Source organism: Erinaceus europaeus, chromosome 21 (assembly GCF_950295315.1).
Source record: "Erinaceus europaeus chromosome 21, mEriEur2.1, whole genome shotgun sequence".
In the NCBI taxonomy this organism is placed as follows: Eukaryota; Metazoa; Chordata; class Mammalia; order Eulipotyphla; family Erinaceidae; genus Erinaceus; species Erinaceus europaeus.
In genome coordinates this window covers 22,215,444-22,287,010 of record NC_080182.1, presented here as the reverse complement: position 1 = coordinate 22,287,010, position 71,567 = coordinate 22,215,444, and the positions used below count along the sequence as shown (strand labels likewise).

At 44.0% G+C, this 71,567-nt stretch overlaps 2 protein-coding genes and 1 non-coding gene across 4 annotated transcripts in view; 2 read left to right on the top strand and 1 right to left on the bottom strand.

Annotated features, from left to right (window-relative positions):
• Nucleotides 1-596, top strand: part of SUSD5 (sushi domain containing 5) — a 76,963-nt gene extending 76,367 nt beyond the window's left edge. For both annotated transcript variants that reach the window (XM_060180542.1, XM_007524049.3), the window contains one exon: nucleotides 1-596. This exon is cut by the window's left edge and continues 2,242 nt beyond it. The gene's annotated coding sequence lies outside the window, so the exon portion shown is untranslated.
• An 8,142-nt stretch (nucleotides 597-8,738) lies between these two features.
• LOC132535364 (U6 spliceosomal RNA) lies at nucleotides 8,739-8,845 on the top strand. Its single transcript, XR_009547147.1, has one exon. It is a non-coding gene; the product is annotated as a U6 spliceosomal RNA (small nuclear RNA).
• A 6,877-nt stretch (nucleotides 8,846-15,722) lies between these two features.
• On the bottom strand, nucleotides 15,723-57,705 carry CRTAP (cartilage associated protein). Its single transcript, XM_007524039.2, has 7 exons — nucleotides 57,121-57,705; nucleotides 47,971-48,120; nucleotides 39,126-39,297; nucleotides 37,260-37,388; nucleotides 33,410-33,555; nucleotides 30,466-30,549; nucleotides 15,723-17,151 (listed from the first exon to the last, which is right to left on the bottom strand). Exons 1-7 carry the CDS (start codon nucleotides 57,571-57,573, stop codon nucleotides 17,098-17,100), a joined length of 1,188 nt encoding a protein of 395 aa, XP_007524101.1. The 5' UTR covers nucleotides 57,574-57,705; the 3' UTR covers nucleotides 15,723-17,097.
• Nucleotides 57,706-71,567: the final 13,862 nt, after the last annotated feature.

Here is a 71,567-nt window from a genome sequence, read left to right as displayed (position 1 = left end):
GAATGTGAAATAATCTGGGCCAATCTAGTCTTTACTCTGTTGTGGAAATTGTGAGGTCTAAGTCCAGGACAGATTCATTCTGACAGTTGAATAACCTGTTCATTTTAAGGCACCTGCATCATTTTATCAGAACTCAGCAAATACCCTCTGTGACAGTGGCCCTCAAGTCGTGGTCCACAGAGCCACACCAGCATCACCTGAACTTGCTAGAGATGCCAATTTTCTAGTTTCACCCCAAAGCTGTTGTGAATTGAAGATAACTCAGCGTGGTGACAACAGCTCTGTTTCAGCCATCCCCCCCCCCCCCCCGTGTCATCATAACCTGCACTCAAGTTTGAGAAGCGCTGGTTGATGGTGACAGGGACTCTGAGCATTGAAACCAGCTCAGAGCAGCACTAGAGGCGCAGGCAATGGGCAACACCTGTGGTTTGTCTTACTCGAAAGTCAGGTATTTGTGTGCATGTGAGCTAGCGTGCTATGTGGTCAGGATGCTATCGCCAATGGTTCCTATGAATTGGCACAAAAACAAAGCACATTATGTTTTTCTAACACAGATCATCTTCTCAGAAGTGGCTTTCTATGTTTAAAAAGTGATGTAGGCAGTTACCCCTCCTACCTTATGGTTTTGTTAATTAATCTTTTCTTAAATTAAAAAAAAAAGTGATGTAGGCAACACACTTCTTTTGTGACACTGTGAGAGTCGCGAGTATTTTTGTATGGCCTGAAAGTAATCCTGATCTTAAAGAGAAAAAAAAAAATGGTGATGTCTTACCCAAAGAAGAAAAAAAAATGTTCACAGTGTATTTTCTATCGCATCACCTATCTCTAGTGCAGGCTATGGAATATAATAAGCCACTATAAATGGTACATCCTAAGAAACACCTTAGTCTCTATAACCGCATGAAATGAAGACCCAAGGGCACAGAGTACCTGTGTGTCAGATAAGATCTAGGACAATAGGAATGAAATGCTTCCTGTGTGTAGCCAAAGCAAAACACAACCGAATAAAAGCCAGACACTGTATATATTTATGAAGTAGATTCTTTTCTACTACTTTAAAAGATAACTTTTCTATTTTAACTATAAAAAACCATCTCTGTCCTGACATTGGGATCCTGTTATTTGACTTTTTTGATAACCCAGGAACACTGATATAATGCCAACACAAAAATTGTGTTGCAAATGTATTAATAATTTTTACAAAGGCGTTAGTACATGTAAATGTATTACTTGGTAGACATGAACTAAGATAAACCCAGCTCATTTATTATTTTTCAGTTTGTATTGGCTTGATGTTATCTAAATTAGCATCACGGGTTTTTTAAGTGCATGTAGAATGGGAATGATTCAAACAGTAAGCTCAAACTTTATGTCCTTTTGCATGTTTTAAGAATGGGCCAATGTCTAATGCTCATGGATGTTGGAGAGAGGATCCATTAACACAATGCTCCTGAGATATTCAAAATAAATCATTATTTCCCCTAATTATTGCATAATGTATTTTATATTTGGTTTACACCACAATGATTTTAATGAGTCTCTGGTAATCTTGGTAAATATGCCTTAGTACTTGCTGGCTCTAAGACTTAATACTTGCTCTCTCGAAGCCTAGGGTCCAGGGACGCTACCTTCTGCAGCAGAATTGCAGGCAAGTCTGCAGAGTCCTCTCTGTCCCTCCTCCCTCCTCCCACCTCCCTCCTCCCTGCTCAGGCCATAGAGAAAGCCCAGGACCTCAATATTCATGGTGTGGTTCCCAGGCAGTCTCCATACACGATGGAGCAGCATCGTGCTGTCTCTTCCTCTCTTTCTCTCTCTTTTGGTTTAATACTTTTTATATTTATTTACCCTTTTGTCGCCCTTGTTTTTATTGTTGTTGTAGTTATTATTGTTGTTGTTATTGATGTTGTTGTTGTTGGATAGGACTTAGAGAAATGGAAAGAGGAGGGGAAGACAGAGAGGGGGAGAGACAGATAGACACTTGCTGACCTGCTTCACAGCCTGTGAAGCAACTCCCCTGCAGGTGGGGAGCCGGGGGCTTGAACCGGGATCCTTACTTTGGTCCTTGTGCTTTGTGCCACGTGCGCTTAATCCGCTGCACTACTGCCTGACTCCCGATTTAATACTTTTTAATGTGTACACTTCTTTTTAATTCAGTTTCCTTGGGAATAGGAAGCCTGTGCCTTTCATACATCTGGAAGCAAAATGGCTAGGTAGTCAATCTCCATTTTTAATAATTTAAGACTCTTCCACTTTCTGTCTCCCTCTCTATCTGAAATGTAAAGAATGCAAAAATTGGGGCCAGGTGGTGGCACACCTGCTTGAGTGCACACTTTCCCATCTGCAGGGACCCAGGTTCAAGCCCTCATTCTCCTCCTGCAGCAGGGGAGCTTGACAAGAAGTGAAGCAGTGCTGCAGGTGTATCTCTTTTCTCCTCAAGGTCTCTCTGCCTCTGTCCAATAAAGGAACTGTAGTGGTCCTGGGATGGAAAAAAAAAAAAAAAGCTGGGGAAGTATAGTAGACTTGCAGGCCTGAGGTCTCAGGTTGAGTCCCTGGCATCATATGTCAGAGCTGAGAAGTACTCTGATGTCTCTCCCTTTCTCCATCATATGAAAATAAAACTTTTTTGGCTGGCAAGAAAGAAAAAAAGAAAAAGAGAGGGAGGGAGGGAGGAAGGGAGGAAGGAAGAACAACCAGGGGCCGGGTGGTGGTGCACCCGGTTGAGTACACATGTTACAATGTGCAAGGACCCAAGTTCGAGCCCCCAGTCCCCACCTGCAGGAGGAAAAAGCTTCACAAGTGATGAAGCAGGGCTGCAGGTCTCTATGTCTCTCTCCCTCTGTCACTCTTTTCCATTTCTGGCTGTCTTGGGCAGTGGCGCAGTGGATTAAGCGCATGTGGCACAAAGCTCAAGGACTGGCAGAAGGATCCCAGTTTGAGCCCCCAACTCCCCACCTGCAAGGGAGTCACTTCACCGGTGGTGAAGCAGGTCTGCGGGTGTCTATCTTTCTCTCCTCCTCTCTGTCTTCCCCTCCTCTCTCCATTTCTCTCTGTCCTATCCAACAACAACGACATCAATAACCACAACAATGTTAAACAACAAGGGCAACAAAAGGGAAAAATAAATATATAAAATAAATGTAAAAGAAAGAATACCCTCAGTGCGCCTGCGTAGCCATTAGGCAAACCAGGTTCAGGCCTGACTCCCACCACACTGGAAGAAGTCCGGTGCTCTGATGTTTCTGTCATCCTCTGTCTTTTTCTCTTTCTCTCTCTAAAACTGTCAGCCCAGACCAGTGAAGACCTGGACACACACACTTTCTCTCCCACTGTCCTCCCCCCTCCTTCTTTTGAAAAAGGATGACCTATAAAATAGACTTTTCCTTTTTATTTATATTTATTTATTTATTTATTTGCCTCCAGGGTTATTGCTGGGACTCAGTGCCTGCACTATGAATCCACAGTCCCTGGAGGCCACCCCCCCCCCATTTTGCTACCCTTGTTGTTGCCGTTACTATAATTGTTGCCATTTGATATTGTTGTTGTTGGATAGGGCAGAGAGAAATCGAGAGAGGAGGGGAGACAGAGAGAGGGAGAGAGAGACACCTGCAGACCTGCTTCACCACCTGTGAAGCAACCCCTGCAGGTGGGGAGCCGGGGCTCAAACTGGGATCCTGATGCCGGTCCTTGGTGCTTCGTACCACGTGTGCTTAACCCACTGTGCTACTGCCCAACCCCTGAGACTTTTCCCTTTTTTTTTTAAGTTTTTTTTACATATATTTATTTATTTTCCCTTTTGTTGCCCTTTTTTCTGTTGTAGTAGTTGTTGTTGCTATCGATAGCGTCATTTTTAGATAGGACAGAGAGAAATGGAGAGAGGAGGGGAAGATACAGAAGGGGGAGAGAGAGACACGTGCAGACCTGCTTCACCGCCTGTGAAAGGCCTCCCCCCCCCCCGCAGGTGGGGAGCTGGGGGCTTGAACCGGGATCCTTACACTGGTCCTTGTGCTTTGTGCCATGTGCGCTTAACCCGCTGCGCTATCGCCCGACTCCCGAGACTTTTCCTTTTTTAAAAAAGAGAGATAGATAGTAGAGGGCAGCCAGGGAGGTAGCTTAACAGGTAGAGTGGAACCTGCATGCGTGACTTGATCCAGATTTGATCTCCAGCACTGCCTATGCCAAGGAAGAGCTCTGCTCTGTGTCCCAACCCCCACCTCTCTCTCTCTCTCTCTCTCTCTCGTAAAATAAAATAAAATAAATACTTTTTAAGATGATGAGAGCAACCAGGAAACCTGGTGAAAGTTTCAGTGATAGAAAAGGTGGACAGTAGAATGCTATCATTCTCCATTTGTGGCCCAGAGGATGCAGAGCTGTTTCAAGATCTCTTAGCCTCAATCTCTTGTCTGTTCGTCCCAGCAGCCAGAGGAAGTCTGAAAATGAGGGAGATCAGACAGTGTCTACCAGAAGATGGTTGCTACGATGCTCCTAAAACACAGAAGCGTTCTGTCTCCCCTTGAGGCTTGCCCTTGTCTTCTGGGCATTTCCTCACCCAAGACTTAGACCCATCCTCTGCTCTGTTACAGCAGCCTGCAGTCTGTGGGTAACTGGCACAGCCATACAAAAGGTTGGCTTCCTGGGAGTCGGGCGGTAGCGCAGCAGATTAAGCGCACATGGTGCAAAGCGCAAGGACCAGCATAAGGATACCGGTCAAGCCTCCGGCTTGCTCCCCACCAGCAGGGGAGTCACTTCACAGGTGGTGAAGCAGGTCTGCAGGTGTCTTTCTTTCCCCCTCTCTGTCTTCCCTTCCTCTTTCCATTTTTCTCTGTCCTATCCAACAACAACGACATCAATAACAACAACAATAAAACAACAAGGGCAACAAAAGGGAAAATAAATAAATAAATATTAAAAAAAAAAAAGTTGGCTTCCTTGCTCCCAGGTGGGACCACTTGTTGGTGTGATTCATGCTTCAGAGTTCCCATGGGATGGGCAACGGCTGGTTTCCAAGGAGACCTGGCCCTTGCTACCTGCCTCCTGCTTTCTTCAAGGCCCTTCTCTTGAGAGGGCTCCAACACCAGCACAAGATTTTGCTTCAAGGGACAGAGATACAAGACATCCATGAACACTCGAACTCTTAGCGCCTCTACTCCCATGGCTCCTCTGCCAACTTTTCCACATCTTCCAGAAACCTTGGGCTGTCATCCACCAAATCCCCATGTCCTCTCTGTCTGCAGACAAGTGATGCTGAACTCTCTATACCATGGGTCTCTATTCTTTCTTTCTTTTTACCTCCAGGGTTATTACTGGGGCTTGGTGCCTGCACTATGAATCACTGCTCCTGGTGGCCATCTTTTTCCATTGCTGTTGTTGTTGCTGCTGTTGGATAGGACAGTGAGAAATTGAGAGCAAAGGGGAAGACAGAAAGGAGAGAAAGATCTGCCGACCTACTTCACTTTCGAAGCCATCCCCCTGCAAGTGGAGAGCTGGGGCTCGAACCGGGATCTTTGCGCTGGTCCCTGCGCTTTGCACTATATGTGCTTAACCCGGTGCGCTACTGCCCAGCCCCTGGGTTTCTATTCTTGTACCAGTTAGGGCTCTGGTTCTTTCCACCCACCTTTCTCCTTACTTGCTTTTATGAACATGCATGGTGCTCTACAGCAGTTAGCAGTTACACCTGAAGCTGTTTTTGTCTTGTTTGAGATAGTGAATACCCTGTCACTTCTCAGACATTGGCAGTGGTGGACCAGCTCATCAGATCCAAAGCAAGCCCTGCATTCTAAATGTTTTTTTCCATGTGGGATCCCAGATCGCCTCTGAAAGAGAGCATTTCTAAGTAGAGGATCAAACTTCTATCTCCTGCAAGCTAGTAAGGACCCCCTCTGTGGGGAGATCTGAGAGCCTTGAGGTAAGGGCTCTGCTCTGCTAGATGAATGTCAGGAATCTCAGAGACCTGAGAAAACAGAGCTCAAGTGTGTGTCCTAGAATGACTGGGTGTGGTGGGACATTCCCACCCAGTGGAAAGAGAAGGAAGCAGAGGAGACTAAGAAAAAAAAAACTCAATGTGGTTTCAATATCTTTTTTTTCCTAGCAATTTTCCAGGATCTAATGTCCTGTGAGAGTGAGGCTGTACAGGACTGTCCAAACCCAAAGAGGGGAGGTGGGAAAAGACATCAGCAGCAAAATCCATAGCTCGGCCAACTGAGCACCACCCTAATGAAAGCCATAAAACTGAGGTCCTCGTGTCAGCCGAATCACTTAATCCTTTCTATTCTTATAAAACAGTCCCATCGACTTCAAGAGAACTGTGAGTCAACTCACCCATTCATGCAACAAGCCATTCTAATGTCAGACAAAGGGAAGCAGGGGGATCAGTGTTAAGTGCTAGACTATGATGGCTCTGCTCTGGCCCACATCACTGCTATATCTGGGGTAGGGGCGGGGCAATCTAAGAGAAGCTACACTGTCACCGTGTCTTCCCTCTCGAGAGATGCCACAGGGACAGGGATGGAGGGCAGCCTCTCTTGACTTCAGGCACAGGAAGTCCAATACACAGAACCTTTGGTTGAGGCTTATTTAAGGTTCCTGTCCCCCCGCCCCTTACCCCTTCCCTTGTATATAGTCTACACTCTCCACACTAGATCATTCAAGCCTGGAGTCCCCAGAAACAAGAAATTGCTGTTTGGGGGGATGGCAGATGATCAAGAGTTCAGACAGCTGCGATGAAGGATTAGTTGTGGGTTTCTCTCAGTGCCGCGCTACAAACTGTGCTGCAGTTCCATGTGCAAACACTATTAAATGAGAATGTTTTCTCTGGCTCCTGTCCACCTTTTCTCCACAGTTTAGTATTGAATTTTTTTCCCCTTAAGCTGAAGTAGCTGAGGCTTACAGCTCACATTTAAAACTTTAAAAACCTTATTTCCATAAATGTTGGCAGAAACCGGCCCTTGTTTATTCCACCAGCAGACATAAGAAACCCTTTCCCATTGACAAGTTAACAATCATTTTCTGTTTGCCACTGCATTTGCGGGTGCTCAATAAAATTTCTGTGCTCTTAAAGTTCCCTCAGTAAGGTCTCCTGAAAGCAGTATTTCCAAAGGCAGCCCCTGTGGTCGATGTACCCAGAGCTCCTGGATCCCAGATGTGAACACAACAGGTCAGTGATGGTCACGATGGTGTCAAAGCTCAGAATGCCACTGCAGGGAGTTGGGCAGCCCTTGGCTCCCCACCTGCAGGGGAGTCGCTTCACAGGCGGTGAAGCAGGTCTGCAGGTGTCTATCTTTCTCTCCTCCTCTCTGTCTTCCTCTCCTCTCTCCATATCTCTCTGTCCTATCCAACAATGATGACAGCAATAACAACAGTAATAATAACTACAACAACAGTAAAAAACAAGGGAAACAAAAGGGGAAATAATAAGTAAAGGGAGTCGGGCTGTAGCGCAGCGGGTTAAGCGCAGGTGGCGCAAAGCACAAGGACCGGCATACGGATCCCGGTTCGAGCCCCGGCTCCCCACCTGCAGGGGAGTCGCTTCACAGGCGGTGAAGCAGGTCTGCAGGTGTCTATCTTTCTCTCCTCTCTGTCTTCCCCTCCTCTCTCCATTTCTCTCTGTCCTATCCAACAACGACAACAACAATAATAACTACAACAATAAAAAAAAAACAGCAAGGGCAACAGAAGGGAATAAATAAAATAAAATAAATATTAAAAAAAATAAAAAGAAAAGAAAAGAAAAAAGAAAAAATAAAATAAAATAAATAAGTAAATAAAAAGAATGACACTGCAGTCTCCCTCATCCACAGAGGACAGGTGCAGAAACTGCCTGAAAAGTTTTGTAGTACCATGCCATATAAATGCCCTTTAAAAAAAAAAATCGGGGCCAGGTGGTTGAGCACACGTTACAATGCACAAGGACCCAGGTTCAAGCCCCTGGTCCCACCTGCAGGGGGAAAGCGTCACAAGTGGTGAAGCAGTGCTGCAGGTGCCTGTCTCTCTCCCTCTCCCTTCCTCTCAATTTCTGGCTGTTTCTATCCAATAAATAAATAAATAAAAATTAAAATATTTAAATCTTGATGTGGTCCAGGAGGTGGCACAGTGCATAAAGTGTTGGATTCTCAAGCGTGAGGTCCTAATCCCTGGCAGCACATGTACCAGAGTGATGTCTGGTTCTTTCTCTTTCTCCTCCTATCTTTCTCATTAATAAATTAATTTGACTAGGAATAAACCTAACTAAAGAAGTGAAAGACTTGTATACTGAAAACTATGAGTCACTACTGAAGGAAATACAAAAAGACACAAAGAAGTGGAAAGATATTCCATGTTCATCGGTTGGAAGAATTAACATCATCAAAATGAATATACTACCCAGAGCCATATACAAATTTAATGCTATCCCCATCAAGATCTTAACCACATTTTTTAAGAGACTAGAACAAATGCTACAAATGTTTATCTAGAACCAGAAAAGACCTAGAATTGCCAAAACAATCTTGAGAAGAAAGAACAGAACTGGAGGCATCACACTCCCAGATCTCAAATTGTATTATAGGGCCATTGTCATCAAAACTGCTTGGTACTGGAACATGAGTAGACACATTGACCAGTGGAACAGAATTGAGAGCCCAGAAGTGATCCCCCACACCTATGGACATCTAATCTTTGGCAAAGGGGCCCAGACTATTAAATGGGGAAAGCAGAGTCTCTTCAACAAATAGTGTTGGAAAAAATGGGTTAAAACATGCAGAAGAGTGCTCGCTTTGGCAGCACATATACTGAAATTGGAACGATACAGAGAAGATTAGCATGGCCCCTGAGCAAGGATGACATGCAAATTCGTGAAGTGTTCCATATTAAAAAAAAAAAAAAAAAAACATGCAGAAGAATGAAACTGAACCACTATATTTCACCAATTACAAAAGTAAATTCCAAATGGATCAAGGACTTGAATGTTAGACCACAAACTATCAGATACTTAGAGGAAAATATTGGCAGAACTCTTTTCCGCATACATTTTAAAGACATCTTCAATGAAATGAATCCAATTACAAAGAAAACTAACGCAAGAATAAATCTATGGAACTACATCAAATTAAAAAGCTTCTGCATAGCAAAAGAAACCACTACCCAAACCAAGAGACCCCTCACAGAATGGGAGAAGATCTTTACATGCCATACATCAGACAAGAGGCTAATAACAAGAATATATAAAGAACTTGCAAATCTCAACAACGAGCAAAATATATAAAGAGCTTGCCAAACTCAACAACAAGACAACAAATAACCCCATCCAAAAATGGGGGGAGGACTTGGACAGAATATTCACCAGAGAAGAGATCCAAAAGGCTGAGAAACACATGAAAAAATGCTCCAAGTCTCTGTCAGAGAAATGCAAATAAAGACAACAATGAGATACCACTTCACTCCTGTGAGAATGTCATACATCAGAAAAGGTAACAGCAGCAAATGCTGGAGAAGTTGTGGGGTCAAAGGAACCCTCCTACACTGCTGGTGGGAATGTCGATTGGTCCAACCTCTGTGGAGAACAGTCTGGAGAACTCTCAGAAGGCTAGAAATGGACCTACCCTAGGATCATGTAATTCCTCTCCTGGGGATATATCCTAAGGAACCCAACACACCCATCCAAAAAGATCTGTGTACACATAAGTTCTTAGCAGCATAATTTGTAATAGCCAAAACCTGGAAGCAACCCAGGTGTCCAACAGATAAGTGGCTGAGCAAGTTGTGGTATAGATACACAATGGAATAATACTCAGCTGTTAAAAATGGTGACTTTACCATTTTCAGTCCATCTTGGACGGACCTTGAAAAATTCATGTTAAGTGAAATAAGTCAGAAACAGAAGGATGAATATGGGATGATCTCACTCTCAGGCAGAAGTTGTAAAACAAGATCAGAAGAGAAAACACAAGTAGAACCTGAACTGGAATTGGCGTATCGCACCAAAGTAAAAGACTGGGGTGTGTGTGTGGGGAGAATACAGGTCCAAAAAGGATGACAGAGGACCTAGTGGGGGTTGTACTGTTATATGGAAAACTGGGAAATGTTATGCATGTACAAACTATTGTATATACTCTTGAATGTAAACCATTAATATCCCAATAAAGAAATTCAACAAATAAAATTGAAAGATGTTTATTATGATGGGGGAGAGAAGGGAGAGACACATGCCTGCAGCACTCCTCTACCAATAGTAGAGGCTCAAATCTAGATCCTTGCGCATTGTAACTTGGGCACTTCCCCAGTTGTGCCACTGCCTGGTCCCCACTCACCTATGTCCTTCTCCTCTATATGTACACACCAGTCATTAAGTTTGATTTATAAATGAGGCACAGGAAGAGATTAACAATAGTAAGACTCAAAGAATCATAAAACAGCAGCCAGGGAGGTGACTCGGGGTAAAGCACAGGACTGGCAGGCAGGGGGTTCTGACTTTGGTCCCTGGCACTTTGGTTTTCTCTTGCTCATCAATAATTGAAAACCTAGTTGTCCCCCCCCCACCCCCCACCAGGATTATTGTTGATGAAGCACCGTTTTCCTAGTAAAAGTCCAAATGCAACTGAGGTAAGTTGGAAATGTGTTGCAAAAGTCCCTGAATGTTTTGAACAAGGTATAAAAGTTTAATCATTTTTTTTATTGGCTAGAGAAAGAGAGAAATTGAGAGGAGAGGAGACAGAGAGACACCTACAGTCCTGCTTCACCACTCATGAAGCTTCCCCCCCCCAGGTGGAGACTAGGAGCTTGAACCCAGGTCTTTGTGCATTGTAATGAGTGTGTGTAACCAGGCGCGCCACTGCCTGGCCCCGTGAAAGTTAGTCAGTGTGTCTGGAGTGTACAAGTTACTGACTATGCAGGAACATAGACCCAGCTGTCTCTCTAAGATTGAATAAGGGTAAGAAAAAGAAGCACCAGCTTCACAGGTTTCCCTCATAATCAGATGACACTTGGGAGAGAGAAGACACAGCTACCAGCAGATCTGGGATGAAGCCCAGTGCTAGAGATTCTTGCTTCGCAAGATTGAGGCCACTAGATTGAATCCTACTACAGAAGGTAAACTTTTAATGTAGTATGGTTTATACATATGTGTTAGTGACAAAGTAAATTCTGAAAACAATGTGCATTTATTCAAATATATTCACCCCAAGATTACCCAAACCTAGTGTTGAAATGTTCAAGTCCTCTCAACAGTCTATTGGATTGAGAAGTAAATCCAAAAGGTTACTACCCCAGAAAAGAAGTCCAGATACAATTGAGGGTTTTATTTTTCCCTTTTGTTGCCCTTGTTGTTTTATCATCGTCGTCATCATTATTGTTGTTGTTATTGATGTCGTTGTTGTTGGATAGGACAGAGAGATCGAGAGAGGATGGGAAGACAGAGAGGGGAGAGAAAGACAGACACCTGAAGACCTGCTTCACCGCCTGTGAAGCGACTCCCTTGCAGGGGGGGAGCCGGGGGCTCGAACTGGGATCCTTATGCTGGTCCTTGCGCTTGTGCCATGTGCACTTAACCCTCTGCACCACCGCCTGGCTCACACAATTGAGGTTTTTTTTTTCTTTGAAGCAACTCAAAATCTCATTTTACTGTTTTAACATATCCCTGAGATCCTCCCTCCCAAGCTGGGATACACGTTTCATTTCCTTTGTTAATAAAAGTAGAAAAGAGTGTGTGTTGCATTGTTTTGGACACAAAGACACATAGGTGGGGAGCCCCAGTACGTACAGGTCTCAGAGTGGCACCTTTGACGGGGGTTCCTTGGGCTTAGCTGACATTTCTTTACAATGGCAACCTTGTGTCCACAAGGTTCATTCTGGAGTTCTGGGGGGATATGACCCTGCTTCTGTGATGGCATACACTACCCACCCCAGATTCTGACCTACTTCTGCCCAAAGGATCTGACATCACTAATTTTTTTCTTTCTTTTTTTTTTTAGGTACCACATTTGTTTATTAGAGTAGCTTTTAAGTCAATTGAGTTATTTATTTTTCTCTTTTGTTGCCCTTGTTGTTTATTATTGTAGTTATTATTGTTGTTGGATGGGACAGAGAGAAATGAAGAGAGGACAATGGGGGAAGACATCTGCAACCCTGCTTCACCACCTGTGAAGTGACTCCCCTGCAGTTGGGGAGCTGGGGGCTCGAACTGGAATCTGTATGCTGGTACTTGTGCTTTGCACCTGCGCTTAACCTGCTGCACTACTGCCCAACTCAACAATCAATTGAGTTTTTAAAGTGGACATATCTCCCAAAAAGTGAGTAAGCTGAGTACAGTTTAAAAGCATATTGGTCAGTGTGCTAGCCACAAGTTTGTAATGAGTGCAAGAAATACTGACAGAATGTTGACAAGGACAGAGACCCAGCTTTCACTAAAACTTGATTAAGGATAGTGAAGAGAAGCACCAACTTCACAGCTTTTTCTCATCTATGTGAGCTCATTAGGGGAAGGGGGGAAAAAAAAAACACAGGGACCAGGTAGTAGCTCAGCAGGTTAAGCGCACTTGGAGCAAAGCACAAGAACTTGCTTAAGGATCCCAGTTTGCAAGAGGAGGTTGCTTCACAAGTGAAGTAAGTTTAAAAAAAAAAGCACTCACCATCAGAGCCAGGCAAAATAGTTTGGGAGGGGAGAAGGAGCTGTACCAGAAGTCTACCACTCCCAGTGGTCCAGTGGTCTCTTTCTCCCTCTTTTGACTTCTCTGTCTCTCTCTCTCTCTTTCTCTCTCTCTGCTAGGACAGGGAGAAACTGAGAAGGGAGGGGTAGATAACAAGGGAGAAAGAAAGACACTTGCAGCATCACTTCATCACTAATAAAGCACCCCACACTCACAGGTGAGAATCAGGGGGCTTGAATTGGGGTCCTTGCATGTGGTAATATCTGTGCTCAGCTGGGTGCAGCACCGCTGAGCCTCATTAAGCTTCTTTGAAAGAATAATAATAGAGCATTATAACAATATGCTACAGTAGAAGTAATGTGGATATGGTCTCTCTTGAAGTATCTCAGTGTACCTAATATTTTCAGAATGTGATTGAATGCAGGCAACTAAAGCCAAAGAAAGTGAAACCATGAATGAGGGGGGCCTCTATTACTATGTTGGGATATTTTGGTATATGTGACATTTTAGTCAATTAAAACTTTTTTTTTTTTTTGACCACCAAGGTTATGGCTGGGGCTCCATGCCTACATAATTCCAAAGGGCTCTCTTTAAAAATAGAGAGTGAGCCCTTCTGCATCGCACAATGACCTTGGGTCCATACTCCCAGAGGGTTAAAGAATAGGAAAGCTATCAAGGGAGGAGATGGGATACGGGGTTCTGGTAGTGGAGTTTTACCCCCCTCTTTAAAAATTTTTTACTTTTATTTTATTTTATTTTATTTTATTTTATTTTATTTTATTTACCAGAGTACTGCTCGGCTCTGGCTTATGGTGGTTCGGGGATTGAACCTGGGACTTTGGTGCCTCAGGCATGAGAGTCTCTTTGTATAACCATTATTCTATCTACCCCCAGTTGTACCCCTTTTATCCTATGGTTTTTGTCAATGTTTCCTATTTATAAATTTTAAAAAAAAATAGAGAGTTAGCTAAGACAGAGGAGAAGAGAGAGAAGAAGAGAGATGAGAGACATCACTATTCATGAAGACTCCCCCGTGCAGGTGTTCTCATGTGGTGGTCAGGGCTCCAACCCAGGTTCTTGAGCCCTCAAAGCATGTGCTCTACCAGGCCCAGAGGAAGAGGACCCAGTAGAAGCTCTGCAGGACACAAGAGGTGGACTGAGTCATGTGGCCCAGCCCAGCCTAGGTTCCTACAGTGGTCTCATGTTTTCTCACAGTGCTGGAAAAGGAAGCAGCAGCCAGGAGTTCTAGGGGAGTGAAACAGCTGTGCGGGTAGACAAACTCCATCAACTTGGGAACCCTGGGGTAGGACGTCCACTCACCAAGCCACCCTCTGCTTTATAGCTCTGCCCTAAGACCATCTTCCCCACTGGTTTCAAAAGGAAGTTTCTCAGATGGGGTTAAGGCAAGGAAAGAAAGGAGAACCCAGAACCCTATGGGCAGAGCCGTCAACCCCAGCAGGAAGCCATATGGGATCTGACTCATAACTGAGCTGGAGGGGCCGTGACTGAGGGGCTGCTACACTGGCTCCCTGCAGCCAGGCTGACTCTGCTGATCTGACCAAATTCCACCCAAGCCAGGACTATAGGTCACTGTCTTAAGTTGGATGCCCCAGGAGAGCCTGGTATTGACCTTCTTGTGCAGGGACATGAAGACATGCTTTCAGGAGGGAAGAGGACCAAGAGATATGTGATCCTCAGAGATGGAGAAAGGAAGCCTAGAAAAGCAAACAGGGTGGTCAGGGAGGTGGCGCAGTGGTAAAGCTTTGGACTCTCAAGCAGGAGGTCCCTAGTTCAATCCCCGGCAGCACATGTGCCAGAGTGATGTCTGGTTCTTTTTCTCTCCATCTTTCTCATAAATAAATAAAATCTTTAAAAAAATAAAAATAAAAAAGCAAACTGGCAGTGGTGTGTGCACCCAATTGAGTGCACAAGCTACAATGCACAGGGACCTAAGTTCAAGGCCCTAGTCCTCATCTGCAGAGGGGACACTTCTCAAGTGGTAAAATAGGGCTACAGGTCTCTCTCTCTCTGTACCTCTCTTTCCCCCTCTTAATTTCTGTCTCTATCCAGCAACTAAACTGGTAAATAAAAGCAATTTTTTTTTTTTGTGGTCTGGGAGGTGGCGCAGTGGACAAGGCTTTGGACTCTCAAGCATGAGGTCCTGAGTTCAATCCCTGGCAGCACATGTACCAGAGTGATATCTGGTTCTTTCTCTCTCTCTTATCATTTCTCATGAATAAATAAATAAAATCTTTAAAAAGGAGTGTGTTTTCTTTTTTGTTGTTGTTGTTAAGATTTTTATTTATTTATTAATGAGAACAATAGGAGGAGAGAGAGAAGGAACCAAGCATCACTCTGGTACATGTGCTGCCGGGGATTGAACTCAGGACCTCATGCTTGAGAGTCCAGTGCCTTATCCACTGCATCACCTCCCGGACCACACGAGTGTGTTTTCTGACCCCCAATTAACCTATTAAACTCAGGCTCCCCAATTTTGTCTCCTTTCATTTCTTTTCATGCCACTGTGAGAAAAGTCCTGTCTCCCATGTGCGGTGCCAATCTCCTGCCTTCATCCCTAATGGGTCCCTAGTAGTCTACATAGCTTCCTGAGAGAGGAGGAAGATCAGATAGTGGAGTTGGGAAATCACTCAGCCCACTAGAGCACAGAACTTGCTTGTTGGAGGCCCTAGAGGCAACAAGGGATCAATCCATATACAAATGTTTACACCACCTTCCTCATGAACCTACACGCCCATTTCCCCACATCAGTAAATGACAACTCTCTCTTAGATGCTACCTCAGTCTGTCAGCAAATCCTACACACACACACACACACACACACACACACATACACACACACACACACACACACACACACACACACACACACACGATGAGAGAGCAAGAGAAACTGAAATATCTGGGTCTTTTCCCAGCTTCACACACTTGGGCCTCTGTATTCTGTTCTTCCCTTTGCCCACTCCTTGCCCACGCCAAGCCTCTCTCCCAGTAGAGCACCACACGTTGCTCCCTCCGCCTGCTCCCCTGAGGTCTCCGATGTCACTTTCCCAGGCCTCCCTGCTTAATGATTCAGCGGCACCTCCAGGCTTCTTAACCATCTTCCACTTTCATTTTCCCCACAGCAATTATCACACACAGATGCCTTGGGTCAGTATATATTTCCTCTTGTTTATTTGTTGTCTGTCTCTCTTTGCAGGATGCATGTACCATGAGGGCAAGGAATCCTTTAGCTCTGTGCAGCGTCTCTGGGTAAACGCCCAGTACACACAAGAGGCTCAATAAATAGTTACTGAAAGAAGGAATGAAACTAGGTTCCCTCTGCTTTCTTCCATTTCCAAGTCTAAGACTCATGATTGAGTATTATCTTCAAATGGGACCAAGATATTTTAACCACTGTTAAGACTTGGGAGATTCAAAGTATTGGGCAAAGGCCACCTTTCTGGATTCTGCACTGCCTCACCAACTTCTTTTTCAAGAGGAGCCAGAAACAGTGCAGTTGAGAACATGTGCAGACCATCATGATGCAACATGCAGAAAGTCCACTTTTGCCCTCTGCCATCTTCCCTGGATCAGGGGAGGGGGAGGAAGAACTAAGACCTGGAGATAGAGGCCAGTGTACATGTTCTGTAACTGACATCCTTCAGGAGTGTTTTCTTATCTAAAAAGTAATACTGGGTGGCAGGGAGTGGCACACTCAGTTAAGCGCATATAATACAAAGTGCAAGGACCTGCATAAGGATTCTGATTCGAGCCCCCAGCTCCCCACCTGCAGGGGGATCGCTTCACAAGAGATGAAGCAGGTCTGCAGGTGTCTATGTTTCTCTCTGCCTTATTTATCTCCTCCTCCTCCCTCAATTTCTCTCTTCTAATAAAATAAGAAAAAATGGCCTCCAGGAGCAGTGAATTTATAGTGCAGGCACCAAGCCCCAGCAATAACCCTGGAGACAAAAAAAAAAAAAAAAGAATAAGAAGAGTAATATTAGGTTGGTGAGATAGCATAATGGTTATGCAAAGAGTCTCTCATGCCTGAGGCCCCAAAGTCCCAGGATCAATTCCCAGCACCACCATAAGCCAGAGCTAAGCAGTGCTCTGGTTAAAACAATGGAATACTGACAAAAACAAAACACATAATAGACTGTCTTTCCAAGCAAAATGGTCAGAAAGGCAGGTATAAGCATGGTGAGAGTGGATATGAAGATGAGAAGACTTGTGTGTTCGTCAGAAAGGTACGTGTGGAGAAACAGATGTGGACACGGGAGGCAGATGTAGACACAGGGAAAGCCGTATAGACACAGGAAGGCAGGCTCACCCGATGTTGAGTGGAGTGAGAGACAGGGGCTTCTCTTTCATGTCAGCAAGTAAAGAGAAGTCTCAAGTATCAACAACTCAGGCTGTTGGGAAAAGGAAGACAGGATCTGTGTTTCCACAACACAGAGGGGAAAGTCTCTTTGGTTGCTGTGAGCTATTCAGTGGCTTCCAGTTCCAAGAGGTCATCCACATATTCCACAACTTCTCCCTGCAAGAGACAAAAGGATACTTCTGTTAAGAAGGGGTGGCCAGCGTTGGTGGTATAGTGGTGAGCATAACTGCCTTCCAAGAAGGGTTGGCCAGACTTGGAGAATGTTGGGGAGCAAAAGACTCTTCCAAAGCGGCCACTGCCATTTATCTGTCTGTGTGGACCGGAGCAGCCTCTCCCCACTGCACCTAGGCCCAGTGGAGCTGGCTTTTCCTAGAAAGAGACCTGTCTTCCAGCATTTAAACTCAGAGTCAAGTGTTTTGTGAGGCCCAAATATGGCCTGAGTGCAGTGGGCAGTCCAGTCAACCTTCCTGGACCCCCTCCCTCCCTCCCTCCCTCCATCAGCTGTTCTTCCACAAGAACACCTTCTGTTGCTTCCCTATCCACTTTCAGCATTGCAGATGAATTTTTTTCATGGACTAGCATCTCCAGGGCTGTCTTTCTGCCCCAGAGACTGGCCCACAGATTGTGTTCAGTATCTCTGCTGAAGGATAAATACTTGAGTATGCCTATGCTTTTAGCTGGTGTGAGTGAATCAGTTCATTTAAAGAAACGATTCTAGGGCCAGAGAGATAGCTCACTAGGTACGGCACATGTCCTGCCATGCATATGTCCCAAGTTCGAACCCCAGCAGCACATGGAAGGTGCTATGCCACCAGAGAAAGCTCCTGTGCTCTGGAATCTCTCCTCTTTTTTTTTTTAATTCTTTGTTTTTAATTTTTTTTAAATATTTATTTATTCCCTTTTATTGCCCTTGTTGTTTTATTGTTGTTGTAGTTATTGTTGTTCATGCTGTCGTTATTGGATAGGACAGAGAGAAATAGAGAGAGGAGGGGAAAACAGAAAGGGGGAGAGAAAGACAGGAGAGAGGAAGGGAAGGTAGAGAGGAGGAGAGAAAGATAGACACCTGCAGACCTGCTTTACCGCCTGTGAAGCGACTCCCCTGCAGATGGGGAGCCGGGAGCTCAAACTGGGATCCTTATGATGGTCCTTGTGCTTTGTGCCACCTACGCTACCGCCCAACTCCCCTCTCCTCCTCTTAATGAATGAAAATGTTGGCCCAGAGCAGTGAAATGACACATGTGTGAGACCTTTATACAGGGAGAAGGATAAAAAGGAGAAAAGGGAAAAGGAAGAGAAGGAGTAAAAGAAGGAGCAGAGACAGAGGAAGAAGGGGGCTGGGGTAGATAGCATAATGGTTATGCAAAGAGAATCTCATGCCTGAGGCTCTAAAGTCCCAGGTTCAATTCCCCACACCACCATAAGCCAGAGCTGAGTAGTGATCTGGTTAAAAAAAAAAAAAAGGAGAAGGAAAAAGAGAGGAGAGGGAGAAGGCAGAGGAGATAATGACAATGATGACGATGAAGGAGAAAAGAACTGGAGCACAGATGGTGCCGAAGTGCAACGACCAGGGTAAGGATCCCGGTTTGAGTCCCGGCTCCCCACCTGCAGGGGGGTCACTTTCACAGACAGTGAAGCAGGTCTGCACCCCCTCTCTGTCTCCCCCTCCTCTCTCCATTTCTCTCTGTCCTATCCAACAACGACAGCAACAACAACAACAATAATAATAATGACGACAATAAACAATAAGGGCAACAAAAGGGAAAAAATAGCCTCCAGGAGCAGTGGATTCTTAGTGTAGGCACCAAGCCTCAGTGACAACCCTGGAGGCAGAAAAAAAGAAAGAAAAAAAAAAAGAAAAGGAAAGTACTGGAAAAGAAGGGGTCTTATTATTGTTATCATTATTTATACTTATTTATTTATTTTTACCAGAGCACTGCTCAGCTCTGACTTATGGTGGTGCAGAGGATTGAACCTGGGACCTTGTAGCCTCAGGCATGAGAGTCTGTTTGCATAACCATTATGCTATCTACCCTGCCCGGGTTTTAATTTGTTTTATTTTTATTTATTTATTTAATTTTATTTATATTTATAAAAAGGAAACACCTCATAGGATAAGAGGGGTACAACTCCATACAATTCCCACCACCAGAATTCCGTATCCCATCCCCTCCCCTGATAGCTTTCCTATTCTTTTTTTTTTTTCTAGCTTTCCTATTCTTTATCCCCCTAGGAGTATGGACACCTGCAGTACTTGCTTCACAGCTTGTTAAGCCTCCCTCATGCAGGTGGGGAGCGGAGGCTCGAACCTTAGTCCTTGCACATGGTTACATGTACACTTAACCTGGTGAACCACTGACTGGCACCTTTTTTCTGTTTTTCTATACAAAAATGTGTCATGACTTCTAACAACCCAATAACACTCTACACACACATACACATACATACACACTTATACTCACTCTCTCATAATAAATCAGGGGCCAAGACATAGCTCACGTATTAAAACATGCATTTTACCATGAGGAATGGTGGGGTTCAAACCCAGGCTACCACATGGGAGCACATGCAGAGGGGAATCCCGCTCCATGAGTGGTGCAATCCTATGGTCTCTCTGCTTTGCTCTCTGTCACTCTCCTCTCTCTTCCTTTCTCTCTCTCTCACTCTCCTTGTAAAAGAGAGAGCAAGGAAGGAGGGTGGGGGGAGAGAGCATAATGGTTATGCAAACAGACTCTCATGCCTAAAGCTCCAAAGTCCCAAGTTCAATCCCCACAATACCATAAGCCAGAGCTGAGGAGTGCTCTGGTGTTCCCCCCCTTCTCTCAAAAATAAAATAAATTTTTTAAAAAACATAAAAAACAGAAAGAAGGAAAAGAGAATCTGCTGGGATTGGTGGCATAGAACCTCAGTGATAAACTGTGACAAAAGATAAATCTTTTTTTTTTTAAAGAAAAAAATGATAAATTGGGGCGGAGAGTAGATAGCATAATGGTAGATAGCATAATGCAAACAGACTCTCATGCCTGAGGCTCCAAAGTCCCAGGTTCAATCCCCCTGCACCACCATAAGCCAGAGCTGAAGCTTTATTTTCCTCCAGGGTTATTGCTGGGGCTCATGCCTGCACCACTAATCCACTGCTCCTGGGGGCCACTGCTTTCCGTTTTTGTTGCCCTTGTTGTTTTATCATTGTTGTGGTTATTATTATTGTTGTTGTTGTTGTTGGATAGGACAGAGAGAAATGGAGAGAAGAGGAAAGACAGAGAAGGAGAGAGAAAGAAAAAGAAAAAAAATGAAAAATTGGGAGTCGGCAGTAGCGCAGTGGATTAAGCGCAGGTGGCGCAAAGCACAAGGACCAGCATCAGGATCTCGGTTCGAACCCCCAGATCCCCACCTGTAGGGGAGTCACTTCACAAGCAGTGAAGCAGGTCTGCAGGTGTCTATCTTTCTCTCCTCCTCTCTGTCTTCCCCTCCTTTCTCCATTTCTCTCTGTCCTAACAACGACGACATCAATAACAACAGCAATAAAACAAGGGCAACAAAAGAGAAAATAAATAAATATTAAAAAAAAAATTGGCCAAGTGTTTTTTTTTTTTTTTTTTTTTTTTTGCAGTTCAATGTAGAAAGTCTTTTCAATACATGTTGCCGAGACAGCTGTATAACCATATGCAAGAGAGTGGAATTGGACCCCTACCTTGAATGTGGAAAACCAACTCAAAATAGGTTGAAGAGCTAAGGATAAGTGTTAAGGCTATAAAAACCTTAGAGAAAAAATATGCAAGTGAAATTTTCTGCTTTGGATTAGATAACAGCTTCTTAGATACATATCAAAAGTACTAGGGACAAAAAAAAAATACATAAGTTGATTTTGATCAAAATTTAAAACTTCTGTGCTTCAATATACCATGCTCCAAGTCATTGTCAGAGAGATTCAAATAAAAACAATGAGATACCACTTCACTCCTGTGAGACTGTCACACGTCAGAAAAGGTAGCAGCAACAAATGCTGGAGAGGTTGTGGGGACAAAGGAGCCCTCCTGCACTGCTGGTGGGAATGTCAATTGGTCCAGCCCCTGTGGAGAGCAGTCTGGAGAACTCTCAGAAGGCTAGAAGTGGACCATCCTATGACCCAATAATTCCTCTCCTAAGGATGTATCTTAAGGAACCAAACACACCCATCCCAAAAGATATATGTACACTTATATTCATAGCAGCACAATAGCCAAAACCTGAAAGCAACTCAGGTGTCCAACAACAGATGAGTGGCTGAATAAGTCTATAGTTAAGTCTATATACACATTGGATCACTACTCAGCTATTAAGAATGGACATCTTTTTCACCTCATCTTGGATGAAGTTTGAGGGAATCATGTGGAGTGAGATAAGCCAGAAAGAGAAGGATGAATATGGGATGATCTCACACATAGACAGATGTTGAGAAATAAGAACAGAGAGGAAACATAAAATAGAACTTGGACTGGGTTTGGTGTATTGCTCCTAACTAAGCAAAGAACTCAGGGTGCAGGTGGGGGCATGGTTCAGGGACTGGTGCACAATGATGGATGGAGGTTCAGGGACTGGTGCACAATGATGGATGGAGGTTCAGGGTCTGGTGCACAATGATGGATGGAGGTTCAGGAACTGGTGCACAATGAATGGAGGAGGACCTGGGGGGGTGTTAGAATGTTTTGAAGAAAACTAAGGAATGTTACACATGTACCAACAAAGGTATTTACTGTTGACTGTAAATCATTAACCCTCCCAATAAAAAAATTAAAAAAACAAGAAAGTGAAAAGGGAGTTGAGTTGTGCAAAAGATTTTCATGCCTGAGACTCCCAGCCCCCACTTTCAATCCCCAGTATAGCTATAAGCTAAGGCTGAGCACTGTTTTGGTGTTTCTCTCCGTATGTCTCTCACATTACAATAAAATATAAGGGGGGGGGGGAAATGGGAGAAAGGAAGGAAAGAAGGAAGGAGGGGAGGAAGGAAGGAAGGAAGGAAGAAAGAAAGAAAGAAAGAGAGAAAGAAAAAAGAGAGAAAAGAGGTGGGGCAGGGGCCAGGTGGTGGTACACCTGATTAAGCACATACATTATAGTACACAAGGACCCGGGTTCAAGCCCCTGGTCCCCACCTGCAAGGGGAAAGCTTCATAAGTGGTGAAACAGGACTGCAGGTGTTTCTCTGTCCTTCTCCCTTTCTTTCTCCCCCCCTTTCTCAATTTGTCTCTATCTAATAAATAAATGAATAAAAATTAGAAAAAAAAACTAGAAAAAAAGAGGTGGGACCAGGTAGTGGTGGACCTAGTTGAGTACATACAGTACCATGTACAAAGATCCAGGTTAAAGCATACAGTTCCCACCTGCAGGAGGGAAGCTTCATGAGAGGTAACGCAGTGTGCAGGTGTCTTTCTCTCCTTATCTCCCCTTCCCCTCTCAATTGCTCTCTGTCCTATCAAATAAAATAATCTTTTTTTTAAAGAATTTATTTATTTATTAATGAGAAAGATAGGAGGAGAGAAAGAACCAGACATCATCTGGTACATGTGCTGCCAGGGATCGAACTCAGGACTCATGGTTGAGAATCCAATGATTTATCCACTGTGCCACCTCCCAGACCACTCAAATAAAATGATCTTTAAAAAGTGAAAAGGCGGGAGTCAGGCAGTAGCGCAGCAGGTTAAGCGCACGTGGCGCAAAGGGCAAGGACCTGCATAAGGATCCCGGTTTGAGCCCATGGCTCCCCACCTATAGGGGAATCCCTTCACAAGCAGTGAAGCAGGACTGCAGGTGTCTCTCTTTCTCTCCCCTTCTCTGTCTTCCCCTCCCCTCTCCATTTCTCTCTGTCTTAAGAATGATGACAACAAGAGTAACTACAACCATAAAACTACAAGGGCAACAAAAGGGAATAAATAAATAAAATATATGTAAAAAAAAGAAGTGAAAAGGCTTCCAGCTATGACATTATCTCCCCAGACAATAACTTGGATCCACCTGCATATCAGATTTCAGGCTCAGGGGGAAAAAATAAAATAACTAGTATAACCACAGGCCCTTTGGAATATAACTAAAATATGCCTACTAGCTATCTATAAAATGGAGGACCCCCAAACTGCATCTATTCCAACCTTTAGGTTCATGATTGGTCAACAATTTGTTTGGCTTTGTATGTTAACTCTCTTTTCAGCCACCAGGTTCCAGATGCTAGCATGATGCTGACCAGACTTCCCTGGACAGACGACCCCACCAGTGTGTCCTGGAGCTCAGCTTCCCCAGAGCCCCACCCTACTAGGGAAAGAGAGAGACAGACTGGGAGTATAGATCGACCTATCAAAGCCCATGTTCAGCAGGGAAGCAATTACAGAAGCCAGACCTTCCACCTTCTGCATCCCACAGTGACCTTGGGTCCATACTCCCAGAGGGTTAAAGAATAGGAAAGCTATCAGGGGAGGGCATGGGACTCAGAGTTCTGGTGGTGGGAATTGTGTGGAGTTGTACCCCTCTTATCCTATGGTTTTGTCAATGTTTCCTTTTTATAAATAAAAAAAAAAAGGGAAAAGGCAAAAAAAAATCAAAGGAAAAAAGAAAGTGAAAAGTCAACACACATATGGAAAACATCTGCAATTCACACATCTGACAGAAAACTTGCAACAGAATATATAAAGAACTCTCAGGGGCAAGGTGGTGGTGCTCCTGGTTGAGTGCACATGTTACAGTGTACAAGGACCAAGGTTCGAGCCCCGGTCCCCACCTGCAGGGGAAAAGCTTTGCAAGTGCTGAAGCAATGCTGCAGATATCTGTCTCTTTCCCTCTCTATCTTTTCAATTTCTGGATGTCTCTATCCAATAAAAAAATAATAATAAAGATAAAACAAAAACTTTAAAAAAGATTTATTTTTTAAACAGAACTCTTAAAACTCAACAACATAAAGATGTGTCCCAACTTTAGAAAATGGTGAAAGGATTTGAACAGATGAGATACTTATCTAAAGAAGAGACACAAATGGCTAATAAGTACATGAAAAGATGCTTAACATCATTAGTTATTACAGAAAGGCAAATCCAACTACAGGAGATGTACTTCACATCCATCAGTATCTTTATTATTGAGAAGAAGATATGTGGTCTGAGAGGTGTCAGTCCTGAGTTCAACCATGAGGTCCCGAGTTCGATCCCCGGCAGCACATGTACCAGAGTGATGTCTGGTTCTTTCTCTCCTCCTATCTTTCTCATGAATAAATAAATTTTTATGATATTTTTTTATTCCCCTTTGTTGCCCTTATTGTTTTATTGTTGTAGTTATTATTGTTGTTGTTATTGATGTTGTCATTGCATAGAACAGAGAGAAATGGAGAGAGGAGGGGAAGACAGAGAGGAGGAAAGACAGACACCTGCAGACCTGCTTCACCGCCTGTGAAGTGACTCCCCTGCAGGTGGGGAGCCAGGGGTTCAAACCAGGATCCTTATGCCGGTCCTTATGAATAAATAAATTTAAAAATAAATGAAAAAGACACTATTGGCAGTAATCAAAATAACTCACTTGGATAGTGTGCTGCCTTGCCATGTGCATGACCCATGTTCAAGTCTGGACCCCACTACATTGAAGGACTTTTCATTGTTTTGGTTTCTTTCAGTCTCTATCTCTGTCTGCCTCTCTCTATCAAATAACAAAGATATTTGGGCAAGGAGCTAGCTTACCCAATAGAGAGCATACTGGTTTTTTTGTTTTGTTTTGTTTTTTTACTGCCACCAGAGTTGTCACTGGGGCTCAGTGCCTGCACATCAAATCCACCACTCTTGGTAGCTATTTTTTTCCTGTCTTTCCTCTCTTTCTATTTTATTTGATAAACAGATTTTACAGAAAGAAATTGAGAGAGATGGTGAGGTAGAGAGGGGAAAGATAGACATCTGTAGATGTACTTCACCGTTCATGAAGACTCCGCCTCTACAGGTAGGTACCAGGTGAGTACACCTTACACTTGGTAATGTGTGTGTTTAACCAGGTGCACCACCGCCTGGCTCCTAGAAAGAATACTTTACTGGGAGCTGGGCGGTAGCGCAGCAGATTAAGTGCATGTGGCACGAAGCGCAAGAACCAGCGTAAGGATCCTGGTTCAAGCCCCCGGCTCCCCACCTGTAGGGGACTCACTTCACAAGTGGTGAAGCAGGTCTGCAGGTATCTATCTTTCTCTCCCCCTCTGTCTTCCCCTCCCTCTCTCCATTTCTCTCTGTCCTGTCCAACAACAACGACATCAATAACAACAATAATACCTAAAACAACAATAAAAAAACAAGAGCAACAAAAGGGATAAATAAATAAATATTTTTTAAAAATTTAAAAAGAAAATATACCATATGCAGAGAGCTGGATTCAAGCCCTCAACTACACAGGGGAGTCTTTGTTTTCTATTTTTGAAGACTTTATTTATTTATTTATTTATTTATTTATTTATTTATTTATTTTAAAAAGTAGGAGGAGAGAGAGAAAGAACCAAATACCACTCTGGCACATGTGCTGCCAGGGATTGAACTTGGAACCTCATGCTTGAGAGTCCAATGCTTTATCCATTGTGCCACCTCCAGGACCACCCACCGGGGAGTCTTCACAAGCATGGAATAGTACTTTGATGGTGTCTTTTCTCTCTGACTCTGTCTCTCTATCTAAAGGAAAGAAACAAAAAAAAAAAAAAAAAAAAAAAGGCTACCAGGACACCAGGAGAGGTGGAACCACAGAGACACAAAGTTCTGGTGACAAAAAATAAATAAATAAATAAATAGATAATGCTTCAAGTGTTACCAAAGATGTAACAGATCAGAGAGGTGGGTTCAGTGACAGAGCACATGCCTTGCATTTTTGAGGCCCAAATAACAAAAACAGAAAAAAGTAGAACATCAATATAGGAGACTTACGTTCTGGTCTCTCATTAAAATAAAAAAAATTTCAAGCTAAAGATGTAACCAACTGGAACTTTCAAATGTTGCTGATGGGAATGTAGAATGAGACTGTCACTTTGGAAAGCAGTTTGGCATTTCCTCAACAAGTTAAATCACAGTGACTGCTGGAGCCAGGTGGTGGAGCACCTGGTTGAGCGCACACATTACAGTATATAAGGTCCAGGGTTCAAGCCCCTGGTTCCTATCTGCATGGGGGAAGTTTCACAAGCTATGAAACAGTACTGTAGGTATCTCTCTTTCCCTCTTGATCTTCCCCTTCCCCATCAATCTCTCTCTCTGTCTCGGGCGGAGGGTAGATAGCATAATGGTTATGCAAAAAGACTCTCCTGCCTGAGGTCCAAAGTATCAGGTTCAATCCCCCACACCACCATAAGCCAGAACTGAACATTGCTGTGGTAAATAATAATAATAATACAATAAAATAATAATAATAAACTATATCAACTTTTCTGTCTCTATCCAAAATAAATAAATCATTTTATCCTTTTTTTTTTTTGCCTCCAGAGTTAATGTTGGGTCTTGGTGCCTGCCTGCAGTATGAATCCACTGCTCCTGGAGGCCATGTGTTTCCTTTTGTTGCCCTTGTTGTTTATTGCTGTTGTTGTTATTATTATTGTCATTACTGCTATTGTTGGATAGGACAGAGAGAAATGGAGAGAAATGAGGAAGACACAGAGGGGGAGAGAAAGATAAGACACCTGCAGATCTACTTCACGGCTTGTGAAGTGACCCCCCTGTAGGTGGGGAGCCTTGAGAACTCTACACTCACTGAAAGAAGTCAGTCACAAAAGATCAGACACCATATGATCCCATTTATAGCAAACGTCCAAACAGGCAAGTCTATAGAGACCGAAAGTAGGTTTGTGCTTGCCAGGCACTGGGGGCATGAGCTGAGGGGAAGGAATAGGAAGAGACTATTAGTGGGTTGAGTTTCTGTTTATGGGGAGTGAGGGGTAGGGGTGGGGAGTGATAATTCATTATAAAATTAGTAGTGAAGAATGCCTCTTTGTGAATGTACTAAATACCACTGAATTATATACTTTATTTTTTCAGTGATTTACACTTTCATAAATATTTTTAATTCTTTTTTGTTTGTTTTTTTATGTGTGATTATAGTGGGCTACAAGATTGTACAATTACATGGTATACTTCCACACTGTACCCCACCACCAAAGATCTATTCATTATATACTTTTAAAAAAGAGAATTTTAGGGAGTCAGGAGGTGGGTTAAACGCATGTGGCATGAAGAAGAACTGGCGTAAGGATCCCGGTTCAAGCCTCCAGCTCCCCACCTGAAGGGGGGTTGCTTCACAAGTGGTGAAGCAGGTCTGCAGGTGTCCATCTTTCTCTCCCCATCTTGGTCTTCCCCTCCTCTCTCCATTTCTTTCTGTCCTACCCAACAACAACAACAACAGCAATAATTACAACAACAAGGGCAACAAAAAGGGAAAAAAATAGCCTCCAGCAGCAGTGGATTTGTAGTGCAGGCACCCAGTCCCAGCGATAACCCTGGAGGCAAAAAAGAGAGAATTTTATGATATCTGATCCATGATATTTGATAGTTATTCTAGAAAAACACAACAAAGGAAAATTGCTTATGTTAGAGTGTTAAATGGCAAAGTGAACATACACTCTGTAATTACAGTTGAGTTCATACTGAATGTGCACTAGAAAATGTTTATACAGGGGCCCGGCAATGGTGCACTGGTTAAGCGCATGTAGACCTATACGGAATGTCTGTCTATACAGGGACCCGGCAATGGCGCACCTGGTTAAGCGCATGTAGACCTATACGGAATGTCTATACAGGGGGCCCGGCAATGGCGCACCTGGTTAAGCGCATGTAGACCTATATGGAATGTCCATACAGGGGCCCGGCAATGGCGCACCTGGTTAAGCGCATGTAGACCTATACGGAATGATTATACAGGGGCCCGGCAATGGCGCACCTGGTTAAGCGCATGTAGACCTATACGGAATGTCTATACAGGGGCCCGGCAATGGCGCACCTGGTTAAGCGCATGTAGACCTATACGGAATGTCTATACAGGGGCCCGGCAATGGCGCACCTGGTTAAGCGCATGTAGACCTATATGGAATGTCTATACAGGGGCCCGGCAATGGCGCACCTGGTTAAGCCATGTAGACCTATATGGAATGACTCGCTCAAAGACCCTGCTTGAGCCCTGGCTCTCCACCTGCAGTGAGGAAGCTTCATGAGCAACAAAGCAGGTCTGCAGGTGTCTGTCTGTCTGTCTGTCTGTCTCTCTCTATCTATCTCCCCCTCCCTTATCAACTTCTCTCTCTCCTATCCTCTAAAATAGAAAAGAAGAAGAGCGTTGGGGAAGGGGAGAGAAAAAGAAGCAGAAGGTAAAAAAAAAGTCCATCAGGGGCAGTGTATTTGTAGTGCTGGCATCGAGCTCCAGTAACAACCCTGGAGGCAAAGAAAAAAAAAGAGAAAAGAAGAAAATGTAAGGAAGGAGGACAGGTGGTGGCGCACCTGGTTAAGCACTCACATTACAGTGTGCAAGGACTCAGGTTCAAGACCCTGGTCCCCACCTGCAGAGGGAACGTTTCATGAATGGTGAAGCAAGGCTGCAGGTGTTTCTCTGTCCCTTTCCCTCTCTACCCCCTCCCCCAATTTCTCTCTGTCTCTATCCAATAATAAATAAATAAATATATATTTTTGTCTCCAAGGTTATTGCTGGGGCTCAGTGGCTGCACTATGAATCCGCTGCTCCTGGAGGCTATTTTTCCCATTTTGTTGCCCTTGTTGTCATGCTTGTTGTAGTTGTTATTGTTGTCACAGCTGTTGTTGTTGCTGGGTAGGACAGAGAGATATGGAGAAAAGAGGGGAAGACAGGAGGAGAGAAAGATAGACACCTGCAGACCTGCTTCACTGCCTGTGAAGTGACCTCCTGCAGGTGGGGATCTGGGGGCTCGAACTGGGATCCTTACACCGGTCCTTGCGCTTTGCACCATGTGCGCTTAACCCACTGCGCTACCGCCTGACTCCCAATAAAAATATTTTTTAAAAAGAAAATGTATATATAGGGGAGTCGGGTGGTAGCACAGCGGGTTAAGTGCAGGTGGCGCAAAGCAAGGACTGGCGAAAGGATCCTGGTTTGAGCTCCCGGCTCCCCACCTGCAGGGGAGTCACTTCACAAGTGGTGACGCAGGTCTGCAGGTGTCTATCTTTCTCTCCCCCTCTGTCTTCCCTGCCTCTCTCCATTTCTCTCTGTCCTATCCAACAATGATGACATCAGTAATAACTACAACAATAAAGCAACAAGGGCAACAAAAGGGAATATATAAATAAATATTTTTTAAAAAGAAAATGTATATATAAAGGGAAAAAATACTGGAAGCATACATACCAAGACAGCAGTGTAACTTGCCTCTGGATAATTACAAACTCAGTTCTTCCCTCTTTTTTGAAATGTATCTTTTTCTCCAATTTCCAGACCATAGCAGCAAACCTTGGTTTACCTGGTTAGTGTACCTTGGTTTACCTAGTTAATATACATCAACATCTCTGTGATCTTAGCTCAGGTTCTGCTTTCAGGGACTCCAGTCCAAGCCAGACAGTATGTGTATCACTTCCTAATTTTTATTATTTACATATATTTTTATTTTGGATAGAGACAGAAATTGAGAGGAAAAGGGGAGATGAGAGGGAGAGGGACAGGGAGGAAGAGAGAGAGAGAAAGGGACACTTGCAGCACTGCTTCACCACTCATGCAAAGGGACTGAGGTTTGAACCTGGGTCCTTGCAGTGTGCTTTACCTAATGCACCATCACCCAGCCTCCACTTCCTAATCTTTTCCATGTGCAAAAAAAGTATTTTATTCTCCCAATTCCATGAGGCCAGTTTAATAACCCCATTTTAGAGATAAAGACCAGTGGGCTGGCTGAGGGTTGAGGGGTGGGGTAGTTCAGCAAGTAGAGTGCAAGACAGGAGATAAAGAGCTGAAACTTTTTAAAATGAGTATCAGTTACCGTTCAGGGTTAGGGGGTAACAGACCTGGTTGAGCACATAACCAGTGGAATTTTTGTCAAAAAAAAAAAAAAAAAAAGAAAAAAAAGAAAAAGGCATAGTGAGACTGAGGAATTTTACACAATTCCAGAAAACAGTGCAATCACTTATGGCAAGGACTAAATTTAAAAAAAAAAATCAGACAGAAAAATTGAGACAGGCGTTTCCGTATCTTTAGAATGCTGAGAAAATGGAAACTGCAGTGAGTTTTTATGCATTGAAAAATGGTTGCCGGGTGACGAGAGTATTGGTTTCTTAGAGGATCATTCCAGAGTCCCTGTCAGGAAACACACAACTTCCACCTGGGCTTCCTAGAGAGCCATTCCTGTCAGTGCCAGTGCTCTTTCATTTAACGCCCACAGCAGCCATGTTTCTCAAGGTCCCCTTCTGTCCCTAATTTCAGGGAATGCGCAGCCTCTCGTTGATTTTAACAAAGATGTGAGTAATATTTTCTCTAACCAAATGTGTGTTAAACATGAAGACTTACCTCATCATCATCCATTAAATTTTCTTTAGCAAAGTCATATAGTTCTTTCTGGAGAGTAGTCACATTAAAGAACTGAACTGCTTCCTGTTCAGACACAAACAGAGAACAGATTATATGACCAAACTCTTAATGCTAGAACCAGCAAGAAAGGAAAACAGATTACGGATTTCTTATCGAGGGTACTGAAAATATTTACAATTACACAACTCTGTAAGTGTACCAAAAACCATTAAGTTGTGGTCCGGGAGGTGGCGCAGTGATAAAGCTTTGGACTCTGAAGCATGAGGTCCTGAGTTTGATCCCTGGCAGCACATGTGCCTGAGTGATGTCTGGTTCTTTCTCTCTCCTCCTTCCTATCTTCCTCATTAATAAATAAATAAAATCTTTAAAAGCCATTAAGTTGTACACTACGAATAAAAAAAGTGATTTTTTTTCAAATAACTCAATAAAAATATGGGCCTGTACAAACATGCAGATGGCCCAAAGACCCATGAAAAATGCTCAATACCAGGGCTGGGTGGTAGAACATCTGGTAGACTGCACACATTACCATGGCCAAGGACACTGGTTCAAGCCCCCAGTCCTCACTTGCAGGGAGAAGCTTCGCAAATGGTGAAGCAGTGCTACAGGTGTCTTTTTCCCCCTCCCTCTATGTCAACCCTGTCCCTCTCAATTTCTGTCCAATCAAATAAAAGGGAAAAAAAAACAAAAAGAAAAATGTTTAACATTGCTTATTATTAGGGAAATTCAAATTCAAGCCACATTAAGCTACCATTCATGGCAGTATGAATGGCCTATATCGGGGCTGGGCGGTACTAAGCACAAAGACCCATGCAAGGATCTGGGTTCGAGCCCCCGGACCCCCCCCATAGGGGGGAACATTTCTCAAGTGGTAAAGCAGGTCTGCTGGTCCTTTCTCTCCCTTTCTCTGCCTTTCCTTCCCCTCTCAATTTCTCTGTCCTGTCCAATAAAATGGAAAAAATGGATGTCAGGAGTAGTGGATTCATAATGCTAGCACCAAGACCCAGTGAAAACACTGGAGGCAAAAAAAAAAAAAAAAATGAATGGCCTATATCAAAAAGATTGGCAATAACAATTATTGCTGAGGATGTAACGAAAGGGGAACTCTGACACACAGTGGGTGGGATTGTAAACTGGTATCGTCTCTGTGGAAAACAACATGGACATTCCTTATGATCCATCAAATACCATCCTAAGTATTATCTTGTGGAGCAGAAAGCAATAATTTAAAAGAATGTACCCCTTACTTATGTTCACATAACCATTATTCAGTCTAAATGCCTACTGATAGCTGGAGCTGTATAGATAGATGGGATAGATTCTTATTGGAATGCTACTCTGTCATTACAAAAAAAAAAAAAAGCCAGGCCTTTTGGCATAAAATGGCTGGAGCCTGAGGTGATTATGTTAAGTGAAACAAGTAAGGAAATAAAACATGGTTACTGGAGAGTCTCATTCATATGTGGGGTTTAAAAAACTAAAACAAGCAAGTCAGTGAAAACAAAACTAGCTCTGAGACCCAGTGAAAAAGATGGTGATTGGGCGGGGGAGATAACATAATGGTTATGCAAACAGACTCTCTTGCCTGAGGCTCCAGAGTCCCAGGTTCAATCCCCCACACCACCATAAGCCAGAGCTGAGTAGTGATCTGGTTAAAAAAAAAAAAAAAAAAAGGAGAAGGAAAAAGAGAGGAGAGGGAGAAGGCAGAGCAGTGCTCTGTTTTTTTCTCTTTGCATCACTCTCAAAAATAAAATAAAATACTAAAAAAAAAAAAAAGTGGTTATTAGAGGGGGAGGGTTGGGGTGGGAGCACTGGGTTGAATGGGTTGAGGGGTCTTTTTATTTTATTTTATTTTATTTTATTTTATTTATTTATTCCCTTTGTTGCCCTTGTTTTTTTTTTTTATTGTTGTAGTTATTATTGTTGTTGTCGTTGTTGGATAGGACAGAGAGAAATGGAGAGAGGAGGGGAAGACAGAGAGAGGGAGAGAAAGACAGACACCTGCAGACCTGCTTCACTGCCTGTAAAGCGACTCCCCTGCAGGTGGGGAGCCGGGGCTTGAACCGGGATCCTATGCCAGTCCTTGTGCTTTGCGCCACCTGCGCTTAACCCGCTGCGCTACAGCCCAACTCCCGAGGGGTCTTTTCTGATAATGAAATAATATTAGAGCTTTGCTGGTTGGGACAGTGAGTTTTATACACATTACAGAGATACATACTATACCCCTGAACTGTTTGTTACAGAGCATAAACCAACATTAGACCACTAAATTCTTTTTATTCCCTTTTGTTGCCCTTGTTTTATTGTTGTTGTTATTAATGTCGTTGTTGTTGGATAGGACAGAGAGAAATGGAAAGAGGAAGGGAAGATAGAGAGGAAGAGAGAAAGATAGACACCTGCAGACCTGCTTCACCACTTGTGAAGCGACTCCCCTGCAGCTGGGGAGCTGAGGACTTGAACCAGGATCCTTATGTTGGTCCTTGCGCTTGGCACCACCTGCACTTAACCTGCTGCACTACCGCCTGACTCCCGACCATTATTTATTTATTTATTTTAGATTTTATTTATTTATGAGAAATATAGGAGGAGAGAGAAAGAACCAGACATCACCCTGGCACATGTGCTGCCAGGGATCAAACTCGGGACCTCATACTTGAGAGTCCAAAGCTTTATCACTGCACCACCTGTTGGACCATTAAAAATGTTAACTAGTGATATTCATTGCATATGGATTCTATCTATTTTATGGATGTAGAAATCAGAATAAAGCACAAAAATGATAAAAGATTTTTAAAAACCCCAGGATGAATAATAATTTCTCTTTATTTCTGATATAATCCCTTCCCTAAGGTGCAAGCAGTCTCCTGGAAGTGAGAATGGAAAGGATGACGGGAAACACCACACCCAGCTGGCTGGCACTTACAGGTCTGGGCTGGAAGTGCTCGTCCGAGAGGCCCCAGGTGTCCCTGTGGTACTGGTAGTACAGCAAGTTCTGCTGCATGACCTTGTCATCTTGGTCAAAGAGCAGGAAGCTGACGGCACACGGGGCTGCGTTCTTCAGGTCGTTCACTACGGTCCGGGAGGCAGGAGGAACAGGAACTTAGTAAGACTCGAAACGGGAGATGGGACAGTGGATAAAGTGCTGGGCTCTCAAGCATGAAGTCAGGAGTCTGATCCCCAGCAGTACAAGTACTAGCATGATATCTGGTTCTCTTTCTTTCCTCCTTGTAAATAAATGAATTAACACACACACACGCACGCACACACACACAAGTGCGTAGTGCCCTGCAAACTCCTCTCACTAGCCCTTCCTGGAAACAGTTTGCTGAAGAAAAAGGCCCCTGCCTTCAGAAAGCTGGAGACTTTGGGTGGGCGGGTCATCATAGGGCTTCTGGGGCAGCCAGGAGCCACCCATGAAGGCATAGAAGTTCTTTGTGAGACCAATGACACTGAAGACCCGTGTCTTTGTGCATTGTAACATGTGCGCCACCACTCAGCCCCATGTCTGGTTCTTTCTCTCTCTCCTCCACCTTTCTCATTAATAAATAAAAAAAAAAATTAAAAGAAGAAGAAGGAGAAGGAAAAGGAGAACGAGAAGGAGAGGAAGAGGAAGGAGAAGAAAAAGAAAGTTTATTCTTTTAACAACAAAAAAAAGGAAGGAAGGAAGGAAGAAGGAACAAAGGGCCTGACCTAAGCTGGTCTTATATCCTAGAGACTTGCACAGCAAGTCCTTCACTGAACCCCAATTTCCACATCCAGGCAGGCTCTCTCCAGCTAAACCGAACCCAGATAACCCAAAGGACAGTGGACTCTGTGTACTGGTAGACAGTTGTAGAATTACTTGTCCTTGTCATCTCCTAGAGGCTGGGGATCCAGCTTCTCTCTTTGGAGCTGCCCCACCTGTTAAAGCACCTTCAGCATAAGGCAAGGGGGATGGGGACAAGGGGACCAAAATCATCAGACACAAGGCCCTGGGTATTTTTTTCAACCCTGGAAACCAACTACCTTTGCTAAAATCTGCTTTGCTGAAGGAACCAAAGCTTGGGTGTCAATAAACAGTGCCACCCAGTGGCTATATCCCACATGACAACTTTTTTAAAAAGTGCTTACAGGTTGGTTAATATCCAAGGGCTTGAGGGACAGGGAAAGGGGTCAAAGAAATAATGACGCCTGGGGCAGAGGGTAAATAGAATAATGGTTATGCAAAGGGACTCTCATTCCTGAGCCTCCAAAGTCTCAGGTTCAACCCCTGCACCACCATAAGCCAGAGTTGAACAGTGCTCTGGTTAAAAAAAAAAAAGAAAAAGTAAACTGGAGTTGGGATGCTGGCCTTATGCTGACCTTTGGGGAAGGAAGCCGTTGATTCTTCTAGCCCTGTGAGCTATGCTTGCTTCTTTGTAAATGAAGCTTGAACACTAGTTCAGAAGCATTCCAGGGGTGGTGGCATACCTATCTCTGTGCAATAAATTAATAAGTAAATAAAACACAAGCAGTGAAGCAGGTCTGCAGGTGTCTCTCTTTCTCTCCCCGTCTCTGTCTTCCCCTCCTTTCTCCATTTCTCTCTGTCCTATCCAACAACAACGACAGCAATAACAACAATAATACCTACAACAATAAAAACAACAAAGGAAACAAAAGGGAATATTTAAAAAAATCTTTTTTAAAAAAGGACTTTAGCCCTTTTTCATAGGCGTTGCAAGAATCTTACTTTTCCTCCTTTATAGTTTTTTTAACCTTCTACCCTTATCACTTGGCAGGTGGGGAAAAAGTGGGGGGCCAGGTGTGGCCCGTTAAGTGCATGTTACAGTGCTCAAGGATCCAGGTTCAAGCCCCTGATCCCCACCTTCAGGAGGGTCTCTCTCCCTGCCCTTCTGTCTCTATCTCCTGTCTTGTTCAGTTTATCTCTCTCTATCTAATAAATAAATAAATTTAAAAATAAAAAGTGGGGAGAGATGACTATCGCAGGAAGAGGAAACATCAAGTACCCGAGTGCCCACTGCAGGAAAGAAAGGTGGGTGCAGTCAAGATCTCCTCCCACTGTTCCAAAGACACCTCTGAATTCTCAAGACCAGCTGTTCCCAGATCAGAAGGGGAACTTCAGGGAATCGCACCAAACACCAGCTGCTGGACCAGATATTTTTGTCATCAGTGGGGCAGGGGTTCCTGCCACACAGGCCCCTCACCATCCCTGTCATTGTGATGCACAGTCAGTGCACACACTCTCAGGAGAATGGCATGCAGCAAAGTCAGCCAGGGAGGAGGCAAAACCAAAACACAGGCTCTAATGGCCGAACTCAGAACTCCTCCCTCTCTTGTACATGGTCCATTACTTGGAATGTTCTCATGGATCAAATTCGGCCTTGGGTCAAGGGAGGGAGGCTTCACTGGAATGATAATCTGTCTGGCAAAGTCAAACCAGTGATGTGGAGGAAGGAAAACCCTAGCTCAAAGCCTTGGGCCAAGGGACAGCTCACCCGGTAGGGGGCATGTACGTCACCTGAGTTCAAGCCCTGGCACCACAGAGGAAGCGCTCTGACACTGGGGAAGCTCCAGTGCTGGAGTAACTCTCCCTCTCTCTGTGTCTTTCTCAAGTAAAAAGCATGAAAAAGTCATGCTAGCATCTGGAACCTGGTGGTTGAAAAGAGAGTTAACATACAAAGCCAAACAAATTGTTGACCAATCATGGACCTAAAAGCTGGAATAGTGCAGATGAAGAGTTGGGGAACCCCGCTTCCCCAGAGCCCTTCCCCACCAGGGAAAGAGAGAGGCAGGCTGGGAGTATGGCTCGACCTGTCAACGCCCATGTTCAGCAGGAAACAAATTACAGAAGCCAGACCTTACACCTTCTGCATCCCACAATGACCTTGGGTCCATACTCCCAGAGGGTTAAAGAATAGGAAAGCAGAGAGTAGAGCGGTAGCACAGTGGGTTAAGCGCACATGGCGAGAAGCACAAGGACCGGTATAAGGATGCTCCCCACCTGCAGGGGGGTGGCTTCACAAGCGGTGAAGCAGGTCTGCAGGTGTCTATCTTTTTCTCCCCCTCTTTCCATTTCTCTCTGTCCTATCCAACAACAATTACATCAATAACAATAATAACTACAACAATAAAAATACAACAAGGGCAACAAAAGTGAATAAATAAATATTAAAAAAATAGGAAAGCTATCAGGGGAGGGGATGGGATACAGAGTTCTGGTGGTGGGAATTGTGTGGAGTTGTACCCCTCTTATCCTATGGTTTAGTCAATGTTTCCTTTTTATAAATAAAAAATTAAAATAAAAAAAAAGAATAAAAAAGTCAGCTCAGAAGCAGTGGAATCATGCATGCATGTGGTCCTAGCAAATTGAAAGAAAGAAGGAGAGAGAGGGAGGGAGAGAGGCAAAGAGGGGGAGAGAGAGAGAGAGGAAGGAGAGGAGAACAAAATTGTATATAGTTTGCTATGTGCCAATGTGCAAACTACCAAGCATTCCACGTTTATCTACTTATTCAGTCCCCAGGACAATCTTAACAAGGTTTGCATCATTATCTCCATTATCTCCACTGATAAGGAAACCAACAGAGAAGTTACTATGTGATGGGCAAAACTGGAATTTGGACCCAGGCAGTCTGATCAGGACCTGTGTCCTGAGTCTCCATGTCCTGCTGCTTTTTGCATGTTGACAACCGTGTGAACTCTGACAACAGCCACAGGTAAGGGCTTTCACCCTTGTCTGACAGTGAAGAAAGCTGAATCTCAGAAGGACCCAGACCCCATAGAAGGTGACTACTTACACTTATAGTAAGCGAACTGCAGATAGTGATACATGGTAGCCACAAACTTCTCCACCGGGTAGCCTCCGATAACAGGGGTAAGATTCTCTTCACACTGGATCTTGCATTCCAGAACTTCCACATAGTGATCTGAAAGGACAGGCACAAATGATCAGAATAGTGCATTCACTAACCTTCTTAATGTTTCTTTTCCTCACCTGCCAAGTGATAAGGGTAAAAGGTTAAAAAAAACTATAAAGGAGAAAAAGTAAAATTCTTGCAACACCTATGAAAAAGGGCTGAAGTCTTTTTTTAAAAGATTTTTAAATATTTATTTATTTATTCTCTTTTGTTGCCCTTGTTGATTTTATTGTTGTAGTTATTATTGTTTTTGTTATTGCTGTCATTGTTATTGGATAGGACAGAGAAATGGAAAGAGGAAGGAAAGACAGAGACGGGGAGAGAAAGATAGACACCTGCAGACCTGCTTCACTACTTGTGAAGCAACTCCCCTGCAGGTGGGGAGCCAAGGGCTTGAATTGGGATCCTTACGCCGGTCCTTGCACTTTGTGCCACATGCGATTAACCTGCTGAGCTACCACCCGACACCCAAAAAAGGGCTAAAGTCTTACATACACAAAGTTCCTTAAAATCAATATGAATTGACAAACATCCACTAAAAAAAAAAAAAAAAAAAAAGCCAGGGGTCAGGAAGTGGCATACCCAGTTGAGTGTACAAGTCCCCAGTTGCCACCTGTAGGGTAAGCTTCATGAGTGATGAAGTTTACTCTCTCTCTCTCTCCCTCTCTATCCCCCCCTCTGCTCAATTTCCCTCTCTCCAACCAAAAAAATAAAAATAAAAATAAAATAAAAAAATTAAGGGAAGTTAACAGAGAGGAGATTATGAAAATGGCTAATAAATGCTGTGAAAATATATAACTTTATTTATGATTAAGAAATACAATCCCGAAGTGGTCTGGGAGGTGGCGCAGTGGATAAAGCATCGGACTCTCAAGTGTGAGGTCCTGAGTTCAAGCCCTGGCAGCACATGTACCCGAGTGATGTCTGCTTCTTTCTCTCTCTCCTCCTATCTTTCTCATCAGTAAATAAATAAAATCTTTTTTAAAAAATTATTTATTAGAAATACAATCCTGGAGACCGGGTGGTAGTTCAGTGGGTTAAGCAAACATGGCGCGAAGCGCAAGGACTGGCGTAAAGATACCAGTTCGAGCCTCTTGTTCCCCACCTTCGAGGGCTTGCTTCACAAGTTGTGAAGCAGGTATGCAGGTGTCTGTCTTTCTCTCCTCCTCTCTCAATTTCTCTGTCCTATCAAACAACGACAACAACAACAATAATAATAACAAGGGCTGGGGAGACAGCATAATGGTCTTCTCTCTTCCTTTCTGTGACTTTACCTATCAGAATTGAAAAAGTCAGCCCAGGGATGGTGAACTAATCATTAAGTAAATAAATAAACTTGCTGTAATAGAGATGTATTACATATATTATACTCAGGAAAACAGTTTCTAGAAGTCACCATATTTCTTAAAAGTTCATGATCTTCCTTCCGCCTTTCTCTGTGTTTGGAACATTTGACACTTGAATCTGTCTCAATGATGTGAGTCAAGAGACACTCTGGGCCTCACTCTTCTCTTTTGAAGGTCCCTGAGGAGCCTTAATGCAGCAGCGCTGATAGAGATTCTCCCCATGGGCCTGTGCTGCAACGTACTCTCTCTCTTTCTCCCACAGCCCCTGCCAAGTTTGAAGCTGATCTATGAAGGGGTCGGCCACCTCGGGACCCATTCACATATTCTGCAATTCCAAAGCTCCTCTGAGGCCCCCCAAAGCAGCTCCCTCATTTTCACCCAGGCCACGCCCACCACCCACCTGCTATGGACAGATAGAAATCCTTGAAGTCCTTGATCTCCCTGGCGCCCTCGCAGGCAGCGAGACACTCATAAAAGGCTTTGAAGAAGTCAGGCAGGGCCAGCTCCATGTCGGTGATGGACGTTCTCCAGTTCTCCCCGTTGTAGGCGCGCACGGCTCGGATAAACAGGGTCTAGAAGGCAAGGAGGTGCGGGAGACGCTGCAGACCGGTAGCCAGTCCAGCTCCCCTGAAAGGAATCAGATCTCTCTGGGGCTCCACTCACTGGGTTAGTTCAGAAGAAACCACACAGACAGACTCTTTTTTTCCACTTGTTTATATGAATCCACCAGCGGCCATTTTCCCCTTCCTTTCCTTCCTTCCTTTCTTTCTATTTTTATTTGATAGGACAGAGAGAAACTGAGAGGGGAGGAGGGGAGGAATGGGGAGAGAGCGAGGGAGCAAGAGAGACACCTGCAGGCGGGCTTCACCATTCAAGAAGCATCCCCTCCTGCAAATGGGGGAGAGGAGACTGGAACCCAAACCTGGGTCCTTGTGCATGGTGATGTGTGCGCTTAACCAGGGCCACCACCTCCTGGCCCACAGACAGACTCTTAATTTTATATAAAGCAACAGGAGCCAGGTAGAGAGCACCCGGTAGAGTAAACACATTGCCGCGTGCAAAGACCCAGGTTCAAGCCCCCATCCCCACATGCAGGGGGAAGCTCCACAAGTGGTGGAGCAGTGCTGCAGGTGTCTCTTCTCTTGTCCCTCTCCCCCACCTCCTAGGGGGAAAAAATGGCCACTGCAAACAGTGGAATCATCTAGGCAGAGAACCTTAAAATAACCCTGGAGAAAAGGGAACTCTGCTACATTGCTGGTGGGAATACAAACAGGTGCAGCCCCTTTGGAAGGCTGTATGGAGAGTCCTTCAACAAATACAAATGGAAGTATCCTATGATCCAGCAATACCACTCTTAAGCATTTAACCAGTGGACACTGAAGCACTAATTACAAGGGACATAGGCACCCCTATGTTTACAGCTGCATTATTCACAGTAGCCAAAGAGTGGAAGCAGCCTAAATGCCCATCAACAGATGACTGACTAGAGAAATTATGGGATACATATTCCATGGGATACTATTCTGCAGTCAAAAAGATGATATTGTGCCCTTTGGGACAAAATGGATGGAACTGGAGGTGACTGTGTTTAGTGAAGTAAGTAAAGAAATGAAAGACATCTACCAGATTGTTTCACTCATATGCGGAATCTAGAGCTCTGATTTACATGAACTTGCCAAAAAAAAAAAAAAATCTAAACAAAACAGAAGCAAACAAACCATCTGTATGACTTGTGAGAACTCAGGTGGTGATCTTTGGGGTACAGAATTTTGGTGGTGGGTGTGGTGTTGAACTATACATTGTAGTCTTATAACAAACTGTTTATAACAAATTAAGAAAATCATTTAAAAAAAGAATAACCCTGGAGGCAAAAAAAAAAGAGAGAGAAAAAGGGGAAGAGAGAGGAGGGAAATGGGGGGCAATCAATGGTTCATTCTACTGTTTCCACTTATATGCTTCCTGTTTAATTTTAGTCAACGGTATCAGACAACTGATAACAAAACAAGTTGGAATCTAGGAAAAAGTGAAACTGTAGTCACACAAATGACAGCGGTGACTGTCAGGGTTTAAGGACTGGAGTAAAGGCTTGAGGGAACATTAGGAGAGATACAAATATTCCACTCTGGGGTGAAGAAGCTCAGGGAGAGCATATGTTTTGCTTAAAAGAGGTCCTGGTGCTAGCTCAGCATTCTCTCCATCTCCCTCCAAAGGAAAATGGAAATGTTTTAGTGCTGGGAGATAGCTTAACGACTTGTGAGGCCCCGGGTTTTAGTCCAGATAACTTGTGGAAGTACCACAGCACCAGTGAAAGTTCTACAAAGAGAGGAGTAGTGCTGTGGTGTCTCTCCCTGTCTTTCCCTCTCCCCTGGCATTCTCTCTGAAATGGAATTGTGTATGCACAAGGACCCAGTGTCCTAAAAATAAGGAAAATGGGGCCAGGTGGTAGCACACCAGGTTAAAGGCACATGTTACAATGTGCAAGGACCTGGGTTCAAGCCCCCAGTCCCCACCTTAAGGGGGAAATCTTCAAGAGCAGCGAAGCAGTGCTGCAGGTGTCTCTTATTCCCTATCTCCCCCTTCTTTCTCAGTTTCTCTTCTCTTTATTGAATAAATAAAATATTAAAAAAGCCAGGTGGTGGCTCACCTGGCTGAGTGCACATGTCACAGTGCGCAAAGACCCAGGTTCAAGCCCCCAGCCTCCACCTGCAGGGGGAAAGCTCTGTGAGTGGTGAAGCAGGGCTGCAGGTGTCTCTCTGTCTCTCTCCCTCTCTATCTCCCCCCAGTCTCTCAAGTTCTGGCTGTCTCTATCCAATAAATAAAGATAATTAAAATATATATACTAAAAGAGAAGACTTACTAATTTTAAAAAAAGAGGACTGGTCTGGGAGGTGACGCAGTGGATAAAGCATCACACTCTCAAGCATGAGGTCCTGAGTTCAATCCCCTGCAACACATGTGCCAGAGTGATGTCTGGTTCTTTCTCTCTCTCCTCCTATCTTTCTCATGAATAAATAAATAAATAATTTTTTAATCTTTTAAAAAAATAATAAAAAGAGATAGAAAGAAATTTCTTTCTTCAAAAAATATTGCATCATGTTTTTTTTAATATTTATTTTTATTTCCCCCTTGTTGCCCTTTTTTTTTTTTTATTGTTGTTGTTGTTACTGATGTTGTTGTTGTTGGATAGGACAGAGAGAAATGGAAAGAGGAGGGGAAGACATAGAGGGGGAGAGAAAGATAGACACCTGCAGACCTGCTTCGCCACTTATGAAGCAACTCCCCTGCAGGTGGGGAGCCAGGGGCTTGAACTGGGGTCCTTACACTGGTCCTTGCACTTTGCGTCACCTGTGCTTAAACTGCTGCGCTACCGCCCAGCAAGCAACTCCCAGAAAGCAACTTCTAAATAATGATAAGGAAAAAATATTTCACATCATGATTATGGAGGCAGCTACAAGGCTATATAGATATATATATATGTCTCAAAATTAGTCAACCAGGCTGAGGAAATAGCAGAATGGTCATGTAAAAAGACTTTATGCTTGACACATCAAAGGTCAAAAGTTCAATGCCCAGCTCCACCATAAGAGAGAGTTGAGCAGTACTCTGGTAAATAATAATAATAAATTAAATTTTCAAAATAAATTGTAGGGGCCGGGTGGTGGTGTACCTAATTGAGCATACATTACAATGCACAAGGATCCAAGTTCGAGACTCTGTTCCCCACCTGCAGGGGGAAAGCTTTGCAAGTGGTGAAGCAAGTCTGCAGGTGTCTCTCTCCCTCTCTAGCTTCCCCTCCCCTGGAGTTCTGACTGTCTCTATCCAACAAATAAATAAACAGAATTTAAAAAAAGAAAGTGTAGAATCTTTAAGATAAATAAATCCTATATAAATCATATCTCAATAAAGCTGACTATAAAAACTGAATCAAATTGGACTGGGTAGTGGCACACCCAGTAAAGTATACATGTTACCATGCACAAGGACCCTAGTTCCCACCTGCTGTTGGTATGCTTCTAAAAACCCCTCTGTTTCATTAGTTTAATACCCCCTGCTTAACACTGTATTCTATTTACATAACTACTGTATTCTATCTACATAACCACTGATGCGGTCTATTTACATAAATCACTTTTACATTTACATAAAGCACCACCCTCCCTCCAGGGCATTGGTGGTTCAGTGGTAGAATTCTTGCCTGCTCCGCCCCCTCTCCTTGTCACACCCTGATTTTCACCATTCACTTTTCTCTCCACCCTCTGTATGTCACATCTTGTTTACACCCTACTTGGAAAGTATGTAAGGACAACATTGTTCGTTTTAGTTAGTTGGTAGTTGTGTTAGTTTTAGTCTAGCTCGGCTTAGATTGCGCTGTGTCCTGCATGAATAAAGAGATATTGCGTACAGCTCAACCATGAGTCCCTGGTCGTCTGTCTCCTCTCGCGAAGCCAGCCCGACAACCTGCAGTATAGATAATTTTTAAGAAGAAAATGATAGGAGCTGAAGAGCAGGTGCTGGACTCCCCAACTCCCCCTCTGGAGGGTGGGGTACACAACAGGGAACATCAGTAGGGCAGGCAGTCGTGTGCTTGCCTGGGGAAAAGTTCAAAGAATTGCTGCTGACTACTGACCAAGTGGGATGCATTGGATCGACCTTCCCGTGGTGCATCCCGTGAGTACCCATTCATTGGGGAAACTGATGATCCTTCCTAGCTGACTGAATCCACATGGATCCCAGTCACTTTCAAAGCCAGCAACAAGCAGCTCCTGACAGCTTTCAACCTGACCTGTTGACTGGCTACGGAAGAAGGGCAAACGCTAGAAAAAAAAAAAAAAAAAAACTGACCAAGTGGGATCGAACTGGACCAACCAGAGCTGAGGAGACAGTCTGTTCTCCCCAGAAATAAGTGGAGATCTCAGATCTGGGCTGAAACCTGCTAACTTGTAGAAGTCAAAGCAGGCCTAGAAGTAAGGACAACACCGCCACCCCAATTGGCATTCCTTTTCAGTTGCTCTGAAGTTATTAATTTTTCTTGAATGACTTCTATCTTGATTTATTTATTTTTTAATCTTTATTTGTTGGATAGAGACAGTCATAAATTCAGAGGGAAGGGGGTGATAGAGAGGGAGAGAGACAGAGAGACACCTGCAGCACTGCTTCACCACTCGTGAAGCTTTCCCCCTGCAGGCGGGAACCAGGGGCTCGAACCCGGGTCCTTGCACACTGTAACATGTGTGCTCAACCAGGTGTCCCACTGCCTGGCCCTTGAATGGTTTTTTTATTTGTTTTTTTTTAATATATATTTTATATTTATTAATTAATTAATGAAAGAGATAGGAGGAGAGAGAAAGAACCAGATATCACTCTGGTACATGTGCTGCCGGGGATTCCGCTCGGAACCTCATGCTTGAGAGTCCAGCGCCTTATCCACTGTGCCACCTCCTGGACCACGTATTTTCTTATTTGTTACTAATAGTTTGTTACAAGATTATAAGACTACAATGTACAGTTCAACACCACACCCACCACCAAAGTTCTGTACCCCAAAGATCACCATGAGAGTTCTCGCAAGTCATACAAATGGTTTGCTTGCTTCTGTTCTGTTTCTGATTTTTTTTTTTTTTTTTGGCAAGTTCATGTAAATCAGAGCTCTAGATTACACATGAGGGACATAATGAGGATTTTTCAGAGCCTCTTGGTGACCTACGTGTAATGAAACAGAAACTTAAATTGAGGGGCCAGGTGGTGGGGCACGTGGTTGAGCGCACATGTCACAATGCACAAGGACCCAGGTTTGAGCCCCCAGTCCCCACCTGCAGGGTGAAAGCTTCACAAGTGGTGAAGCAGTGCTGCAGATGTCTCTCTCCCTCTTTATTATCCTCTTTCTTATTGATTTCTGGCTGTCTCTATCCAATAAATAAAATAAAGATAATAATAAAGCCTGCATGGCATGAAATGGGAATATCTGAGGGTCACCCCATCAGCCTGGAATTTTCTCCAAGCCTTAACAGGCCTCAGGTAGAAAAAGTGGATCTTTCTGGTACAAAGAGTTATTAGTTCATGAAGTAGAGTATGTGCCATGTTTGCAGCCCAGATTTGTACCCCAGCACCACATGGATGATGTTCTGGTACCAGAGGAAGCTCTAACAGTATGGTCTGTCTCTGTCTCTCTCCATCTCTCTCTCTCTCTCTCCCTCTCCCTCTTTGCATGAAAAAGTGGCCCTGAATAATGAAACCACACATGTAAGAAGCCTCTCTTTCACACACACACACACAAGAAGAAAACAAAGAAGATGAGGATAGGAAGGGAAGAAGGGAGGAAGGAAGGAAAGAAGGAAGGAAGGAAAGAAGGAAGGAGGAAGGAAGGAAGGTAGGAAGGAGGAAGAAAAGAAGGAAGGGAGAAAGAAAGGAAGGGAGGATGGGAGGATGAAAGAAAGGTGGGAACAAAGTAAGTAAATGTGGGTAGCCTGGACGGTGACACAGTGGCTGGCATGCTGGACATATATGCATGAGGTATGGAGTTCAGCTGTTGGCACTGCATATGCCAGAGTGATCCTCAAGTTCTCGCTCTCTTTCTTCCTAATAAATCCAAGTTTTTTTAAAAAAAAATTCTTTACAATAAAGCAGAAAGAGCATCTGGGGCGACAGCCCAGCTGGGAAAATCCTAGGCTTGCACACCTGAGCTTTCTGGTTCAATTTCCAGCACAGGTACCAGAGTGATAGTCTGGCTCAACTCTCTCTCAATCCCTCTCTCTCTCTCTCATAAGTAATAAAATAAATCTTTAAAATAAAAAGAAGAGGTTAGGCAGAGGTGCACCCAGTTGAGTGCACATGTTCCCATGCACAAGGGCCCAGGTTCAAGCCTCTGGTCACCACCTGCAGGGAGGAAACTTCAAGAGTGGCGGAGGGCTGCAGATGCCTCTGTCTCTCTTTTTCTCTATCTCCCCTTCCCTCTCAATTTCCCTCTGTCTTGTCAAATAAATATATATTTTAAAGGAAGTGGAAGGAGAAAATGGGTCTTCTTTTTAATAAAGACAAAGAGGCAGAGGGTTAAAGTGTGAAAGAGAGAGACCACAGCACTGAAGCTTCTTTCCACGCAGTGGGAGCTGGGCTCAAACCTGGGTCGCATGCACGGCAAAGCAATGCACGATCCAAGTGAGCTATTTCGCCAGCCCAAGAATGAGTCTCTCCTGGAAGCAGAATCAGCTGAGGAAGGAAGGAGTCTTGCCTGGAGACACCAGTGAGCAGCAGTTCCTGGCAGTGGGCAGAGCAGAGACAGCAGCAGAAGAGAGCCAGGCAGAGAGGGCAGCCTGCTGCACCCAGGACTCCAAAGAGGAAACGTCTAGCTGACTTGCAGGTAAACACAGTACACAGACCATCAGCACTCAGTCCTGCTCCTCAAACCCTGTGAATAAAGTAAAAAGGCATAAATACCTGCTATAGAAGAATGGGAAAGGAGCAACCAGCAGAAAAGAGATTTCAGCATTTTTCAGGGACAGGTCTCATTGTTCTAGAGACAACTTTCATCCATGGGGTGGGGGTTGGGGGAAGTAGGGAGCTCTGAAGAAGGCTGTGGAATTCATTCTGGAAAACTGAAGAGTCCTTGGCCAGTGGTAAAGCAAATGTGTTGTATATAATAGGACCTGGGTTTGATCAAGAATGAGAGAGAGAGAGAGAGAAAGAAAGAAAGAAAGAAAGAAAGAAAGAAAGAAAGAAAGAAAGAAAGAAAGAAGGAAAGGATGGGGCTAGGCGGTAGCACAGTGGGTTAAGAGCACATGGCGCCAAGTGCATGGACTGGCGTAAGGATTCTGGTTCGAACCTCCGGTTCCCCACCTGCAAGGGGTCACTTCACAAGTGGTGAAGCAGGTCTGCAGGTGTCTATCTTTCCTCCTCCTCTCTGTCTTCCCCTCCTCTTGATTTCTCTCTGTCCTGTCCAGCAACAATGACAGCAATAACAACAACAATGATAAAACAATAAGGGCTACAAAAGGGAAAAAATAGCCTCCAGGAGCAGTGGATTTGTAGTGCAGGCACCGAACCCCAGCAATAACCCTGGAGGCAAAAAAAAAAAAAAAGAAAGAAGGAAAGAAAGCAAAGAGGGAGAAAGAGAGAGAAGCCATCAAGCAGCTCACCAGGTAGAGTGCACATGACCATGTACAAGGACCTGGGTTCAAGCCCTGGCCAAGCACATAGGGAGTACAGACAGGGGAATCTTCATAAGCAGTAGAGAAATGCTGTAATGTCTTTCCTTCTGTCTCTTTCCCTCTTTCTCTCTATTTGCCTCCAGGGTTATCGCTGAGACTCAGTGCCTACACTACGAGTCCATTACTCCTGGCAGCCATCCTTTTTTCATTGTTGTTGTTGTTGGAAAGGACAGAGAGAAATTGAGAAAAGAGGGGACGACAGGGCAGGGGTGAGGAGAAAGACAGACACCTGCAGACCTGCTTCACCACTTGTGAAGTGACCCCCCTGCAGGTGGGGAGCCAGAGGCTGGAAACGGGATCCTTGCACCAGTCACTGCGCCTCACACTCTGTGTGCCTAACTCGCTGTGTCACCACCTGCCCCCTCCTCTCCTTTCATTGCCAGCAGGGTTATGATTGGTATTTGGTGGCGGCACAACTCCATTGCTCTTGGCAGCCTTTTTTCTTTCTTTTGCTTCCTTTCTTTTTTCCTCTCTTTCTTCTTCTCTTTGTCTTGTTCTTCCTTTTCTTAGAGAGAAATGGAGAGAAAGAGAGATACCTACAACATTTCTCCACCGCTTGTGACACACACACACACAGCCCCCGCAGGTGAGGACCAAAGACATGAACGCAGGTCCTTGAGCATGGCAACACATGCGCATGCATCCTTCACTAGCTCTTATCCAGAGGGGAAAAAAGGTGGGGGAGGGAGACCGCCAAGAGTGGTGGAGTCAGTTAGGCCCCAAGTCCCAGTATAAATCTGGTGACAAAAAAAAAAAAGAGAGACAGAAAGAAGAAACCTGAAGGGAGAGAAAGAAGACTTCAAACACATATTTGCACATCACTGTTGGTGAAAGGAGAGCTAGCAAGCAGTTTCATCGCTGCAGGAAATCCTGCACTCAGACTCGGGAATGTAAAGACTCTTCAAGGATACTGCCAACACTCCCTACTATCATCAGAATCATCATCAAACACCATCAAAAAAAGCTCTAAACCTCTTTGGATTGTCCATAATGGTTCACTGAGACACACTCCAGCAATCCCCCTTGTAAAACTCCCAACTATACCTCATATGACTTGGTTTCCAAGTCTTTAATGTAGTCTTCAGCATCGGGCAAGCTCTTGTAGTATGCCATGTTTCTCTTCATCATTTCATCGTCGGGATGCTTCAGCAGAAAAGTGTGAGCAGCTGCAATGGCTTTTGGAAGATTATTCGCCTAGTGTGCAAAGAAGAAACACAAAGGCTACTCAGTGCATACTCTGCAGAGAACTTTGCAAAACAAGAATATCTACTCAGGGTTGGGAAGACAACATAACAGTAGCCAATAAGACTTGCATGTAAGAGGTCCCAGGTTCAATTCCATGCATTAGCAGTAGCTACAGCTCTGGTGCTCTGGTCAAAAACCAAGAACATCAGTTCAGTCCTTTAAAGTCCCCTGCAGAATGTTCCCAGTAAAGGTTCAGTGACTTCCAGGACTCTCTGAGATCTGGGCCAGCCACTCTGAATTAGACAAGTGTCAATAGAAGGTGACAATCTGGCCTCCGTGGACCTTCCTCCATCTACTCTCCAGCACCCTCACTCTGCTCCAGGGGTCACATGTAGGGACTGTCATATGGACCTCTTAGACCTCTAGCTTCCATTTGGGTTCACCAGTGAGGAGCCTCAGTAGAGGACTGAAGGAAGAACAGAGAGTTAGCAGAGTTATTTAGTCTCCCCGCTCCATCCCTGCAATTGACCTTGGTTCCTTAACTGAAGGTCATGGCTCCTCTCCATGATTTCAGTGACTGCTCTCTCCCCAGCTCATTCTAGCCTCAGGGTGATCATGTGGTACTAGCCCAGGGTTCTACACTGCTCTTTGTAGATACCCCTCCCACTGCACCCACTTTTGGAAATAACCTCCTTAATGTTTCTCAAGTTACCCACTGTCACTGCAACTCGGTGTTCTCTGCTGGAACCTGGGTAAGCATTTATCTTTTCTCAGGCTGCTCAAGGAATCTTCTGCTTCAACATTCTCCACTCCTCCCCTGACATTCATTTCCTCCACAACTTATTGAGTGCCTCTAATATACTAGGCACTGCTCTAGGAAGTGGATCTGAACAATGAGAAACACAGGAGAAAAAGCCCTTATCTTTATGTACTGTATTTCAAGTATGTCCTCCATAACGCCTGGCAATAAAGAAGTAATTCTCATGGTCCGGGAGGTGGCACAATGGCTAAAGCATTGGATTCTCAAGCATGAGGTCCCAAGTTCAATCACTGGCAGCACATGTACCAGAGTGATATCTTGTTCTTTCTCTCTCTGCCTATCTTTCTCATTAATAAATAAATAAAATATTTTAAAAAAATAAGTAATTCTCTTTTTTCTGTGGTTTGTTTTTACCAATGCAACTGCTCAATTCTGGCTTATGGTGGTGCTGGGGATTGAACCTGAGAAGTCATTGCATAATGAATATGCTGTCTGCTATCTCCCCAGTCCCTCCCTTTTTAAAATTTTTTTTTCTTTTTTTAATTTAATTATTTATTTATTTTGTTGCCCTTGTTGTTTTGTTGTTATAGTTATTATTGATGTCATTGTTATTGGATAGGACAGAGAGAAATGGAGAGAGGAGGGGAAGACAGAGAGGGGGAGAGAAAGACAGACACCTGCAGACCTGCTTCACCACCTGTGAAGTGACTCCCCTGCAGGTGGGGAGCCGGGAGCTCGAACCCGGAGCTCGAACCGGGAGCTCGAACCGGGAGCTCGAACCGGGATCGGGTCCTTGTGCTTAGCGCCACCTGCGCTTAACCCGCTGCGCTACCGCCCGACTCCCCCAGTCCCTCCCTTTTATGTTACCCTGTGTTCTGGCTTCTGCTCTCTACCCCCCTCCATTCCCCAGCAGTCACACATAGATACAGGACACTGTCACCCTGCAGACACGGATGTCTATTTCCCCTCCAGAATGCAATCACTGAAGGACCCAGCAGTGACACTGCATTCCTGGCACCTGGCACAGATCCCAGAAACCAGGCAGGACACAGTGTCAGTAACCTAGATGTGATGGTATGACTCCATAATATTTTATTTACTTATTTATTCCCTTTTGTTGCCCTTGTTGTTTTATTGTTATAGTTATTATTGTTATTGTTGTTGGATAGGCCAGAGAGAAATGGAGAGAGGAGGGGAAGACAGAGAGGGGGAGAGAAAGATAAAACACCTGCAGACCTGCTTCACTGCTTGTGAAACGACTCCCCTGCAGGTGGGGAGTCAGGGGCTTGAACCGGGATCCTTACGCCGGTCCTTGTGCTTTGTGCCAACTGTGTTTAACCCGCTATGCTACCTCCCGACTCCCTCCATAATATTTTTGGACATAGCATTGATTTGTATTGTACTCTCTTCTCTCCACTTAGATGGTAGCTTGCTGGCTCTAACCTTTTTCTTTCTTCATTTCTTCCTTTCTTTCCTTCTTTTCTCTCTTTCTTTCTTTTTCTTTTTTTTTTTTTACCAGAGCATTGCTCAGCTCTGACTTACGATGGTATGGGAAATTGAACCTAGGACTTTACAACCTCAGGCATGAGAATCTGCTGGGTTTGATTTTCGCAGTTTCTAAAGAGGTAGTTGTGTGTTCAGAGCACAGAAACAACTCATATGACAAAAGCCTTGTACTTTTTTTTTTTTTTGTCACCAGGGTTTTAGGGATTCTCACTCCAAGCTGGCCTTTTCAGACAGAACAAGGAACAGAGAGAGAGGGAAAGACATCACAGCACAGAAGCTTCCCCAATGCAGTGGGTTCTGGGCTCAAACCTGAGTCACGTGCCTCTAGAATCCGGGCATAAGCTGGTGGCAGGAAATGCAGGTACCTATGTATAGACAGCGACTCCTTCAGCCAGCTCACAGGGATGCTTGGAGGCAGCAGTTAGGGAATAGGGCTTGGAGAGAGAAAAATGAAAGACTACTTGGGGCTGGGGAGACAGCATAATGGTTATGCAAAAGACTTCCATGTCTGGGGCTCTGAGGTTCCAGGTTCAATCCATAGCACCACCATAAGCAAGAGCTGAGCAGTCCTTTGGTCTCTTTCCTTCTCATTATCTCTCATTAAAATAAACTAGGGAGGGGGAGTCGGGCTGTAGCGCAGCGGGTTAAGCGCAAGTGGCGCAAAGCACAAGCACGGGCATAAGGATCCCGGTTCGAGCCCCGGCTCCCCACTTGCAGGGAAGTCGCTTCACAAGCGGTGAAGCAGGTCTGCAGGTGCCTGTCTGTCTTTCTCTCCCCCTCTCTGTCTTCCCCATCTCTCTCCATTTCTCTCTGTCCTATCCAACAACGACGACAGCAATGATAACTACAACAATAAAACAACAAGGGCAACAAAAGGGGATAAATAAATAAAATAAAATAAAAACACTGGGGAGGTGACTGTACTTTAAAAAAAATAAAAATAAAAATAAACTAGGGAAGAAGGAAAGAAGGAAGGAAGGAAGGAAAGGATATTTGGCACACTCTACAGTTCAAAGAGGAGCTCATACCTGCCAGAAATTTGTTCCGGAAAGGTTTTTGGAAACCGTGAGTGGTGAGTGATGAGGAGGACAGACTCCCAGATATCTATGCTGATATTAGGAAGTGCCAGTTTGGGGCCTCTGAAAGAGTTCTACTGGAAGCTTGACAGCCCTGGCTGGAAAAAGATCAGTCTGGCAGCTAGCAGGAAGAGTGGAGGGATGAACACAGCCCTTGTAAAGCATGTGCCAATGGAATGAGAGTACACAGAGAGAGAGAGTGAGGGGCACAGAGCAGGATCTTTAAGGGCTCTAACTCTTAACTCGGGACCTGAGTTTTACAAAATAGAAGTTCTTCCTGGGAGGAAAAGGTGGTCATACTCACTTGAACACAGGCTCTGACTGCTGGGACATGGAGCCACATCTGGGCAGCCCCCGGGTTTGACTCAGACCGTTAACTCTAATCACTGCAATCAAAGCCTATGAAGTAGAATGACACAGTAATACCGCCTCAAGTCCCACTAAGGAAGGGAGCACCATCCCTCTCTACCCATCAGAAACAAGGTGGAATTTATGTGCCTGTCATCCAACAGCCATTTTCTTCCCACTTAGAAACTGAGGAGAATATAAACATCATTAAGAGAAAAAAAAAAAAAAAGAAAGAAAAACAGGGCAGAGGAGACAGCATAATGTTTATGCAAACAGACTCTCATGTCTGAGGCCGCAAAGTCCCAGGTTCAATCCCCCACACCACCAGAATCCAGAGTAGGTCAGTGCTCTGGTGTTTCTTTCTGTGCCCCCTCTTTTTCTCTACATCTCTCTCAAACATAAAATAAATAAAATACTTTAAAAAGAAAGAAACAATAAGCCATACAATATCACCATTCAAAACCACTTTTCTTCTTTTCTTTTTTTTTTTTTTTGTCTCCGGGGTTATTGCTGGGGCTTCGTGCCTGCACTATGAGTCCACTGCTCCTAGAGGCTTTTTTCCCTTTTGTTGCCCTTGTTGTTTATCATTGTTGTTGTTGTTACTATTGTAGTTATTATTGTTGTTGTTGGATAGGACAGAGAGAAATGGAGAGAGGAGGGGAAGACAGAGAGGGGGAGAGAAAGATAGACACCTGCAGACCTGCTTCACCAATTGTGAAGCGACTCCCCTGCAGGTGGGGAGCCGGGGGCTCGAACAGGGATCCTTACGACGGTCTTTGTGCTTTGTGCCATGTGCGCTTAACCCACTGCGCTACCGCCTGGCCCCTCTGACAATTTTCAGTTGAAGCAACTAAGTGATTTTGGGTATATTTATAAGACCTTCGAATTCTATTTTTTCTGGCCCTGTGAGATCCCTTTTCTTGCCCTATAACATAACTCAATATACTGATATATTATATTGATAGTTTCTATTTTGTAAATGTATTTTTATTAACTTTTTTCTTTTTAAATGCATTTTATTTATCATTTATTGCATAGAAAGGAAGGGGAGAGGGGCCAGGTGGTGGCGCACATGGTTAAGTGCACACATTACAGTGTACAGGGACCTGGGTTCAAGCTCCTGGTACTGCACAGGGAAAGCTTCACAAGTAGTGAAGCAGGTGCTTCTGTTTATCTCCCTCTCTGTCTCCTCCCCTCTCAATTTCTCTGTCTCTACCCAATAATAAATAAATAAAATTTTTAAAAAAGAGAGAAGGAAGGGGAAGATAGGAAAAGAAAGAGAGATGCAGCACTGCGTGACCACTTGTGAAGCTTCCCTCCTACAGGTGGGGGTCAGGAGGTTGAGGCTGGGTCTGGGTCTTCAGGCATTATACTCAGTCAGGCTACTACAGGGCCCTAAACTAAAATTTTCTTTTCTTTTCTTTCCTTTTCTTTCTTTCTTTCTGTACAAGACCACTGCTCAGCTCGGGCTTATGGTAGTGCCAGGGATTGAATCTGGGATCTCAGAGCCTCAGGCATAAAAAAAAAATGTTTGCGTAATCATTATGCTATCTCCCAACCTCAGAAAACGTGGTGTTTTAATTAAAAAAAAAAAATTGGGGAGTCGGGTGGTAGCAAATTAAGTGCACGCGGCGCAAAGCGCAAGGACCAGCATAAGGATCCCAGTTCGGGCCCCCAGCTCCTCCTGCAGGAGGAGTCGCTTCACAGACAGTGAAGCAGGTCTGCAGGTGTCTGTCTTTCTCTCTCCCTTCCCCTCCTCTCTCCATTTCTCTTTGTCTTATCCAACAATGATGACATCAATAACAACAACAATAATAACTACAACAATAAAACAAGGGCAACACAAAAGGGAATAAATAAATAAATATTTAAAAAACAATTTTCCCCCCTAGGGTCATTGCTGGGGTTTGACGCCTGCACAACAAATTCACCACTCCTGGCAGCCATTTTTTCTTTGTTTTATTTGACAGGACAGAAAGATAGAAATAAAGAAATTGAAAGGGAAGGGAGAGATAGAGAAAAAGAGAGACACCTGCAGCATTGCTTCACAACTCTTGTGAAACTTCCCTGCCTACAGGTGGGGACCAGTGGCTTGGGCTTGGGTCCTTGAGCCTGGTAAGGTGTACCTTCAACCAGGCATTCCACCCCATGGGCTCTCTACTGACTTTTAAGTAGTTGATTATTACAAGATATGTGGAAGCTGTTGAAGTGAGGCTAAGAACACCCCAGCCTGTGAGGGTGGCATGCTGGAGAAAACCATGCTTGACAGTGCCAGTGGCACAGACACATTAAGTGAAAAGCTCCTCTCTTGTTTCTTGATCACTTGTTTCAAATCCATCTGTAAACTAAAGAGACAGAGCTTCCACTACACTCAGGTTTAAAACAATGGCCAGATAGCATAGCATAGTGGTTATGTAAAAGACTTTCATACTTGAGACTGCCAAGGCCCAGGTTCAATTTCCTGCACAACAAAAACAAAATGTTTCTCCCTTGATTATGTACCCCAAATTTAGTTCAGACTGTATAAAGCTATATAAAAAGACAGAAAATTCCACACATCATGTTTTGCTTCAGAATAGTGCTTGTTTTCCAAGTCCAAGGCCCCAGGTTGAATCCCCAGCAGCACCTACTGCCACAACAGAATAGCGCTCTGACTCTCTCTCTCTCTCTTCCTCTCCCTCCCTCTCTCCTCTCTCCCAATATACAGACAAACTTAAAAACAAAATCAATAGTTTGTATGGATCAGACATATATTTTTTTTAATATTCTGGGGCTGTATTAGCCTTATAATCAATACTAGTTTAAAACTTTTTTTTTTATTACCAAGACAAACATTCACAGAGCTCATACCTTAAATAAAACTGTGACTAGGTGCAGACATAATCCAGTTTTTCTCCTAATTGAAATCTTGTGTTATTTTATTATTCCTCTACATACAAGTGGCTCTGTTTTAGTACAAATAGGAAAAACACATCTTGTAGCTCAAAGACTCAAAGGAAAGTAATGGTAATGATAATGATAACAACTAGCTTCTGCCTTCAGAGACAGGGATATACCATAACTATTGATTATTTTTTTTGTAGTCACTAAAGAAAAACCCAATATAGTCCTTCAGAAATCACTTCCAATTAGATTTAAACTAAGTTTAAAAAGGTTATCTTAGCAAAGTACTGTGGACACAAGTTAAAGCCTCTTTTTCAGTAACGAGTTAAAGTCATGCTTTTTTTTTTTTTTTTTTTTTAACCAAAGCACTGTTCAGTACTGGCTTATGGTGGTGCAGGGGATTGAACCTGGGACTTTGGAGACTCAGGCATGAGAGTCTGTTTGTATAACCATTATGCTATCTACCCTCCGCCCAAAGTCATTCTTAAAACACGTGGCTCCCCAGAGGAAGGGCTTAAAAGACAGAGAACTGTAATTTGTGGCTATTTTTAGCTTGCCCACCTAAACAGAATTTAAGATGCCTCAAAAAGGAGGAAGATAACTGTATTGAATTCTAGCTGACAGAAACAGGCAACTCTGATGAATCAGAGTACAGGTTCAACTCCCTAGGAGTTCTCTGCCTTTCCCTCACTACAATATCCTCCTCCAGAAAGGGACTAACCAATGGGGTGGGGGAGACAGAATAGTAGTTATGCAAAAGGACTTTGTTGCCTGTGACTCCAAAGTCTCAGATTCAATCTCCCCGAACCCCCAACCCCACCCCTACCACAAGGCAGAGTTGAGCAGTGCTCTGGTCTCTCTTTCTCTCTCTCGTTAAATTAAAATAGTCAATAAAATAAAACAAGGGGCAGAGTGGTGGCTCAACTGGTTGAGCACATTACCATGTGCAAGGACCCAGTTGCAAGCCCCCAGTCCCCACCTGCAGGGGGAAAGCTTCAGGAAGTGGTGAAGCAGTACTGAGGGTGTTTTTTCTCTCCCCTCTCCCTTTTCCCTCTCAATGTCTTTCTGCCTCTATTCAACAACAATTAATTAATTAATTAATTAATTAAACAAAACAGAAAAGGGACTAGCCAGATCCTCAGGTCCTCTTCTGCTCTATTACTGAAAGCCATCACTCACTTGATGGTATATAGAAGAGAAGTCCAAGTCTGCCTGCCAGAAATAGGTGGCATTTATGGAGCACTTGGTTGTGTATCCAGCACTGTGTTAGGCATTCTGTGAACAAATTCTCAGTCTCTCAGAATAACCTTTCAAAAGCAGTATTTTCATCCCTATGAATGGTGGGGGATGGTGTGTGCAGGTGGGGGTGAGGGGGGTGCTGCAGGATTTGGAAGACATTCTATGGCAATGATGGATGGGAGAGCTCGAGGTGGCCAAACCAGGAAGAACCATTTTGTCCTGCTTTATATCTTGCCTCCTTTCAGCCACCAAGTTGCAGACACTACCATGATTCCATCCTGACTTCCCTGGGCAGATGACTTCACCATTGTGTCCTGGAACCTCACCTCTCCAGAGTTCTACCCCATTAGGTAAAGATAGAAACAGGCTATGGATCAACCTACCGATGCGAGAAGCAATTACAGAAGCCAGAATTCTGGGCTGCGTGGTGAGTGCACATGTTAACAACTGTGTAGTTGAGTGTACATGTTACATACAGTGCACAAGGACTCAGATTCGTGTCCCTGGTCCTCACCTACAATGGGAAAGCTTCACAGTGGTGAAGCAGTTTTGCAGGTGTCTCTCTGCCTTTCTCCATCATCCCCTTCCCTCTCAATTTCTGGCTGTCTCTATCCAATAAATAAATATAATCAAAAAATACAAGCTTAGTTACAGAAGCCAGAACTCCCGCCTCTTGCACCCCCCAAATATCCTGATCCATACTCCCAGTGGTGGGAGAAATGATAGCGGGAAGATGACCATTGGGCTCTGAACTCCAACTCCATCAGGATTCGGAAAGAGAAGAAAAGGGGAGGGATATTAGGATGTAGATATAATTGTATGTGTGACTTAGAAAAGAAGAGAAGATGGGGCCATAGGAAAAAATGGGCAAATACATACAAATACAGACAGGTCCGTTGTAGAAACAATTAACCTATACAACCTTAACAGAACTGCTGTAGACTGTAACTTACAATGGAGGGATTAGGGATTCAGAACTCTGGTGATGGAAATGGTGCGGAATTGTACCCCTGTTATCTTGTAATTTTGTAAATCAATGTTAAATCACTAAAAAAAAAAAAAAAAAACCTTCAGGAAGGAAGCTGGACCAAGGGTTGGGTGAGGCGGAGCCTATCCCAGGAAGGGGCGGGGCCTAAGGGAGGAAAGAGCCTATCCCGGGAAGGGGCGTGGCCTAGCGGTAGGGCGCCGCGGACTTGCCTTGAAGTAGGCGAACTGTAGGAACTTATAAGGCTCGCGGCTCTGGAAGTCAGCCAGCACTTCCCGGCTGGGCTGCGACTGGCGGAAGGCAGGCAGGCCCTGCTTGCAGCGCTTGAGGCACTGCGCGCGGCGCAGCAGGCCGCCGAAGAGGCGCAGCTCCGGGTAGCGGTCGAGGCCGGCGTCGGGCTCGGGCTGGGGCGCGGTGCTGCAGTTGCGGTGGCAGAAGGCCTCGCTGTCGCGCAGCAGGCGGTGCAGCCGCAGGCTGATCTCCAGGTAGCCCACGCTCTCCGCCCAGTGCTCGCCGCTGTACTGGTCCAGCGCGTGGCGGTAGGCCGATTCGAGCGGCATCAGCTCGTCCCGGGGGAAGCTGCGGAAGCTGTAGCGCTCGTACTGGGCGCGCCCGGAGCGCAGTGCACAGCCTACACACAGTAGCACCAGCAGCGCCGCGGCCATCGCCGCCGCAGGAAGGAAGGAAGGAAGGAATGGAAGGAGCTCAGGAGGAAAGGAAGGTGGAAGACGGGCGACGCGGCAGGCCGAATGCTCAGGAGGCGGTGACTCCAGCCTCCGGCCCGCCCCGTCCGGCTGCCCCTTCCCACCCACATGGGGGGGGGGGGTGTCGAGGTTGTGCAGCCTCTGCAGGGAAGGGGTGCCATCCTCTGGCCCCCTCACCGTCTGACTCCCCACTCCGAGATTCTTTAGTTTGGAGACCGCTGTTTGCAAACCAGAGCAGCCCTAATGCGTAAGGGAAGAGCGCCGTTTAACTGTGTAATCACTTAGAGAACTTGGGAAAAACTTAAATTCTTGAACCGCACCCACCCCCAGTTTCTGATTCTGTTGAATAAAAGCGTGGTCTGAGTGTTTGCATTTCTTTTCAGCATCCTGGTGAAGTTGATGCTGTGAGTTCACGACCAACACTTTCATAGCACTGCTGAGCTTACATTTCAGTGAGAAAGACAGTATCTTTTTTTTTTTTTTTTTTTAACCAGAACACTGTTCAGATCTGGCTTACGGTGGAGCGGGGAATTGAACCGGGGACTTTGGAGCCTCAGGCATGAGAGTCTGTTTGCATAACCATTATGCTATCTACCCCGCCCCTAAGAAAGAATGTATACGTAAAATTAATTTGCATGTCAGGAGCTCTTTATAAGCTATTGAGCTAGCCAAGTTGAAGATGCACACACCAGGTAACTGATTCCAGGATGTGGAAGCATGATAAATTCAGCGTTTTTCTTAAAAAAAAAAATTTTTTTTGAGGCAATGTGCAGAAAAGTTGTAGGAAGTAGTACAAAAGCTACTTTCATCCAGGTTCACAAATTACAAACATGCCACTTTCCATTTTATTTCTCTATCCATACATATTATTTTTTTCCTCCGTGATTTTTTTTAGTATATGTAGATTGTATATACCCAGTTCATTTGCCCCTTAATCTTTGAGTATGTGTATCAAGTTAGAATATCAGAATGGCGGTCAGCCAGCGGCATACCTGGTTAAGTACTCACATCATAGTGTACAAGGACCCAAGTTTGAGCCCATGGTCCCCACCTGCAGGTGGAAAGCTTCACAAGTGGTGAAGCAGGGCTTCAGGTGTCTCTATACCTCCTCCTCCCCTCTCAATTTCTGTCTGTCTCTATCCAATAATTAATAAATAAAAATAAGGATCGGGCGGTAGCACAGTGGGTTAAGCACACGTGGTGTCAAGTGCAAGGACTCACATAAGGATCCCAATCGAGCCTCCTGCTTCCCACCTGCAGGGGAGTTGATTCACAGGCAGTGAAGCAGATCTGCAGGTGTCTATATTTCTCTCCCCCCTCTCCATTTCTCTCTGTCCTATCCAATAATGATGACATCAATAACAACAACAATAAAACAAGGGCAACGGGAGCCCGGCTGTTGTAGCGCAGCGGGTTAAGCGCAGGTGGCGCAGAGCACAAGAACCGGCATAAGGATCCCGGTTCGAACCCCGGCTCCCCACCTGCAGGAGAGTCGCTTCACAGGCGGTGAAGCGGGTCTGCAGGTGTCTATCTTTCTCTCCTCCTCTCTGTCTTCCCCTCCTCTCTCCATTTCTCTCTGTCCTATCCAACAACGACGACAACAACAATAATAACTACAACAATAAAACAACAAGGGCAACAAAAGGGAATAAATAAATAATAAATATTAAAAAACAAACAAGGGCAACAAAAGGGGAAAAAGCTTTTTTAAAAAATCAAAAAATAAAAATATAGAAAAAAGAATGTCAGAATGGAACTGAAGTTACAGACAGCAGTCATATTCAAGAAAATTCATATTGGTTAGAAGACTTTAAACTGCATTCCCTATTCCACATTTACAACGCCCCAATAATGTAATTTTATGGCATTTTTTTTCCTGGGCAGAGGCAATCAATGTGGATTTTTTGTTTAGTTTTTCTTATACCACTTACATTTTCAATAGGGGCTGGGTGGTGGTGCACCTGGTTGAGCGCATGTATTACAATGCACAAGGACTGGGGGTCGGGAGGTGGCGCAGCGGGTTAAGCGCATGTGGCGCAAAGCGCAGGGACCGGCATAAGGATCCCGATTCGAGCCCCCGGCTCCCCACCTGCAGGGGAGTCGCTTCACAGGCGGTGAAGCAGGTCTGCAGGTGTCTATCTTTCTCTCCCCCCTCTGTCTTCCCCTCCTCTCTCCATTTCTCTCTGTCCTATCCAACAACAACAACATCAACAATGGCAATAATAATAATGACCACAACGAGGCTACAACAAGGGCAACAAAAAGGGGGGGAAATGGTCTCCAGGAGCGGTGGATTCATAGAGCAGGCACCGAGCCCAGCAATAACCCTGGTGGAAAAAAAAAAATACAATGCACAAGGACGCTGTTTGAGCCCCCCAGTCCCCACCTGCAGGGGGAAAGCTTTGCGAGTGGTGAAGCAGTGCTGCGGGTGTCTCTCGGTCTCTCTCCCTTTCTATCACACCCTTCCCTCTTGATTTCTGGCTGTCCTTATCCAATAAATAAAGATTAAAAAAAAACTGATCAATACATGAATGATGTACACCTCCACACACCTATTAGAATGGCTACAAGGGTGTCAGGCAGTAGCACAGGTGGTGCAAAGCGCAAGGATGGGTGTAAGGATCCCGATTCGAGCCCCCGGCTCCCCACCTGCAGGGGAGTCGCTTCGCAAGTGGTGAAGCAGGTCTGCAGGTGTCTGTCTTTCTCTCCCCCCTCTGTCTTCCATTCCTCTCTCCATTTCTCTCTGTCCTATTCAACAATGATGACATCAATAACAACAACAAAACAAGGGCAACAAAAGGGAATAAATAAATATTAAAAAAAAAATGAATGGCTACAAGTCATGACATGACACCACCCAATTCCACCCAATTGGAGCAACAAACTCATCCATTGCAGGGGATACAAATTGGTGCATCTACTCTGAAGGCAGTTTGATAAAGGTCATTGATTTGGACCTAAATGAACTGAAATGTTGTGTCTACACAAAAACCTGCATATGAATATTTATATCTGCACTAATCATAACTGCCCAAACTGGGAACAAGCATAGTGTTCTTTGTTAGGTGAAAATATTGGGTTGTCAGAAAAGAAGAAACTGTAGGGTGGAGGGTAGATAGCATAATGGTTATGCAAACTGACTCTCATGCCTGAGGCTCCAAAGTTCCAGGTTCAGGCCCCCGCACCACCATAAGCCAGAGCTGAACAGTGCTCCGGTTTAAAAAAAAAAAAAAGAAACTGTAGAGTTTCATCATAGGTAATGCCGAAAATGAAATGCAGTGCCCTATGTGTGCAAAGCATGCTCTCTAGCACTGAGTCACTGCCCTGGCCTAAGGAATACCTCATGCTAAAGAGAAATGATTTGTCAGGTTGGCAAAGTAGCTCACCCGCCATGTTTACAATACAAGTTCGAGCCCCCGGTTTCCACCACATTCAGGGAGCTTTGGTGATATGCTCTCTCAGAGAAAGAAATGATTTGTCAAGCCATAAAAAATAGAGAGGAGCATTAAGTGCTTATTACTAGATTTAAAAAAAGACTAATCTGAATAGGTTATTTACCGTATTATTTCAACACAGTGTTATGGAAAGACATAGAAAGAAGGGGCCCTTTTCGGCCTTAGCACCATCTTCCTAGAATCCTTTGCACAATGAGAGCCAAGTGGAGGAAGAAGCGAATGCGCAGGCTGAAGCTCAAAAGAAGAAAGACGAGGCAGAGGTCCAAACAGACTTGTGCAACCATGGAAGCCACAGGAGCAGAAATAAGGGATGCCAGAGGCCAGAGGCGTTAGTACAAAGCGGACTTCTGTGCTGAGGCCTAGACCTTCTTTCGGCGGATCTAGAACCTCATCAGCATTTGATCCTACGTGACCATCTTGAGTGACCTTCATTGCTCATATCAAAACAGTCCCTTTTGCTCCTTTGCCTTGGACTTGACATTCTGGACTAGTTAGTTCTGTTCTTCTTGTGGCTGACTGTAACTCCTATACAATAAATAACCTCTTCTGCTATCTTAGCTGAAGGGAGAGAAAAAAAAAAAAGAAAAGAAAGAAAGAAAGAAGGGGCCCAGTGGTGGCCACACCCAGTTAAGTGCACAGAGTGCAACTGCTGTTCCAGCCCATAGCTTACCATCTGCCTGGGGGGTGGGGGTGGATGAGGGGAAGGTCCCCACTTCACTCTCCCTCTCTATCTCCTCTCCCCTCTCAATTACTCTCTGTCCTATTCAATAAAAAATGAAAAAATGGCCACCAGGATCAGTGGATTCCTAGTTCCCCCATGGAACCCCACCAATAGCTCTGGAGGCAAAAAAAAAAAAAAAAAGACAGTAAAAGAGTCAGTAGTTGCCAGGTGTTAAGGGTGAGGCAAGAGAGGAATAAACAGCTGTGACAGGGCTTTTAGAAAAGTGAAGCCATGGGGGCAGAGCCAAGATGGAGACTCCGAAGCAGCTGCTGGCGAGAGCTCTGAGGACAACTGCTACAAAGCATCAGTTCCTGGCCTTCAGCAGGACTGTGAACAAGACTTTCTAAGCGTGACACCAAGGAGCCACCAGGTTCCGGATGCCAGCACGATGCCGACCAGACTTCCCTGGACTGACGACCCCACCAATATGTCATGGAGCTTCGCTTCCCCAGAGACCCACCCTACTAGGGAAAGAGAGAGGCAGACTAGAAGTATGGACCGACCAGTCAACGTCCATGTTCAGCGGGGAAGCAATTACAGAAGCCAGACCTTCCACTTTTGCAACCCACAACGACCCAGGGTCTATGCTCCCAGAGGGATAGAGAGTGGGAAAACTGTCAGGGGAGGGGATGGGATATGGAGACTGGGTGGTGGAAATTGTGTGGAGTTGTACCCCTCCTATCCTATGGTTTTGTTAATGTCTCCTTTCTTAGATAAAAATAATAATAATAATAATAATAATACAAAAAAAAAGAACAATGAAGCCATATATGTGTAGCCCTACATTATAGTGGTTGTTAAATGCCACTATGCATTTGTCAACCCTCTACAATGAGCAATGCCAAGAGTAAGCCCTAATGTAAACCATGGACTCTGGATGACATTTACATATCAACTGATTGTAATGAATGTATCTGTATGATACAATATTTTGATAGTGGCAGGGTACATGGAAAATCTTTACAACCTTGTGCTCAGTTTTGCTGCAAATCCAAAACTACTTAAAAAAAAAACAACACCTTATCTTATAGACTTATGATTAAAGCAATTACTTTACGAAAGTGTTCTCATTTGGGGATTTCTCTGGAGTTGCCTCATGTTTGATTTAGTTTGCAGTCTTCTAGCTAGAGTGCCCAGAAACATTATGGAATCCTGGGACGTCTCCCAAGAAGGAGTGAAATGTCTATCCGTGATTAGTAACAGTAGTTTTGATTATTTTGTTCAGGTTGTTTCCATTTTATCCACTTCATGTGTTTCTTTTGTAATTATTAAGTGGTTTGATAAGATGCAGAAACATTGTTATTCATAATAAGAGATAGAAATGACCTGTCAGTAAACAGAAGCACTGACTTTTAAAAAATGTGTTGTTTAAAATGGTGACTTCACCGTTTTCAGCCGATCTTGGATGGACCTTGAAAAAATCATGTTGAGTGAAATAAGTCAGAAACAGAAGGATGAATATGGGATGATCTCACTCTCAGGCAGAAGTTGAAAAACAAGATTAGAAAAGAAAACACAAGTAGAACTTGAAATGGAATTGGCGTATTGCACCAAAGTAAAAGACTCTGGGGTGGGTGGGTGGGTGGGGAGAATACAGGTTCATGAAAGATGATGTAGTGGGGGTTGTATTGTTAAATGGGAATCTGGGGAATGTTATGCATGTACAAACTATTGTATTTACTGTTGAATGTAAAGCATTAATTCCCCAATAAAGAAATAAATTATTAAAAAAAATGTGTTGTTTATGATGTATTGCACCAAAGTAAAGGACTCTGGGGGTAAGGGAGCTTTCAGGTCCTGGTACAAGTTGGTAGAGGAGGACCTAGGCTGGGGGTGAAAGTCATTTGCAGAAAACTCAGAGAACTTACAAATATACTAATAACTGTCTTTATTGTAAACCATTAATCCTCCCAATAAAAATAATTAAAATTTTAAATGTTATTTTTTTATATTTATTTATTTATTTATTTTCCCCTTTTTGTTGCCCCTGTTTTTTTATTGTTGTTGTAGTTATTATTGTTGTTATTGATGTCGTCATTCTTAGGACAGAAAGAACTGGAGAGAGGAGGGGAAGACAGAGGGGGAGAGAAAGATAGACACCTGCTGACCAACTTCACTGCCTGTGAAGCGACTCACCTGCAGTGAGGAGCCGGGACTTGAACCAGGATCCTTAGCTGGTCCTTGTGCTTTGCGCCATCTGCACTTAACCTGCTGCGCTACCACCCGGCCCCCCAAATAAGTAATTTTTAATAAATGGAAAGAGGTTGATGCTCTCCCTTAGCACCACGGCCTTTGTTAAAACCTCAGTTGACTCTGGTTTGATCACCTAAAATGTCATATTCATTAGCCTTAGCTGTGCTCTTTCAGAATTATCAGCTTCCTGTCACTTTCAGTGAGTATTGGGACATCTTGGGGAGCTGCCTCAATCACAGGCCACCTCCAGATATTACAACCTCCAGTACTCTGGCAGGGGAGACAGGAAGGGTACAAGAGACTGCAAGAAGGCCACTGTGGCTATCATATTTCATGGAGGAAGACAGTATCCAAGGGAAAAGGTTAAGTGTAGCCTTTGAGGAGCAAAGTTAGGGGTGAAAATGAAGAGAACATTTGCTTTCCACTGTAATGCAATATACTTTTTAAAGGATTTGTAAAAATTTATTTATGAGAAAGATAGGAGAGAGAGAAAGAACCAGACATCACTCTGGTACATGTACTGCCAGGGATTGAACTCAGGACCTCATGCTTGAGAGTCTAGTGCTTTATCTACTCTGTGCCACCTCCCAGACCATCAATACATTTGTTTATTTAAAAAAAAAATTTTTTTTTTAAAGGGAAGTGAAACCAGACAATGTGTGACTGACCCTGCTGATATGATTGTTAAGCCTTATTGGGGTTATACGGAGTGTTCCTCACTCATGAAAATGGTGTTCCCCAAGGTGACTTAAAGGGCTTAGTCTCTTTCTTTTTTTTTTTTATATTTATTTTTATTTATTTATTCCCTTTGTTGCCCTTGTTGCTTTATTGTTGTAGTTATTATTGTTGTTGTCATTGTTGGATAGGACAGAGAGAAATGGAGAGAGGAGGGGTAGAGAGAGAGGAGGAGAGAAAGATAGACACCTGCAGACCTGCTTCACCGCCTGTGAAGCGACTCCCCTGCAGGTGGGGACCCGGGACTCAAACCGGGATCCTTATGCCGGTCCTTGTGCTTTGCGCCACCTGCACTTAACCCGCTGTGCTGCAGCCCGACTCCCGGGCTTAGTCTCTTTCATATCATTAGTGTATTTATTCTGTCAACATCTACTCTATGCTAGATGGTACCCTTTGCACTGGAATGCAAAGATGGTTCAGACATGCATCCTTGACCTCAGGAACTTCACACTGAGCAGAGACAGGATGTCTCCTTTTTTTTTTTTTTTAATTAATATAAACCTATACTGAACTCCTATTGGGTGCCAGGCACTGCATTAGAAAAATATTATCAGGAGTCGGGCGGTAGCGCAGTGGGTTAGGCACACGTGGCACAAAGCGCAAGGACCCCCTCAAGGATCCCGGTTGGAGATCCCGCTTAGAGCCCCTGGCTCCCCACCTGCAGGGGGGTCGCTTCAGAAGCGGTGAAGCAGGTCTGTAGGTGTCTATCTTTCTCTCCCTATGTCTTCCCTCCTCTTTCCATTTCTCTCTGTCCTATCCAACAACAATGACATCAGTAACAACAATAATAACTACAACAATAAAACAAGGGCAACAAAAGGAAATAAATATTAAAAAATCTTTTAAAAAATTTTAAAAATATATATATATTATCAATTCTTCAGGAAATTCAAAGACTAAGTGGCTCTCAACATAAAAATTTATTTCTTTGTATTTGTAGACTCAAGTCCAACAGCAAGGAAAATAAAAGCAAAAAATAAATCGGAGTCTCAGTAAATGTAAAAGATTCTGTATAGCAAGAGAAATCATCACCAAAACAAAAACGTATTCTACTAAATGGGAGGGGATATTCACATGTTAGATATCGGACAAAGGGATCATAATCACATATATATATCAAGACCTAGCAGTAAAAAGAAAGAAAAGGAAAAAAGGTGGGGGGGGGAAGAAAGGTAAAACAAATCCACTGAAAATGGAGAAAATTGTGGTCCGGGAGGTGGTGCGATAGATAAAGCACTGGACTCTCAAGAATGAGGTCCTAAATTCAATCCCTGGCAGCACATGTACCAGAGTTATGTCTGGTTCTTTCTCTCTTTTCTCTCTTTCCTTTTATTTATTTATTTATTTATTTTTAATGAAAAGGCTATTCACCAAAGAAGATACTGAAATAACCAACTGGCATTAAAAAAAAACACCAAAACTGTGGTCTGGGAGATGGCGCAGTAGTAAAAGCTTTGGACTCTCAAGCATGAGGTTGCAAGTTCGACCCCCTGCAGCACATGTACCAGTGTGATGTCTGGTTCTTTCTCTGCTGGGATAGCCTGAGGGTACTTCTTCCTGAGCTAGTGCTCTCTGCCTTGGAGAGAACTCAACTGGAGCCGATCTAGGCTGCTGTGTGGGAGAGGGATCAGGAACTCGTGCCGCACTAACTTCCGCAGGAGATACACTCTGGAACTCTCGGAGCTGGAAAGCAATTTCCAAGTGTCTTTAATCAGAAGAGCAGCTGTTTTTATACTCTCCAAGTAGGGTGGAAACAGGATGTGATATAGAGAGGGTGGAGAGAAAAGTGACTGGTGAAAATCAGAGTGTGACAAGGAGGGGGCAGAACAGGTGAGAATCCTATCACTGAACCACCAATGCCCTGGAGGGAGTGCTTTATGTAAATGTAAAAGTGATTTATGTAAATAGACCAAAGCTTTGGATAAGTAAATCCCTATATAGGCATATGGTTAAGCAGAAGCCAGGGGGAGGTGGCATACTACCCAACATTTCTCTCTCCTCCTATCTTTCTCATAAATAAATAAAATCTTAAAAAAAAAAAACTATGAAAACAACACAAATCAAGATGACAGTGAAATACAACCACATGTCCCAGAATGCTATAGATCAAAAAGGAAAGAGACAATGAGTGCTGGCAGAGATCTGGTGAAAAAGGGACCCTTTTACACTGTTGATGGCCAATATAAATTGTTCCCACCCCAGTGAAAAACAATATTGAGATTCCTAAAATATATATATTTTAAATAGATCTAGCATGTAGCTAGATCTGGCAACTTCTCTTAGGTACAAAGAACACATAACACTTAAAGAAAAATATATGCAGACCTATGTTCATTGCAGCACTATATGTAACAACCAAGATTTGAAAATAACCCTCCTGACCTACTATAGTCAGAGTACAGCGGCAAGAAAAATGGAGGCTGAATCTAAAATGGCTAAACTCGCACTGTGTAAGGAACTCCAGGTGCAGAGACACAAAAAGCAGTAAGAGGGCCCAAAAGATTCAAAGTCGGACTTAGGATTCCCAGCAATAGAATAGCAGAGAGGAATGATTAAACTTTAATATATTTATTTCATTCTTACTCAGCAGTAAGAAAAGCTGAGTTTGAATTATGGTTAAGCAAAGAGACTCTTCCTCCCAAAAAAAGAAAAAAAAGAGAGAGAGAGAGAAAGAAAAAGAAAAAAAATGAGTTTTTGTCTTCTATAACAGCCTGAATGTGGACCTGGAGGTGAGGGGTCCATGTTAAATTAAATAAACCATGTGGTGAAGGACAAATAACAGGGTCTGGCGGTAGCGCAGCAAGTTAAGTGCAAGTGGCTTGAAGCACAAGGACTGGCATAAGGATCCCGGTAGGAGCCCCTGCTCCCTACCTGCAGGGTGGTCACTTCACAATAGGTGAAGCAGGTCTGCAGGTATCTATCTTTCCTTCCCCCTCTCTGTCTTTCCCTTTTCTCTCCATTTCTCTCTGTCCTATCCAACAATGATGACATCAACAATGATAATAACTACAACAATGAAACAAGGGCAACAAAAGGGAAAATAAATAAAAAAAAAAAAAAGAAAGACAAATAACAGGTGATGTCACTCATTTGTGGGACTTAAAAAAAATGAAGGAAAAGATAAAGTAAATTATTAATAAACCTTTTACCTACAGTTATAGACCTTAGGACACAGGGCTGGGGATATATTATAACAGTTTTTGAAAGACTGGGGAAATATCAAAACAGTTATTCATGTCTAAGGCTCTGATGTTCCATGTTCAATTTCCAGCCCCACCATAAAGCAGAACTGAGCAGTACGCTGGTAAAAAAAATAAATAAAACAGCAACAGATCTGAGGACATTAATGGGGGAGAGGTCTAGGAGGGGAGAGAGTCAACTTAGGTTAGAGTGAAAGGAGGGGGCACAGTGGTGGGGGGGTGAGGTATACTAACATATTCTGGGGAGATGTGCAATTACACCCCTGAAACAACCTTGTAAAACATTGCTTTCACTGAAAGAAAAAAATGTGTGTGTGTGTGTGTGTGTGTGTGTGTGTGTGTGTGGTGGGCCTTCTGGTAACTCTTTTATAAGGGCACTAAACCCTTCATAGGGACTCTGCCCTCATAACTCAATCATCCCAAAAGCCCCAAGTCCAAAGACCATCACATCAGGATTTAAACTTCAACATAAGAATTTTGGCTTGACTAGAGCAACACAAACATTCAATTTATAGCAGTAGTCTAGTCTCAGGTGAGTCTGAGAAGTTTCTTGTGGGAGATGAAGTATGAATTCCTTTAAAGAGTCTAAAAAGATGGAATACAAGTTGGCTGGCGGCAAAATAGATAAGGCAGAAGATTCCTGGCTGTGGGAGTAACACATGCAGAGACTCAACTGGAGAAGATGAGGGGACTGGAGACAAAACAAAACAAAAACAAACAAACAACAACAAAAAAACAAGACCTAAAGCCTCATAAACCACCATAAAAGGAGGTCTCCAAAATTCAGGACCTGAATTTGAGCATTGAATGTAGAGTCAGAGCATAGAGAAAGAAAAATACCTGATAAGCAGGTAAAAGAAATATATTTCTTTTCATATATAGAATTCTTTTTTCGTTTTCACATTTAAATATAAAAATACTACTCTGCTTTGTGTTATAAAAAGGGAGGACCAGGCCCTTAGGAATTTCTTTTCTTCAAAGGTAGTTCTGCTGTTTGCTTTTCTCTGAGCTGGGCTTGCAGAAATCTTATGGCTTGAAGTAGCACAATGGTAGAGTTCTGGATTTATAAGAATGAGACCCCATGTTTGATCCCTGACACAACAGATGGCAGAATACTGCTCTGGTTTCTCTCTCTCTCTCTCTCTCTTTCCCATTTTCCTCTTCTTCCTCCTTTTTTTTTCTTTCATTGTTTTTCACTAGCATTACCACTGAGGCTCAGCATCTGCATAACAACTCCACCACTCACAATGACTTTTTTTCTTTTCTCTCTCAGATAGAGGAAGATGTCCCTTATGCAAACGCTGGTATGAGAGTGTGGTTTTCTGTGACACTGGGCAATAGGGCCTTTGTTCAGCTACATATTACCTCATCCTGGGTTCCCTAGAAAGCAGAACCAGAGACAAGGAATAAATGTCAATACTTTATTTGGGAGATATAATCTATGACTGGGAAAGTGAAAGGAGAGGGAAATGAGAACAAAGTAATATGTTATTATGTTGACTACTGCTGCTGACAGCCTTGAAGATGTAGAGGCAATTTCTTGACAGGTGTACATCTACCCCAGATGGAGTATCTCTGGACAGGCTATACAGAGAAGCCATACTAGGAGGGAGGGAGGGAGAGAGGGAGGAAGGGAAAAAACATTTCTTTCATTCTTTTTAAAATATATTTTTAAGGCAGACTGGGGAAATAGCAAAATGGTTATACAAAAGACTTTCATGTCTGAGGCTCTGAGGTCCCAGGTTCAATCCCCAGCACCACCATAAGTCAGAACTGAGCAGTGCTCTGATTTTTCTCTGTGTATCTCTCTCTCTCCCTCATTAAAATAAATGAAAACTGGGCCCGGGTGTTGGCACACCTGGTTGAGCACACATGTTATAATGCTGAAGGACCTGGGGTTGGGCATCTAGTTGCCAGCTGCAGGGGGGAAGCTTTACAAGTGGCGAAGCAATGTTGCAGGTCTCTCTCTGTCTTTCTCCCTTTCTTTTCTTTTATTTAATTTTATTTTTTACTTTGCAAAATTACATGTCAACCGGGGTTTAAATCCACACCCTTCCCACCACCAGAGTTCTGAATCTTCAGTCTCCCCACTGCAATCCACCACAGTTCCCCCAAGGTTGTAGACATGGGCCAACCATCATCTCTACAGCTATCTGTCCAGATTTATGCATAACTGCCTCCCCCTCCCTTTTTTTTTTTTCTGATTCAATCCTCTCTGTATAAGTATTTTGGGGGGAGCAGAAGGTAGGAGTTCTGGCTTCTGTAATTGCTTCTCTGCTGAACAGGGTCCAAGCTTGACACTGATCCATACTCCCAGCCTGTTTCTATCTTTCCCTAGTGGACCAGAGCTCTGGAGGTGTGAGGGTCCAGAACACATTGGTGAGGTCGTCTGCCCAGAGAAGTTGGGATCAAGTCATGGTAGCACCTGTAACTTGGTGTCTGGAAGGTGGCATCACCTGAGGCTGTAAATCTTTCAGCTGTTGATTATGTGTCCAATTTGATCTCTTGTTGTGTTCAATTGTTGTTTTGGGGAGAGCACAGATCAGAGGGCTAATCCATAAACCACACCTCCAGGAAGTCCCTCTGTCTCTCTCCCTTTATGTCACCCCCTTCCCTCTCAATTTCTGGCTGTCTCTATCAAATAAATAAAAGTAAGAAAAAAATTAAATAAATAAAAATTATAAATAATATATATTTGGGAGTCGGGTAGCGCAGTGGTTAAGCTCATGTGGTGCGAAGCACAAGGACCAGCTTAAGGATCCTGGTTTGGGCACCCGGCTCCCCACCTGCGGGGGAGTCGCTTCACAGGCGGTGAAGAAGGTCTGCAGGTGTCTATCTTTCTCTCCCCCTCTCTGTCTTTCCCTCCTCTCTCCATTTCTCTCTGTCCTATCTAGCAACGATGACATCAATAACAGTAATAACTACAACAACAATTAAAACCAACAAGGGCAACAAAAGGGAAAATAAAAAAAATTCAGGTTTAAAAGATCATCTTTAAAGGAAGAAGGGAAGAAAGAAAGAAAAAAAGAAAGAAAGAAAGAAAGAAAGAGAGAGAGAAAGAACTGGGACCAGGTGGTGGCACACCTGGTTCAATGCACAAGGATTTGGTTTCAAACTCCAGGTCCCCACCTGCAGGGGAAAAGCTTCATGAGTGGTGAAACAGGGCTGCCGGTGTCTCTCTCCCTCTCTATTTCTTTCCCTTTCCCTCTCAACTTCTGTCTCTATCCCAGAAATAAATAAAGACTAAAAAGAAAGAAAGAAAGAAAGAAAGAAAGAAAGAAAGAAAGAAAGAAAGAAAGAAAAACCGGGAGTTGGTGATAGTACAGCGGGTTAAGCGCACGTGGAGCAAAGCACAAGGACCAGCGTCAGGATCCTGGTTCGAGCCCCCGGCTCCCCACGTGCAGGGACATCACTTCACAGGCAGTGAAGCAGGTCTACCGGTGTCTGTCTTTCTCTCCCCCTCTCTGTCTTCCCCTCCTCTCTCCATTTCTCTCTGTCCTATCCAACAACAACGACAATAATCATAACCGCAACAAGGGAATAAATAAATAAATAATTTTTTTTAAAAAAAGAAAAATCTGAGGTGGCCTGGGAATTGGCACAGTGGATAAGGTATTAGACTTCGAAGCATGATATCCAGAGTTCAGTCCC

Excerpts from the sequence above, each read along its gene's own strand:
- CRTAP (XM_007524039.2), bottom strand. The coding sequence starts at position 57,573 with ATGGCCGCGGCGCTGCTGGTGCTACTGTGTGTAGGCTGTGCACTGCGC. Across the intron at positions 48,121-57,120 it reads TACAGTTCGCCTACTTCAAG|GCGAATAATCTTCCAAAAGC; the intron begins GCAAGTCCGCGG and ends TTTGCACACTAG. Across the intron at positions 33,556-37,259 it reads GCAGTTCGCTTACTATAAGT|TGAACGACCTGAAGAACGCA; the intron begins GTAAGTAGTCAC and ends CCCGGACCGTAG.